This window comes from Bos javanicus, chromosome 12, assembly GCF_032452875.1.
Source record: "Bos javanicus breed banteng chromosome 12, ARS-OSU_banteng_1.0, whole genome shotgun sequence".
Lineage (NCBI taxonomy): Eukaryota > Metazoa > Chordata > Mammalia > Artiodactyla > Bovidae > Bos > Bos javanicus.
Genome location: NC_083879.1, coordinates 53,122,943 through 53,195,031, shown reverse-complemented (window position 1 = coordinate 53,195,031; position 72,089 = coordinate 53,122,943).

The following is a 72,089-nucleotide window of genomic DNA, read 5'->3' as shown; positions in this document are numbered from 1 at the left end:
ATGAGATATCCTAGTAGTTATTCCATAAATATTCATAGTCTTTTAAATATCCATTCAATATTTTGCCTGTAATGAATGTCAAATTCATATTTTTGAAATAAATATCCTTACAATAAGTTTAAATTGGGTTAAATTTTTTTCTAAATATTTATTTTCACATATTTTTCTTTACCCAAAAATAACCTTATCCATAATTACAGAAGGCAGGAAAGGAAAGTGAAAGTGAAGTCGCTCAATCCTGTCCAACTCTTTGGGGCCCCGTGGACTGTAGCCTACCAAGCTCCTCTCTCCATGGGATTCTCCAGGCAAGAATACTGGAGTGGGTTGCCATTTCCTTCTCCAGGGGATCTTCCCGACCCAGGGATCAAACCCGGGTCTCTCAAGTTGTGGGCAGATGCTTTAACCTCTGAGCCACCAGGGAAGCCCACAGGAAAGGAAGATTACATGCAAAAATTCTCTGGGCTTCTCAGTTGGCGCTAGTGGTAAAAACCTGCCTGCTAATCCAGGAGACATTAAGAGATGCAAGTTCAATCCCTGGGTCAAGAAGATCCCACTCTAGTATTCTTGCCTGGAGAATCCTATGGACAGAGGAGCTTGGTGGGCTATAGCCCACAGGGTAACACAAAGCCTAATCACACATTATTCAATTTGCACAAAATTTTTTTTTCAACCAAATTTCTTCTTCTAGAAACCAGAGTAAGTGCCCAACATATATGAATATTCCAACTAGCAGAATTAATTTATGTTTTCAGAGCAATGAATTCATCCCTAAAGAACAAATTCCAAGACTAAAGGATATTTAATGTTATACACTCAGGTAAACATAGAAATATTCATACTAGTCATCACCAGTATTCATGAAAAAGTCTGAGCAAATGTTATTTTCATGAACAGGGGAAGGCATTGCATCAGAAGATCTGAGTTTAGTCACTAACTTTCAATTAACTTTAATGTTATTTCATCATGAAGCTTTGTATTTTTCCTGTATAAAATGAAATGTTTGCATAAGATGGAATTAAAACAAATATTAATATTCATGACAAAATTAATAATTATTATGTAATTACTAAAACTCTTCAAGTTCTAGAATTTTGTCTTTGATTTTGTGGTTTTCATGAACAAAATGACTCAGAATTCATTAAATGCAAGTTAGCAGATAATGTTCATCTTGTCTAACGCAGATGTATCAGTGTTAATGTAGCTTTCCCTGACCACTTAGCAAACATATCAATGTATAAAGATAGATGATTGCAGTAACTGTTGGACAGCAGAGGAAAAGTGAAAAAAATTGATTTCTTAATTGCAAAATGTCCCTTCATTAATCTCTATTGCTCTTCTCTAATGATTCTTTATATTTCAAGAAGTAGAATTCAGTACTATCCCCTCCTCCCCAACCTTGTCTACCTTCCCTCCCATTCCTTACAGCTACTATTTCCTCTGCTAGGTGCAGAAAAATCAGTATTTGTGGAAAGTAGTACAGTATGATTCAATGAAGATCAGGATCAAAGTGAAAATGGATGGATAGTCATGACTATGATTTATTCAACCAAAAAGAAAAGGGGAGGAGGGGGCGTGTTGTTGCAGAATCTTTAATTCTGGTTATTACTGACCAAATTCTCTAAGGAAGATAATGACCTCTCATTCTAGAGAAAATCTCATCCATTCATCTGATCTACAACAAACTCCATCTGAGGTATCTATGAAAACTTGCAAGGTAGCAAAAAGCCATGAACGTTACAGTAACTCAGAGGGTTCTTTGTTTTTCAGGACCTTTATACACGTCTGGACTGAAAGTTGAATGAGAACACAAGCTTCCCCTTGTGTGTGATTTAATGACATCAACACTTTAAAGCTAGGCTGGCACAAGTCAATTGTACAAAAATGTAAAGAAACAAGTACAAAAATACAAAAACAATCCATTGATATAAAAAATAATTGGGTAAATCACAAAATGGTTGGTGCAGCTATACCAAATTTTCATTTGATTCCCTCTGTTCACTTAATTAAGCTCAACTAGACTTTATTTTTTGCAGCTCCAAAATCGCTGCAGATGGTGACTGCAGCCATGAAATTAAAAGACGCTTACTCCTTGGAAGGAAAGTTATGACCAACCTAGATAGCATATTCAAAAGCAGAGACATTACTTTGCCAACAAAGGTCCATCTAGTCAAGGCTATGGTTTTTCCAGTGGTCATGTATAGATGTGAGAGTGGGACTGTGAAGAAAGCTGAGCGCCGAAGAATTGGTGCTTTTGAACTGTGGTGTTGGAGAAGACTCTTGAGAGTCCCTTGGACTGCAAGGAGATCCAACCAGTCCATTCTAAAGGAGATCAGTCTTGGGTGTTCTTTGGAAGGAATGATGCTAAAGCTGAAACTCCAGTACTTTGGCCACCTCATGTGAAGAGTTGACTCATTGGAAAAGACTCTGATGCTGGGAGGGATTGGGGGCAGGAGGAGAAAGGGACGACAGAGGATGAGATGGCTGGATGACATCACCGACTCAATGGATGTGAGTCTGAGTGAACTCTGGGAGTTGGTGATGGACAGGGAGGCCTGGCATGCTGCGATTCATGGGGTCACAAAGAGTCGGACATGACTGAGCGACTAAACTGAATTGAACTGAGGGGGAGTGCTTCCTCTGTATTACATACTGTGCTATCATCTGTGAATAATTCAAAGATAAGGGTCCTGTCCTTAAAAGCATACAGTCAAAGAGCTTAGTGTCTCCTACAGAATACCACTTGCAAAATTGACATTTACACATTACTACAAATTAGAAAAAGTCTATGACTTAGGCAAAGCTTTTTTGGTGACATGAAACAGAAATTCACACAATAAGTAGAAAGTACTATAAAAACTCAGTGGACTTCTGAGACAGACCAGAAGCAGGAACACAGCCAGGGTGGCCCAAGAACTAGAGTTTGAACTGGGAAGCTTTTAGGAACAAAGGCTGTTCTCCAGAATTGAAAATACAGCTATCTTTCTCCTGTTGTCTCTACTTATCCTGCTTGGTGCCAAAGACCAGGTCTCTGTGCTTCTCTTTCAGAGTGTGTTGTCCCAAAGTCATTACCCAAAGGCTGCCTCAGCCCCAGAACACTACATTTGCATGTCCTTCAATATCTAGCATGCACAGTTGGCCCACATTGCTGTGTTCCAACTCCAAAATCAGGAGGAAAGAATATAATTGGCCCAGCTGAACACTTGTTTCCCTATGATCCAGTCATCCATAGTGAGCGATCAAGTCACACAGTTTTTAAACGCAGCTTTAGAGACGCACCTGTGTGCATGACAGTTTTCCTGCAAGAAATAAGAACTGGACAGGCACCAGAAATTGTCTGACTATCATGTCCAATCTACAACTTCTAGCAGATATCTTCTTATATGCAACTCAAGGTAGGCTACAAAGAATAAATAGAAGGTATAAATCATTTGAAACAAAGTATATTTTATTTCCTCAGCACATACTTTCCAGGCTGCTCCCCAAGCTTGAAGTCATCTAAAGATGAAATCATGTATGTTATAAATTACTAATGGAAACAGACTTATCTTGAAACATTAGATTAGATTTAGGAATAAGATTAACAACTAATGAAGAAGACTAAAGTGTTTATGCCTGTTTCAAACTCAAAATCTGTTCATAGGTTCTGTGATAAAGAGATTTTTTTTTTCTATTCTTGAACACTTTAATGACATATGCTGGCATACTTTGTATCCCTGTGTTGACCTATTGAATACCTAAGTGAAACCCACTTGGGTGGGGGTTCAAAACTCCAATGCTACTGAGATAATTATATTACAATGTGGACAAGGTTACTAGTGGACAACTTGAGACCTTCCCTCTGCACATGTGTTGGGCTGGGAAATCTTGACCACAAAAACGAGGGGGTTGAGGTGGGTTGCTTTGCCTTTCACCCAGTCAGAGCCCATCCTCCCAACAGCAGTTGATCTCAAATGGTCAGCAGGAAACTGGTTGCAGCAGGTCAACCCAACACATATCAATCTCCTGGGCTTCCCTGGTGGCTCAGTGGTAAAGAATTCACCTGCAAAGCAGGAGATGCAGGAGACGTGGGTTTGATCCCTGGGGCAGGAAGATCCCCTGGAGGAGGAAATGGCAACCTACTCCAGTATTTTTGCTGGAAAATCCCATGGACAGAGGGCCCTGGTGGGCTACAGTCCATGAGGTTGCAAAGAATCAGATACTACTGAACAGAGCACAGGACATATCTATCTCCTAACTCAAAGCACATGCTCCTTGGTTAACATGGTCAGAGTTTCTTGCTCAGATTCTACAAAGTCTCTGTCTTAGATGCCAATCCTCCCTGCACATGGCCTCATTAGGTGCAAAACAAGGAGGTGGCTTTTCGTTCTACCTACTGCCTATGCAGCAGGAGGCTATCCTTGGGCCCAGCCATGTCTTTCCTGCCTCAGAGGTATTTCTTCCCTGTTTTACTTATTACACCTTAGTATTATGATTCAAATAATCAGCCTTTTCAGATATTTGAACTGTATTTAAACCCATTCTGGGTTACAGCCAGGCACTGAACAAGTTGAAAGTATAGGCAAGAACAACAAAAATGGGGAATGGAGACTCTATATTTGAAAATTGATTTAAAACATCAAAATTAGATTTTTAAGTTTTAATTAGATTTCAAGTTAAAATTATGGCTAACAAATAAAAATAGTTTACTTTTGGTATTACACTCCTCAATACATCATACCATGGCTTCCCAGGAAACTCAGTGGGTAAAGAATCCACCTGGGATGAAGAAGATGAGTGTTCGATCCCTGAGTTGGGAAGATCCCCTGGAGAAGGTGTGGCAACCCACTCCAGTATTCTTGCCTGGAGAATCCTATGGACAGTACAGTCCATAGGGTCATCAAGAGTAGGACACGACTGAAGCAAATTCACACACACACATGCATACCAACTATAAAATCTTAGCAATAAAAATAAATTATTTGAGAAATAGGTTTGTTGCATAGGTACCTGAGTGAAAGACTCAGCTGTAAATTAATAACCCACCAGTTAATGAATAAGAGGCTAGTTCCCACTTTCAACAACAATAACTTCTTCTCTAAGGAGACAGGCAGTTTTCTTTTTTGAACTAATCTGTTCTAAATTTAAAAAATGGAAATGGAAAATAGGAAGAGGAATATCAAGTTAATCACTGAATATTTTAATTTTCTTGTATAGTGAAAAAGGATTCTCTCATGGCTCAGACTGTAAAGTGTCTTGTCTACAATGTGGAAGACCCAGGTTCGATCCCTGGGTCAGGAAGATACCCTGGAGAAGGAACTGGCAACCCATTCCAGTACTCTTGCCTGGAAAATCCCATGGACAGAGGAGCCTGGTAGGCTACAGTCCATAGGGTTGCAAAGAGTCAGACACTGAGTGACTTGTCAAAATAGAGAAAGATAAATTTGTATTTTAAATACTATTTACAATTTAATTATGTAGAATTGGGGGGAAAGCAAAGAATATAAATAACTAGAATGGAATTTTATTTTGTTCCATTCTTTTACAAGAAGAACACAAATTAAATTAAGCTGACATCAGGATCATGTTAAGAAAAGAACACATAAGAGAAGTAATGTCATACTCTGTATTTCTTCTCTCTTCTGTCAGCAAAGGACTGTATAATGACAAGTATTATACAAAGGGCATAGAAAACCCCAAAGTGCCTTTTAAATAAAAGACATTAAATTAAAATCAGTAGAGTTTTTTTTTCCAATATGTGGCTCCATTATGAAAATATGGAAATAATACAAGAAACGTGGCTGAAAATGTATATACTTTAGTCTTACTGTGTGTGTGTGTGTGTGTGTGTGTGTTATTCACTCAGTTGTGTCCAACTCTTTGTGACCCCATGGACTGTAGCCCACCAGGTTCCTCTGTCCTTGAAATTCTCCAGGCAAGCATACTGGAGTGGGTTGCCATTCCCTTTTCCAGGTTAGTCTTACTACTTCTTGATAATTATAGTTAATTTTTTTCAATCTGCTTTTTCCAGCTATTTAAAAAAAAAAAAGAACTAATTTTAGGGATCTTACATAAAGTATTTTGTGTCCAGACTTCAGTGTGCTCCCCTTTTTTCACTTAAGATTATATCATGTTTTTCATTCTATTCAAAAACATTTTTAATTGCTACATGTTATTTGTTCAAGTGTAAAGACAACAAATTTCTTAATTCTGCCTCTATATTTTGACTTACAGTTTGTTTCCTGTAACAAAATAACTGTTTGTTATTATAAGGAATATGTGATAAATATCTTTAGACACAATTTTTTTTAATTTCCTAATCATACATTCTCAAAAGTGAAATGTTGGGGTCACAGAGATGTTTTAAGTGTTTATGTATTGAAAGTAACTTAGCATAGTAAGATGAATATACATCTTAATTGGAATACAGAGACATGAGCTCTAATCCCAACATTTTTTTCTAATTTAGTTGGTAACGTTGCTCAAATGAGATAACTTTTCTGGTCCTCAGTTTCCTTACTTGTACTATAAAGATGACTGAACTAAATTATTTTAGAGTTTTAGGGTTCCTACTGTGGTTATCTATGACTGCATAATAAATTATCTCAAAATCTAGTGCCCTAAAACAACAATCAGTACTGTTTCTCTTGATTCTGTGGGTTGACTGGGACTCAGCTGTATGGTTCTTCTTCTGGTCTTGCTTGTAGTTCCTTAAGCGACTTCAGTCAGACGGTAGCTCCACATTCCATGTCAAAGATGGAATGTCCAGAATGGCTTCAACTAATGTGCCCGGCAACGGAGAAGCCAATGGCAACCCACTCCAGTGTTCTTGCCTGGAGAATCCCAGGGACGGGGGAGCCTGGTGGGCTGCCGTCTACGGGGTCGCACAGAGTCGGACGCGACTGAAGCGACTTAGCAGCAATGTGCCTGGCAGAGACATCTGGGCTTAGCTGAGATGCTGGGGCAGCTGGATGTTTTTCTTTCCCTCTCTCTCTCTATAATTTTTATCTCTATCTCTATTTCTCTATTTCCACCCAGACTCAGTGTGTCTCTTCTTCATATATGCTTTCTATATAGTATCTTCATGTGGTCTCTCCTTCAGAGAAATATGACCTGTTACATGATCACTCAGACTTTCGGAAGTGCAAACACTTCTTCACTTCCACTGCCTTCTATTGAAAAAAGCAAGTCTATCAGCCTAGCCTCAATATGAAGGGGACGGTATGAGGTCATAAATATTGGGAAGCATAGTTCATTAGAGGCCATCTTTGGTGAGTGAATGCCACGCAGAATGTGATGGGAACAGTGTCCTCAGAGCTCTCAGATATTAATTGTATGAAGATTTGTAATCCATAGATAGCAAGTACTACGACAGTCTATGGATAGTGTTAAAGACAGTGTGGTGGTCTGTATCGCCAAGGATGCTCATTTCACCAGAACACTCGATTCTCAACCCTTCTGGGGGTGGGGGAGTGCACTCTGTAATTTTCTCCAAATAATTGCACTATGTTCTTTGTGCTGACAGCTCACATGTCAGCCCTCAGAGGCACAGCAGATATAAACAGACAGAAGCTCCCCGTACCCTCCCCCAAGGAGAGTACCTGGGAGGAGATTCAGCCTGTCTGAGAGTAACTGTTTCCTCATGTGGAGTTTACAGGAAGGTAAATCTGACTGGATTTTACTGATACTCCACATGATTGGGGAAATCAGAAAGAGATTAACCAAAAATGAGTCCCCAGAGTAATGGAAAATGAATCAGCTTTGCTTGGCCTCTCCTAATAAAAGATAATAATCCTTTCAATAGATTGATTTTGTTACGGGATAGCTAACTATGTACGCTCAGTTCAATAGAATTAAGACTGCCAGGCTGTGATAAAACCAAATAACCATTGTTATAAACAGAGAGCAGAGCCAGACTCAATAGTATTTTATTAATCTTTGATGCCAAATTACACATGCTTGAGGAGAATATGCTTTTTCTCCCATGCTATGGAAAATAGCGGCTATTTATTAAGTCTATCTCTTAAAACTTAAACATTTGCTCTTTCTCCCCACTGCCTAACAGTGAGAGCTAAAGCTTCTGGAGCATTTTATTTATTTACATGGCATTTGTCTTGATGTTTCCTCAGTAATAATACATAGTAACAGAGACAGATGAGAGTTCTGTATCATCCTTTCCCTCAGGGCAAACCAGGCACAAATAGACCTCTAAAGAAAAAAATCCACCGAGCAGGACAATAAATAATGGGGCATAAAATGGGGGAAATAGTTTCCAAGTACAATCTTTAAAAAATACAGAAGAGAACACTTTAACTTTCACGTTTTACAGTAGGTTTTAGCTTCATTACTAGATCCTTCCCCACTCACCAGGTTCTAAATCTTTTTTTTTTTTTTTTTTTAAGTTTCATGAAATTGCAAGGACTTCTACGGTGCTTGATTAACAAAATGGTACTTGTCCTAAGTAGTAGCTGAATTATACAGAAATTTTTAAACAAAATATAAATATGATTGTTCAAGCCATGCTTATTTCCTAATAAGAAATTAAGCCTTTATTCAACAAATATCTTAGGAATGTCAGCTCTACGCCAGACACCACGCTGCTGCTGCTAACTCGCTTCAGTCGTGTCCGACTCTGTGCGACTCCAGAGACGGCAGCCCCCCAGGCTCCCCCGTCCCTGGTATTCTCCATGCAAGAACACTGCAGTGGGTTGCCATTTCCATCTCCAATGCATGAAAGTGAAAAATGAAAGTGAAGTTGCTCAGTCGTGTCCAACTCTTAGCGACCTCACGGACTGTAGCCCACCAGGCTCCTCTGTCCATGGGATTTTCCAGGCAAGAGTACAGGAGTGGTGTGCCATTGACACCACACTAGGTCATAGGATTACATAAGGGAGCAAGATACTGTTTCTTCCTTGAGGAAACTTCACTGTAGTGGAGGCAATAGAGCATTAAGGTGGCTAGAGTCCAAATAAGTGGTATCTAGTCCCTCTAAGGGCTTCCCAGGTGGCTCTAGGGGTAAAGAACCAGCCTGCCAATGCAGTAGCTGCAGGAGACTTAGGTTCAATCCCTGGGTCGGGAAGATCCCCTGGAGGAGGTCATGGCAACCCACTCCAGCATTCTTGCCTGGAGAATCCCATGGACAGAGGAGCCTGGCAGCGTCCACAGGTTCATCAAGAGTAGAACATGACTGAGGCGACTTAGCATGCACACACGCAGTCTATCTAAAGATTCAGGGAAGGATATTCAGAGATAAAATTTAAGCTGAGATAAGAAAGATGCAGAGAAGTTGGTCAAGGAAAGAGCAGGGGTTGTACAATAGGATTCTACAGAAAAAGAACATTATATTGAGTAGGCCAAAAATTTCATTTGATTTTTCCCTAAGATGACAGTAGTAGCATTTAGTTGTCTTTTACTTCATCCAAAATAATTTTGTTAGATTGTATTATCATAGCTATCGTATCAGCATGCATTAAAAGACTTGTCAAAATTGGTTCATTTTTGTGTAGCCATTTTAATATTGAAGATGAAAGAAAAAAAGCAACATTTTTGGCATATTACACTTTATTATTTCAACAAAGATAAAACCACAGCTGAAATACACAAAAATGATTTGTGCAGTGTATGGAGAAGGAGCTGTGACTGATTAAAGTGTCAAAAGTGGCTTTTGAAGTTTTGTGCTGGAAGTTTCTTGCTGGACAATGCTTCCAGGTCAGATATACCAGTTGAAGTTGATAAAACTCAAATCAAGACATTAATTGAAAATAATCAATGTTATACCATGCAGGAGATAATTTTTTTTGCAGTCATAGATAACCACACAAACACACATCTTAGTGTATATAGAGAGATTCACTATAAGGAACTAACTCATATGATTTTAGAAGTAGACAAGTCCCAAAACCTGAAGTTGGTGGTTGGAGACCCAAGAACGAATAATGTAGTTCCAGTCCATGTCTGGGGGCCTGAGAACCAGGAGAGCCAATCTACATTCCAGTTAGGAAGCTATCAGGCTCTAGACCCAAAAGGAATGGATATTTCAGTTTGAGTCCAGAAGTAGGAAAGGACTAGTGTCTCATCTCAACAAATCAGGCAAGAGGAGTGGCCTCTTCCTTGAAACAGAGCCATTTTGTGGGTTCAGATTTCAACTGATTGGATGAGGCCTACCCACATTAGGGAAAACAATCTGCTTTACTTGCAACTCAAATGTTAATCTCATCTAAAAACACCCAGAATAGTACTTGGCCAAATATCTGGGCACCTCGTGACCCAGTCAAGTTGACACATAAAATGAACCATCAGCGAGGTATTATGGTAGAGCAAAACAAGGAGGCTGGGTCGGGGGGTGGGACTGGTCCTCAGGGAGGAGGTTTTTAAGAAAAGGAGCAGCACGTGTAAATGCCTTCATGGCCAAAGGTGGTACTAGAAGGCCTCTGGACTTTGGGCATTCAGAAGCTAACACTTAGCAGTTTATAAATACTTCAGAATATTCAATTCTATGCTAAGACTGAGAGAAGAAATCACACATGCTGCAAAAGCCCTAAACGTCTTACTCCTGTGTGCATGTCCTTCAGCTTTTGCATCCTGTATGTGTAACTTGTATTTCACCAGCTTGTCCCCTACCTGCTCCTGAAGGGCCTTTAGTTTTCCATGAAGTCCACCCAGTATAGTTATTTCTGAAAATCCTTAGAGGAGATTAAAACTGTCTGCATAGATTGGTGTTCCTAACCAGGGATGATTTTGTTCCCCAGGGGACATTAGGCTACCTAGCTAGTAAGACATTCAGTTTTCCCACTTGGAGGAGGTGCTACTAGCATCTCTCCAGTAGAAGCCAGGGATGCAGCTAAATTCTCTTCAATATATAGGATGCCCCAATCCCAGAGAACTGTCTAATCCTCAAGATTCAATAGACAAGTGCTATTGGTCATCACTAGTACTTCTGGGTGATCAGCCAAGTCTAGACATGGAGCCTCTTCTTATCTAATACCCCACCTATAAGATTGTTTGGAACTGCTCCACAAGTGCCCAGGACTACAAGTCCTCATGTGCTTTGGGGGTGACTTTAACAGAAGGGTTGCAGAAGCATTCATCACTAAGACTTTTATGCCATTGTCCTCTTCTTGCCTTGACTTCCTCCAACAGAGTCCATAGCCTTTGCCACAGCAGAGGTTCTTGCCCTGAGTACCTGCAACCCCACCAGCAGTGTCTCCAGTGTACACCAAGATGTATAATAATAATAATTAGCCCTTCAAGGACATCCTTAGAAGATTCTGTTCTAAATACTTTATAGACATTATTTCGTTTATTCCTAAAGCAAACAAGTAAGTTTTCAAATAAAGCTATTAACACTGAGGAAAGTCAAGAAACTTTCCCAACTTGTACTGCCAACTGAAAAAAAAAAAAATCTGGAATTTTAGTTAGAACCAGTTCTATCTGACTCCTAACCTGTGTTCTCATAAATGAACTAAACTGCATGAAGATCAGACCGGTGACCAACCTCCACCCTTGACTGTGGCTTTGCCCTGTGTCCATAATGAGACCCTTCTCACATTCTCTGTTTTCTCACCCTAAAAGAGATCCAGCTTAACAAAACATGAGAAAATAGTGTGACTTTTGGGGAAAACAGGGAAATTTTTTCAGTGTAAACTTTTTCAACTTTTATTTAATCTACATGTATTCTTTCCTCAAGGCCCCTTTCCAATCCAAGTTTCTCTCCATCTCCTCAATTCTACTTCCATCTGCCAAGACACATACACACAATATTATTTCTTGTTGTACTAAACAACTTGGCTTTCACTCTTGGTTTGGGAACCCCAACAAGTTATAAAAAAAGAAAAGGAAAGGAAATCAGAAGTTAGCTGTTCTTTTCCACCTTAAAAGTTATGTTATCTATTGTTTCTTAAGACTGTGTCTTGGGAGTTTCTAAGAACTTGTATCAAAACTATCATTCAAAAAAAAAGAGAAAAATCCCAGCCTAGATTTGAGGGAAGAGAGTTCTATTGCTAAGAAAATAAAAATTCTCTGTCATTAAAACATTCATAATTTAACCAGCCTTTGAATTAGCCTTTAAGATTCCCTCTACTTAGGTAAAAGAGCCTTAAGTAATAATGGTAGTCATGTGAACTAGTCCTTAGATGTGTCAGGCATTAAGGTAATTCATTCATTTAATAAAGGGGTCAACAAAGTACAGTCCAGCAGCCGAATCTGGTCCATCGCATGTATGGCCCACAAGCCATATATATAAGAATGAATTTTAAATGTTTAAATATTTTCATTTTAAATAGTTAAATACTTTCATTTAAATAGTTATGCCATTATCCACATACCATCCTCAATTCTGCCTCTTGGCCAGTACCTGATGTAAGTCAACCATTGTGTGAAGTAGAAACTGTCACTATTCCCATTTTGTAGATAAGAATACTAAGGTTTGGGGTGATTTATTAAGTGGAGGTTAAATGACTTATCAGTAGTCACATATATGGAAAATGGCAAATCCAGGATTCCAATGTACATCTTTTCATTCCAAAGCCACCACTTCTAACCACCATACTAATCCAATGTCCCGGAGCCAAGAGCCTGTCTATTTTAGTAAAGTGAAACATAATTTGAAGCAAGAGGTTGTCCTTGCTGAAGCCCTGATTGGGCAGCCCGCCGTCATCCCAGGGCAGCACCACCAATGTGATCATCCGCAGGTGCCCACAGTAGCACGTGCCAGACTCATCATCCTGTCACATGGGTTTCTGCACCCAGCAGAGAGAGAACCTCATCCCCAGAAATCAAGAAGAACCAAAGAAGCATTCCTCATGCTCTGGTCTCACAAACTTCCTACCGAAACAGCCCCACCTCCCTTGTTGAATGTGAGCTTGGCTGCATGAGCACCTGAGTCAGGAGATAAATGGATGAAGCCAGATTGCCTGCTAAATTTGGAATTGTCCCTCTCCACTGAAAGCCAAAGCTTTTTTTTTTTTTTTTAACTAAGTATCTTGTCCACCTGTGGGGAGTCCTTGCTCAGGAAGTTCTCCAGCCCCTCCACCAGGTTCGTACAAAAAACACAGCACAGGGCTCTGCTGAAAGAGCCAAGCTTGGATCCCACTATACATACATATTTTGTTTGTTTGTTTAATATATGTTTATGTAAGAACTAAGGAAACATCAGGGAAGTGTGACAAATCAGCACGTATATCGGAGACTATAATGACAGACTCCAGCCCATTTTTTTGTTTTTTGCCTTTCCCTGTGAGTCTGGGTGAACTCCGGGAGTTGGTGATGGACAGGGAGGCCTGGCGTGCTGTGATTCATGGGGTCACAAAGAGTCAGACACAACTGAGCGACTGAACTGAACTGAACTGATAGAGTTAAATAGAAAAACACATTTCTGTTCACTTCAGAGGAAGCTCTTTATGAAATAAGACTCATCCTCAAATAGTCCTTTCTCCATAGTCACAAGGTTGTCCCAAAGACATGACATGAAATACTCCTTCTGACCATGATTCTGTACTGCTTGAAAGTTCAAACCCTAGCTCTGTGGTTCTGAAACAATTCAACCCTTCTGTCTCCTTTTGTGTAAAGTGGGACAGTAACAGTGCCTGCCTTACTGGTCATTGTGATGATTATAAATGTAAAACACTCAGAATTGGAAATATAGGGCACTAACTATGCCAATAAATGCATCAAATATACCATGCAGCTTCCACATTTCAGGACAAAAATGAGACTTTCCCACAATTTTCACTTAGTGTTCAATTTCCATTATATTCAATTATGTTTTTCTGAGACAGAGAAGTATACTAGGTTCCATAAAATATATAATAATGCTCAGTATGAGCTCTGAAAGGACATTAAAGAAAAAGTGCTTAAAAAGAAGTCTTTAGAAAGCATATTTTGAAAAGAATCAGCTATTATAATGATATAAAGCTATGTGAGATGCACTGTAATTTTCCATCTTTAGAAATTTCAAAGCACATTATATTTTGACACAAGCTTGGTAAAGCTTCGTCTCCTCTCCCATGCTTTTTGCCAGGTAATTATGGACTCCGACTTCTTTTCTATTAGTATAATTTAAAATATCAAGCTATAAAAAAAATAATAGGATTGAGTTTCTTTGTATCCTCTGAACTTTTTCATTAAAGATGGATAATAAGACAAAAGAATTACAAAGATAGAAAATCACTGACTGAGAAAAGCCTGAATGTGCTGGAGTGATTCGGTGGTCGCTCAGTGGGTAAGAAACAGCCTGCAATGCAGGAGACCCGAGTTTGACCTTGGTCGGGAAGATCCCCTGGAGAAGGGAATGGCTACCCACTTCAATATTCTTGCCTGGAAAATTCCATGGACAGAGGAGCCTGTCGGGCTACAGTTCATGCAGTTGCAAAGAGTCAGACATAGCTGAGCAACTAAGCACTACTCAGACCAGGCTGAAAGGAGCACGAAAGGAAAGAAAGAAGGAAAGAGGTGCTTTTGTCCTTCTGAGACCCTTTCTGTCTGCATGTTCTCTCTGAAGCCCTTCTCAGTGGAACAGTACCTAGGCCTTTGGCTTTTAATTGAAGTATAGTTGATTTTCAATGTTGTATTAGTTTCTGATGTACAGCAGAATGATATATATGTGTGTGTATCTGAATCACTTTTCAGTTTTTTTCTGTTATAGTCCATTACAAGTTATTGAATATAGTTTCCTGTGCTCTACAGCAGGACAATGTTGTTGTGGTTTTCAATAGATAGTAGTCTGTATCTGCTAATTCCCAACTCTTCCTTTCTCCCTCTCCCTGCTTTCCCCTTTGGTAACCATGAATCTGTTTTCTATGTCTGTTTTGTGCATAGATTCATTTGTATCATCTGGGTCTTCTTTTCTTTTGTGTTTCAGCTCTATTGCTTAGCCAACTTAAAGTGCCTCTGTCTTACATCTTAGGATCTCAAGGTACTAGAGATAAAAAAAAAAAAAAAATTAATACAATTATTTTAGCTTATTCTTGGAAATCGAGAGTTTTACATATGCCCCTCTCAATTAATCTCCAGTGGTAGGACTGTGGTGCGTGGCAGGCACTGGGAAGGCTGTTTTAGGGAAGGGACACGCCTCAGATCATTGTGATGACAGACCATTGTGTTCCGGTGAACACAACACCGGGCTGGTTACAGCACCTGGGTCCTGAGACAACGAGGCAGTAGGAGAGAAAAGAAAATAAGAGAGGAAGAAAACTTTACTTTTTGCTTCCTACACATAAAATGTTTCTCTCTCCTCTAATGGGAGGTTTGAGAAGAGGGTATGCTTCATCCATGCAATGACTAGGGATGAGCCAGAGTGGGGAGGGGGAGTTGATTACCATCTAGTATGATTTTAGGTTCATTTTATTGTGAAGAACTTTGCCTCTACTACATCAAAAAGTGAAAGAGAAATGTATGTATTTTCTCTCTTTCCAGTTGTTGTAGCTAGATAATAATCACATAATTTTTACCTTAAATTTTCATTTTTGATTTGTTCTTCTATTCTATTTAACATGGCCAGACTTTTCAAAACAAAACTATAACCCATCAAGTGCCCTTTCAAGAATTCTACTTAAGGAAGAATACAAACCTTAATGTATTTTTAAAACTTTAATATACATTAAAATATACATATATATATATATATATGTATATATATAAAACTGACAGTGTGTCTATGGCTAAGAATGTTTTAGGGGAAACAAACCTATTTCAAAGTCACTGAACATTAGATTAGGAAGATAAGGGGATGACAAGATGAGATGGTTGGATGGCATCACCGACTCAATGGACGTGAGTTTGAGCAAGCTTTGGGAATTAGTGATGGACAGCGAAGACTGGTGTGCTGCAATCCTTGGGGTTACAAAGAGCTGGACATGACTGAGCGACTAAACTGACTAAACTGAACATTAGATACTTTATTCTTACAAATTCTTGAGGCACTCAACTTTCCCTCTTAACAAGAGATGGATAAAATAAAGTGACATACTTTAAATACTGTGACATTATGCATCGAGACATTCAAAGCCATAGTTAGATAGCTCATGACTTTGAATCTGTTGAGCAAGGTAAAGCTTTCAAAACATTTTTATCTAGCATTACGTTAATTGCATTTCCCTAAAATACAAAAGTATGTGCGGTGTTGGAGAACAAGTTGGCGGAGGAGTAGGTGGATGTGGAGTACATCTCTCTCCATGAATACATCAGGAATACACCTTCAGACACAGAAGTACATGCAGAACACCAGCTGAGTGGACAGGAATACCTGACCAGCAAAAAAGAATATATGGACCCACACAAAACTCAGTAGGATGAATGAACTAGGGGGGAAACAGGAATGTTAGTAGGACTGGACCTCCCTCAGTGGGTGGGGGAACTGAAGCAGGGGTCTGATCCCCACATCGTGGCAATTGTCTACTCAAATCTGTGAGTAGACAGATCTGTGCCACTGATCTAAACAGTTGATCTGTGGCAGCCTAAATGGAATGAGAATCAGACAGTCCTTGCTGCAGCCATACATACCCCAAACAGCGCAGTGGCTAGGAGCTGGAGTTTAGGAATTGTGGAGCAATCCCCTGGTGAGGGCTGCTGTTGAGTGTGGAGAGACTGATAGAGGGGGTGTGAGGGAAGAGATTGTGGTGAGAATTACCTGTGGAGGAAAGCCGGGTAGCCACGAAAGCAAGCCAGTAGTGCTGAGTCACCCTTAGAGGGTGGAGCATAGCCTCTCTCTCCATCCACACGCCAGTATCAACAGCTGAACAATAGTGAAGCTGGCCCATCAAAAGCCTGAGGCACCGAACAACAGAGCAGGACCCCACCCAGGGTGCCCCTTTAAGTGCCTGACACGTGGATCTACAGAGTAAGACCCCAGCTGGGGGGCGAAAGGAGGAGGTGGTGAGGGGGCACTTATGTGCCTGACGTGCTGAACAACAGAGAAGGACCCCAGGCAAGGGAGCCCTCTAAGTGCCTGAACGGGCAGAGCTACGGAGAAAGACTCTCCAAAGAGGCCTTCTGATGGCCAGCTACAAGAGGCTCAAAAAAGACTCTGATAGAGGAGAGGCAGAGGCAGTTCGTGTCCCTGCACACTTGGTGCTGCCAGGGTCCCTGCAAGCCAAGCAGCTGTGCCACCTTCACACTCAACTCTCACTGGGGCAGAGCTGCCACAGGCAAAAGAGTCTTGTGCCTATGCATGTAGGGTCATTTCGGTAGCATCTGACTCTTTGCGACCCTGTAGTCTGTGGCCTGCCAGGCTTCTCTGTCAGGGAGGGGGAGTTCTCCAGGCAAGGATACTGGAACATATTGGCCAATACTGGTTGCCATACCCTTCTATGGCCTACTATATTCCTACTGCCCTAGCCGCCAATTCCCCTGACTACCTGATGCTCCTTCTGGTGCTGCCAGAACCCCTGCGACCCAAGCAGCTGCACCACCTCCACACCTGGCCCTCACAGGGGCAAACCCAAGTTCTCCAAGGCAGCCTCAGGAGCAAACCCCAGTGGATGACCCACATGCAGAGGTGGAAATAAAACCACAATTGAAACACAGGAGCAGGGTGGCTAAGGAAGAAGACCCAAAACCACCAGCTGTACAAACTGCAAATTAAATCCACAGGATCAACTAGGCAGACTCTGTGTCTATGGAATATATAAAAGGTCACTGAGAGCTCACACACACACACACACACAAAACACACACTAGTTCTGATAGCTGTGGACATTGGAGGCACGAATACAGAGGAGTAGGACCAGATTAGAATCTGAGCTGCCCCCACAGCAGGTCCAGAGATCTGCACAGTGTTAGAGGGCATCCTAGGGAGGTGAGGTGAACTGTGACTCCCAGCAAGGGAAAGGACTCTGACAGCAGTGACTCAAGAAAAACATTTATTATTCTTAAATTTTGATTGTTCTGTAGATTCTTTTGGATTTTTTTCTTTTTTTCCCCCCTTTTTCCCCCCTTTGTTGTAGTTGTCAATTTTATTGGCACTATGAAATTTAATTAAGCTTTTGATCTATTTTTTTTTTCTTTTTTTTTTCTCACTCACATTTTTTATTGTTGTTATAAACTCTGCCTCTGTGTTGGACTTTTGCAGTTCTGGGGAGTTTTTTTGTTTGCTTGCTTTTTTTTTTCTTTTCCCTTTTTTAATTTTAATTTTTAATTTTTTAAACCAATTATTGTTTTTTCTACACTTATTCCTTTGTTTGATGCTCCTACTTGCAGTTAATCTTTGATGTATGTAAATCTTCTTTATCTACTTCTCTTTAACTTTGTATATCTATTCTTTTTTTCTTTTCTTTTTTTCCTTTCCTATCAACATATTTCTTAGTTTTATTTGCATTACTTTATTTCCCAACAGTCACCTTGCTTTACTTTTGTTTTCCAGTTGGTACTTTAGTTAGTTTTGTTCTGGTAGACATAATCTTTGGTTCACTTTGTTCACCGGGTCAATCTAGTGTACTTTATTTTTGTTGGACTGTTTTGATTTTGCTTATGGGTGTATATGTATATGTGTATATTCAGTCACACTTTTTATTGTTGTTATAAACTTCTGCCTCTATGTTGGGTCTTTGCAGTTCTCTGTAGTTTTCCTTTTTTTTTTTCTCATTTTGTCTATCTTCTTCCATTTTTTCTTCTTTTTTCTTTTTTATAGTTCTAACTTTTAAATTTTTTAACCTATTATATTTTTTGTACATTTATTCTTTGTTTGCTTTCTACTGCTTTTTTTCCACTTGCAGTTAATCTTTAATGTATGTAAATCTTCATCTACCTCTATTTAACTTTGCATATCTATTCTTTATTTCTTTTCTTTCTTTCCTTTCCTCTCAACATATTTGTTAGTTTTACTTTCATTGCTTTATTCCCCACTTGGCAGCTTGCTTTAGTTTTCTTTTCCAGTTTGTGCTTTAGTTAATTTCGTTCTTAACTGGTAAATATAATTTTTTATTTCCTTTGTTTGCTGGGTCAATCTATTGTACCTTATTTTTGTTGGACTGTTTTGACTTTGCTCATGGGTGTATATGTGTATGTGTATATTCCATTATTTTAATTATTATTTGCCTGATTTTGTAATTTCCATTTGTCTGGGGTTCTCTTTAGTTTCTCATTTTTGGATATTTGCTTTAATCTTACTTAATGCCATAACAAGCCACTTGTGGAATCTTCCTTCCTGACCAGAGATCAAGCCCTGAGCCTTTGGAGTGGGAGTACTGACTCCAAGAACCTAGACTACCAGAGAACTAATCCTATGTGGTACCAAATAGTGAGAACTCACACAAAAGAAACCACTGGAATACAAGACCCAGTGTCACCCAACCACCAATTGTACCCTGTGCAGGATACCTTATCTAAACAACAAACAAAACAAAAATACAAACCCAATCACCAGCAGGCAGGATTACCACCTCATTCAGCCTTGCCCATCAAAGGAAAAACAAGCAAACAAACAAACAAAAACTCAGCACAAATCTCACCCTTTAAGAAGTTTACACAAAACCACTGAACCAGCCTTAGGAGGGCAGAAACCAAAAGGAAGAAAAAATTCAACCTTGAAGCCTGGGAAATGGAGACCTCAAACACAATAAGTTAAAAACAATAGCAATAATGAAAAGGCAGAGAAATACTACACAAATGAAGGAACAAACTAGAAACATAGAAGTCCAAATAAATGAAGAGGAAATAGGTAAACTACTTGAAAAAGAATTCAGAAAAATGATAGTAAACATGATCAAAAATCTTGAAAGCAAAATGGAGAAAATGCAAGAATCAATTAACAAAGACCTAGAATAATTAAAGAATAAACATACAGAGACAAGCAACACAATTACTGAAATTAAAACTACTCCAGAAGGAATCAACAAAAGAATATCTGAAGCAGAAGAATCATCGGTGAGCTGGAAGATAAAATGGTAGAAATAACTTCTGAAGAGCAGAATAAAGTAAAAGAATGAAAAGAACTGAGGATAGTCTCAGGACCTCTGGGACAATGTCAAATGCAAGAACATTTGCATTATAGGGGTCCCAGAGGAAAAAGAGAAAAAGAAAGGATATGAGAAAATTTTTGAAGAGATTATAGTTGATAATCTCCCTAACATGGAAAAATAAATAGTCAATCAAGTCCAAGAGGCATAAAGAGTCCCATATAGGATAAACCCAAGGAGAAACATGCCAAGACACATACTGATCAAACTAACAAAGACTATACACAAAGAAAGAATATTAAAAGCAGCAGGGGAGAAACAGCAAGTAACATACAAGGGAAACCCCATATGCTTAACAGCTGATCTTTCAGCAGAAACTCTGCAGGCCAGAAGGGAATGGCAGGATATATTTAAAGTACTGAAAGGGAAAAATCTACAACCATGATTACTGTACCTGTCAAGGATTTCATTCCAAATTGGTGGAGAAATAAAAAGCTTTTCAGATAAGCATAAGTTAAGAGAATTCAGTACCACCAAACCAGCTTTATTTACAACAAATGTTAAAGAGACTTACATAGTCAAGAAATACAAGATGAGAAATAAGATCTACAAAATCAACCCCAAACAATTAAGAAAATAGCAACAGGAACATATATATCAATAATTATTTTAAATGTAAATGGATTAAATGCTCCAACTAAAAGACACAGAATGGCTGAATAGATGCAAAAGAAACCCACTTGAAATCTAAAGTCACATATAGACTGAAAGTGAGAGGATGGAAAAATATATTCCATGCTAATGGGAAGCAAAAGAAAGCTGGAGTAGCAACCCTCAGACAAAATAGACCTTAAAATAAAGATTACAAGCGATAAGGAAGGACACTACATAATGATCAAGGAATCCATTCAAGAGGAAGACATAATGATTATAAATATCTATGCACAACATTGAAAACTTGAGGGCGGGAGGAGATGGGGACGACAGAGAATGAGGTAGTTGGATGGCATCACTGACTCAATGGACATGAGTTTGGGTAAACTCTGGGAGTTGGTGATGGATGGGGAGGCCTGGCGTGCTGCAGTCCATGGGGTCGCAAAGAGTCGGATGTGACTGAGCAACTGAAATAAACTGATGCACAACATAGGTGCACCTCAATATATAAGAAAAACACTGACAGACATAAAAGGAGAAATAACAGTAACACAATAATAGTAGAAGACTTTAACACCCCACTCACACCAATGGACAGATCATCAAAACAGAAAATTAATAAGGAAGCACAAATCTTAAATTATACATTAGATGAGATGGACCTCATTGATATCTTCAGGACATTCCATCCAAATGCAGAAGAATATCCCTGCTTCTCAAGTACACATGGAACATTCTCCAGGATAGACCACATCTTGGGTGAAAAATCAAACCTCAGTAAATTTAAGAAAATTGAAATCACATCAAGCATCTTCTCCAACCAGAATGCTATGAGACTAGATATCAATTATAGGGGGAAAAAAAAAAAACTGTAAGAAACACAAACAAATGGAGATTAAACAACATGTTTCTAAATAACTAACAGGTTACTAAAGAAATGAAAAGGGAAATCAAAAAATTTCTAGAAACAAATGACAATGAAAACATGACAACTCAAAAACCTATGGGATGCAGAAAAAGCAATTCTAAGTGGGAAGTTTTAGCAATACAATCCTGCCTCAAGAAACAAGAAAAACATTGAATAGACAACTTAACTTTACACCTAAAACAACTGGAAAAAGAACGAAAAGAACCCCAAAATTAGTAGAAGAAAATAAACCATAAAGGTCCAAGAAGAAATCAATGAAAAAGAAATGAAAGACACAATAGTAAAGATTAATAAAATTAAACACTGGTTCTTTGAGAAGATAAACAAAATTGACAAACCTCGGGCCAGACTCATCAAGGGAAAAACAGAGAAGAATCAAATCAGCAAAATTAGAAATGAAAAAGGAGAGGTTACAACAGACAATGCAGAAATACAAAGGATCATAAGAAACTATTATGAACAGTTATGTGGCAATAAAATGGATAAACTGGAAGAAATAGACAGATTATTAGAAAAGTTCAAACTTCCAAGACTGAACCAGGAAGAAATAGAAATTATGAGCAACCCAATTACAAGCACTCAAATTGAAGCTGTGATCAAAAATCTCCCAAAAAACAAAAGCCCAGGACCAGATGGCCTCACAGGAGAATTCTATCAAACATTTATAGAAGAGCTAATGCCTATACTTCTGAAACTCTTTCAAAAAATTGCAGAGGAAGGAACACTTCCAAACTCATTCTACGAGGCCACCATCTCCCTGATACCAAAACCAGACAAAGACAACACAAAAAAAGAAAACTGCAGGCCAATATCAATAATGAACATTATTGATACGTTCAAAAATATATAGGTGCAAAATACTCAACAAAATTTTAGCAAACAGAATTCAGCAATACATCAAAAAGCTCATACACTGTGATCAAGTTGGATTTATTCCAGGGGTACAAGGATTCTTCAATATGTGAAAATTAATCAATGTGATGCATCATATTAACAAATTGAAAGATAAAAACCATATGATAATCTCAACAGATGCAGAAAAAGACTTTGACAAAATTCAGCACCCATTTATGATGAAAACTTTAAAAAATGGGCATAGAAGGAACCTACCTCAACATAGTAAAGGCCATATATGATAAACCTACAGCAAACATTATTCTCAATGGTGAAAAACTGAAAGCATTCCCCCTAAGATCAGGAATAAAACAAGGGTGTCCACTTTCACCTCTATGGTTCAACATAGTTCTGGAAGTCCTAGCTACAGCAATCAGAGAAGAAAAAGAAATAAAAGGAATCCAGATACAAAAAGAAGAAGTAAAACTCTCAGTGTTTGCAGATGACATGATACTGTACATAGAAAACCCTAAAGATAGTATCAGAAAACTACTAGAGCTAATCAGTGAATTTAGTAAGGTTGTGGATACAAAATTAATACACAGAAATCACTTGCATTTCTATACACTAACAATGAAAAATCAGAAAGAGATATTAAAGAGTCAATCCCATTCACCATTGCAACAAAAAGAATTAAATATCTAGGAATAAACTTACCTAAGCCAATAAAAGAACTGTACCCAGAAAATTATAAGACACTGATGAAAGAAATCAAATATGACAGGAACAGATGGAGAAATATTCCATCTTCCTGGGTAGAAAGAATCAATATTGTGAAAATGACTATTCTACCAAATGCAATCTATGGATTCAATGCAAATCCCTATCAAATTACCAATGGCACTTTTCACAGAACTAGAACAAAAAATTTCATAATTCATATGGAAACACAAAAGACCCTGAATAGCCAAAGTAGTTTTGAGAAAGAATAATGGAGCTGGAGATTATACTACAAAGCTACAGTCATCAAGACAGTATGGTACTGGCACAAAGATGGAAATATAGATCAATGGAACAAAACAGAAAGCCCAGGGATAAATCCATGCACCTATGGACACCTTATATTTGATAAAGGAGGCAAAAATAATCAATAGAGAAAAGACAATCTCTTTAACAAGTGGTGCTGGGAAAAGTGGTCAACCACCTGTAAAAGAATGAAACTAGAACACTATCTAACACCATCAGATCAGATCAGATCGTCCGACTCTTTGTGACCCCGTGAATCGCAGCACACCAGGCCTCCCTGTCCATCACCAACTCCCGGAGTTCACTGAGACTCACGTCCATCAAGTCAGTGATGCCATCCAGCCATTTCATCCTCTGTCGTCCCCTTCTCCTCCTGCCCCCAATCCCTCCCAGCATCAGAGTCTTTTCCAATGAGTCAACTCTTTGCATGAGTGGCCAAAGTACTGGAGTTTCAGCTTCAGCAGCATTCCTTCCAAAGAAATCCCAGGGCTGATCTCCTTCAGAATGGACTGGTTGGATTTCCTTGCAGTCCAAGGGACTCTCAAGAGTCTTCTCCAACACCACAGTTCAAAAGCATCAATTCTTCAGCGCTCAGCCTTCTTCACAGTCCGACTCTCACATCCATACATGATACAGGAAAAACCATAGCCTTAACTAGACAAACCTTTGTTGGCAAAGTAATGTCTCTGCTTTTGAGTATGCTATCTAGGTTGGTCATAACTCTCCTTCCAAGGAGTACGCGTCTTTTAATTTCATGGCTGCAATCACCATCTGTAGTGATTTTGGAGCCCAGAAAAATAAAGTCTGACACTGTTTCCCCATCTATTTCCCATGAAGTGATGGGACCAGATGCCATGATCTTAGTTTTCTGAATGTTGAGCTTTAAGCCAACTTTTTCACTCTCCACTTTCACCTTCATCAAGAGGCTTTTGAGTTCCTCTTCACTTTCTGTCATAAGGGTGGTGTCATCTGCATATCTGAGGTTATTGGTATTTCTCCCAGCAATCTTGATTCTAGCTTGTGTTTCTTCCAGTCCAGCGTTTCTCATGATGTACTCTGCATATAAGTTAAATAAACAGGGTGACAATATACAGCCTTGATGTACTCCTTTTCCTATTTGGAACCAGTCTGTTGTTCCATGTCCAGTTCTAACTGTTGCTTCCTGACCTGCATACAGATTTCTCAAGAGGCAGATCAGGTGGTCTGGTATTCCCATGTCTTTCAGAATTTTCCACAGTTTATTGTGATCCACACAGTCAAAGGCTTTGGCACAGTCAATAAAGCAGAAATAGATGTTTTTCTGGAACTCTCTTGCTTTTTCCATGATCCAGCGGATGTTGGCAATTTGATCTCTGGTTCCTCTGCCTTTTCTAAAACCAGCTTGAACATCTGGAAGTTCACGGTTCACATATTGCTGAAGCCTGGCTTGGAGAATTTTGAGCATTACTTTACTACCGTGTGAGATGAGTGCAATTGTGTGGTAGTTTGAGCATTCTTTGGCATCTAACACCATACACAAAGATAAACTCAAGATGGGTTAAAGACCTAAATATAAGATCAGAAACTACAAAACTCTTAGAAGAAAGTATAGGCAGAACACTTGATGACATAAATCAAAGTACGATCCTCTATGACCTACCTCCTAGAGTAATGGAAATAAAAACAAAAGTAAACAAGTGGAACCTGATTAAGCTTAAAAGCTTTTGCACAGCAAAGGAAGCTATAAGCAAGGTGAAAAGATAACCCTCAGAATGGGAGAAAATAACAACAAAGGAAACAACTGACAAAGGAATAATTTCCAAAATATACAAGCAACTCATACAACTCAGTTCTAGAAACACAAACAACCCAATCAAAAAGTGGAAAAAAGACCTGAACAGACATTTCTCCAAAGTAGACATACAGATGGCTAACAAACACATGAAAAGATGCTTAACGTTGGTCATTATTAGAGAAATACAAATCAAAACTACAATGAGGTTATCGCCTCACCCCAGACAGATTTACTGCTAAGTCGCTTCAGTCATGTCCGACTCTGTGTGACCCCATCGATGGCAGCCCACCAGGCTCCCCAGTCCCTGAGATTCTTCAGGCAAGAACACTGGAGTGGGTTGCCATTTCCTTCTCCAATGCATGAAAGTGGAAAGTGAAAGTGAAATCGCTGTCGTGTCCAACTCTTAGCGACCCCATGGACTGCAGCCTATGGGCTCCTCCGTCCATGGTATTTTCCAGGCAAGAGTACTGGAGTGGGGTGCCATGGCCATCATCAAAAAGTCTACAAACAATAAATGCTGGAGAGGGTGTGGAGAAAAGGGAATGCTCTTGTACTGTTGGTGGGGATGTAAATTGATACAGCCACTATGGAAGACGGTATGGAGATTACTTAAAAAATAAAACCACCATATGACCCAGCAATCCCACTCCTAGGCATATACCCTGAGGAAACCAAAATTGAAAAAGACACATGTATCCCATTTTCATTGCAGCACTATTTACAATAGGTAGAACATGGAAGCAACCTAGATGTCCATCGACAGATAAATGGATAAAGAAGCTGTTGTACATATACACAATGGAATACTACTCAGCCATAAAAAGGAACACATTTGAGTCAGTTCTGATGAGGTGGATGAACCTAGAACCTATTATACAGAGTGAAGTGAGTCAGAAAGAGAAAAATAAATATCATATTCTATTGCACATATATGGAATATAGACAAATGGTACTGAAGAATTTATTTACAGGGCAGCAATGGAGAAACCGACATAGAGAATAGACTTATGGACATGGGGAGAGGGGAGGAGAGGGTGAGATGTATGGAGAGAGTAACATGGAAACTTACATTACCATATGTGAAATGAATAGCCAATGGGAATTTGCTGTATGGCTCAGGAACTCAAACAGGGGCTCTGTATCAACCTAGAGGGGTGAAATGGGGAGGGACATGAGAGGGAGGTTCAAAAGGGAGGGGAGATATGTATACCTATGACTGATTCATGTTGAGGTTTGACAAAAAACAAGAAAATTCTGTAAAGAAATTATCCTTCAAAAAAAATAAATTAAGAAAGTAGTGGTGTATAAAATACATTATAATGCTCCATATGAGCTCCAGAAAGATATTCCTTTAAATCAATCAGACAATACAGAGTGTACCTGCAGGACTAGCATCACCTGGCCTGTACTCAAGGTTCCCATTCTCCCAAAGCCAATGCCTAGGGAGCTAGGAAGGCAGTTATCAGCCAGATGGAGGTCTCTCAGAAGAAGGGACTCAGCCTGTATGGTGTGATTTGCAGATGAGCCTTCAGGACCCTTTTAGGTAGGAGTGAGTTTGGCAACAGCAAGGAGTGACCCTGCAGGTAAACAGAGGTATTAGGACTCTGAATATCAGTAACAAGTTCAGTTCAGTTCAGTTGCTCAGTCATGTCCGACTCTTTGCAACCCCATGAACCACAGCAAGCCAGGCCTCCCTGTCCATCACCAACTCCTGGAGCCCACCCAACCCATGTCAATTGAGTCAGTGATGCCATCCAGCCATCTCATCCTCTGTCATCCCCTTCTCTTCCTGCCCTCAATCTTTCCCAGCATCAGGGTCTTTTCCAATGAGTCAGCTTTTCATATCAGGTGGCCAAAGTACTGGAGCCTCAGCTGCAACATCAGTCCTTCCAATGAACACCCAGGACTGATCTCCTTTAGGATGGACTGGTTGGATCTCCTTGCAGTCCAAGGGACTCTCAAGAGTCTTCTCCAACACCACAGTTCAAAAGTGTCAATTCTTTGGTTCTCAGCTTTCTTTATAGTCCGACTCACACCCATACACGACCACTGGAATAACCATAGCTTTGACTAGATGGACCTTTGTTGACAAAGTAATCTCTCTGCTTTTTAATATGCTGTCTAGGTTGGTCATAACTTTCCTTCCAAGGAGTAAGCATCTTTTAATTTCATGGCTGCATTTTGGAGCCCAGAAAAATAAAGTCAGCCACTGTTTGTTTCCTCATCTGTTTGCCATGAAGTGATGGGACCAGATGCCATGATCTTAGTTTTCTGGATGTTGAGCTTTAAGCCAACTTTTTCACTCTCCTCTTTCACTTTCATCAAGAGGCTCTTTAGTTCTTCTTCACTTTCTGCCACAAGGGTGGTGTCATCTGCATATCTGAGGTTATTGATATTTCTTTCAGCAATCTTGATTCCAGCTTGTGCTTCCTCCAGCCCAGCGTTTCTCATGATGTACTCTGCATATAAGTTTAATAAGATTGGAACCTAATTTACATTAGTGGAAATTATGGTTCCCAGAAGGAGACCACACCTCACTTCCAAAACTGAGTCACAAAGTAATTTTGGATGACAATAAGGATGACCTTGGAGCCCAGACCTTCCACAAGTTTAAGGTTTTAGAAATGTAAATGGAGTTGGACTACAAGTAACAATTAGTGGCCTCAGTTACAGGAAGAGGCTGGGTCATGTTGAACACTCATTCAAGTCTGATAGTAAAAACTTAGGTGAAAGTGAAATTCTAATTCTCACTTGGGAATGGGAAAGGTGGTGTTGACTGGGGAGTTTTTCATGAAAGGATTCAAAGTAAAAAATGAAGAGAGGGAAAAGACGTTCCAGGTGGAACAGTGAATAAGTTCAGTTGCTGTTGAGGAAGAACAAGTTGTACGATTTGATTTATAATAAAGGGTGAAAAGAGAAATAAATAGAAGGAACATGGGCCCAAATATTGGTAGGCATAGAGTCCCACTTTGAGGAACTTGAAAAAGTTGTATTTGAGGAATGATGAGTAAGTAAAGAGCTGAGGAGAGATTTGTGGATTCAGAATAGGCCCAAATATGACATGTTTTGGATACCATTTTGAGAAACTTAAACTGAAGAAAGTAGGGAAAACCACTAGACCATTCAGGTATGACCTAAATCAAATCCCTTATGATTATACAGTGGAAGTGAGAAATAGATTTAAGGGACCAGATCTGATAGAGTGCCTGATGAACTATGGACGGAGGTTCATGACATTGTACAGGAGACAGGGATCAAGATCATCCCCATGGAAAAGAAATGCAAAAAAGAAAAATGGCTGTCTGGGGAGGCCTTACAAACAGCTATGAAAAGAAGAGAAGCGAAAAGCAAAGGAGAAAAGGAAAGATATAAGCATCTGAATGCAGAGTTCCAAAGAATAGCAAGAAGAGATAAGAAAGCCTTCTTCAGTGATCAGTGCAAAGAAATAGAGGAAAACAACAGAATGGGAAAGACTAGAGATCTCTTCAAGAAAATCAGAGATACCAAAGGAACATTTCATGCAAAGATGGGCTCGATAAAGGACAGAAATGGTATGGACCTAAAGAAGCAGAAGATATTAAGAAGAGATGGCAAGAATACACAGAAGAACTGTACAAAAAAGATCTTCATGACCAAGATAATCACGATGGTGTGATCACTGACCTAGAGCCAGACATCCTGGAATGTGAAGTCAAGTGGGCCTTAGAAAGCATCAGTACGAACAAAGCTAGTGGAGGTGATAGAATTCCAGTTGAGGTATTTCAAATCCTGAAAGATGATGCTGTGAAAGTGCTGCACTCAATATGCTAGCAAATTTGGAAAACTCAGCAGTGGCCACAGGACTGGAAAAGGTCAGTTTTCATTCCAATACCAAGAAAGGCAACACCAAAGAATGCTCGAACTACCTCACAATTGTGCTCATCTCTCACGCAGTAAAGTAATGCTCAAAATTCTCCAAGCCAGGCTTCAGCAATACGTGAACCATGAACTTCCAGATATTCAAGCTGGTTTTAGAAAAGGCAGAGGAAGCAGAGATCAAATTGTCAACATCCACTGGATCATGGAAAAAGCAAGAGAGTTCCAGAAAAACATCTATTTCTACTTTATTGACTATGCCAAAGCCTTTGACTGTGTGGATCACAATAAACTGTGGAAAATTCTGAAAGAGATGGGAATACTAGACCACCTGACCTGCCTCTTGAGAAATCTGTATGCAGGTCAGGAAGCAACAGTTAGAACTGGACATGGAACAACAGACTGGTTCCAAATAGGAAAAGGAGTTCGTCAAGGCTGTATACTGTCACCCTGCTTATTTAACTTATATGCAGCGTACATCATGAGAAGCGCTGGACTGGAAGAAACACAAGCTAGAATCAAGATTGCCAGGGGAAACATCAATAACCTCAGATATGCAGATGACACCACCCTTATGGCAGAAAGTGAAGAGGAACTAAAAAGCCTCTTCATGAAAGTGAAAGAAGAGAGTGAAAAAGTTGGCTTAAAGCTCAACATTCAGAAAACTAAGATCATGGCATCTGGTCCCATCAATTCATGGGAAATAGTTGGGGAAACAGTGGAAACAGTATCAGACTTTATTTTTCTGGGCTCCAAAATCACTGCAGATGGTGATTGCAGCCATGAAATTAAAAGACACTTATTCCTTGGAAGGAAAGTTATGGCCAACGTAGATAGCATATTGAAAAGCAGCGACATTAGTTTGCCAACAAAGGTCCATCTAGTCAAGGCTATGGTTTTTCCTGTGGTCATGTATGGATGTGAGTGTTGGACTGTGAAGAAAGCTGAGTGCCTAAGAATTGACACTTTTGAACTGTGGTGTTGGAGAAAACTCTTGAGAGTCCCTTGGACTGCAAGGAGATCTGACAAGTCCATTCTAAAGGATATCAGTCCTGGGTGTTCTTTAGAAGGAATGATGCTAAAGCTGAAACTCCAATACTTTGGCCACCTCATGCAAAGAGTTGACTCTTTGGAGAAGACTCTGATGCTGGGAGGGATTGGGGGCAGGAGGAGAAGGGGACAACACAGCATGAGATGGCTGGATGGCATCACCGACTCGATGGATGTGAGTTTAAGTGAAGTCTGGGAGTTGGTGATGGACAGGGAGGCCCGGGGTGCTGCAATTCATGGGGTCACAAATAGTTGGACACGACTGAGTGACTGAACTGAATTGGCATTAAATAGTCAAGAAGGGATTAACTGGACTCAACTTTTCTTTTTTTTTGGGGGGGGGTAGGTAATTTTGGAGATGGTGTGAGGAGTTTGCATTCTAGTATAGGCAAGAAGTAATAAGCTCTCAATCTAAGGGTGTGGTAGCATAAATTATTTGAAGAAACACAGCTTTCAGAAAATATGCATCATTTGGTGCGGGTTTGAATATGGAGATAAATCAGAACAGTTAAAATTCAGGAAGAAAAACATCTGTTCCTGAATTGTGCCCCAGAACTTCCCAGATTTCAGATGAACTACCAATTGAGATTAGTAGCTCCTGGAAGGGGCTTGAGCATTTCCATGTTGAACAATGGTTTAGGAACAGTAAATCCATACATCTTCCAGGGTCTGACAAATCACGTAGATATAAAAAGCACAGGGAGCCATTTCTTGACCTAGATAGAGGTTACATTGCTGTGTTCTACTTGTGTTAATTATTGAAACTTTTACTTACTATTTATACACTTTTCTATATGTATTTTGTTTCAATTAACTTAAAAAATATAAAATGGGTAGAGTTTTAAATAGCAGAATGAGTTTAAATTAACATTTAATTTAATATAAAAATGTTAACTTATTTGATTCTATTAATAAAAGGAAAACTATTGATATGGATTATATCTTACAAATATTTAGAATTAATTTCCTTTTCTAGTATTGTTTGAGCATTTTCAAGCATTAATTTTATTTAAAGCCACAATGAAACTATCGATAATCCTTCCAAACAAGAAAATATGAAAAACATATCCTTTCACTGTAATACAAAATGAAATAAGAAATTAATAACAAAAGTAAACATATAATTTTGAATGGTTTTGTTTTTTAAAATGACATGTTAACGACTTAAGTATTCAATGCAATAAGTTTCAAAAGAAAAAAAAATAAAGAGTAAGCAAAGGGTTGAGAGGAAAATTGTGGAATGAGAACGGGGCTAAAGAATGACATGTTTGGATGCCATTTTGAGAAACTTAAAGAGAAGATAGTTATCAGTAAATTTGGAAACAGAAAAAAAAAGGAAGAAAGATCTAAGTAAATGAAATAGTGCTTTTGTAGTTATCTATTTCTGCATTAACAAAAATGTCTTGACAGAGTTTCATTAAAGCATGTAGACACCTAAGAATGTACAACACCGAGTTGAACCCTATGGTAAGGTGTAGACTCTGGGTGGTCATGAGACATAAATGTAGGTTCACACTTGTGAAAAATATATAAGAGTTTGAAAGTATGTAATTTACATGGCACTCACAGAATTAAATATCTGGGTGCCATATTAAGCACTTCACTGAGTCAGGCATTCACTCTCCAGAGCACTTGAGATGAATGTGTGTGCAAGAAGCCCATGTGCCTACAGGTTGGAAAAGAAATGCTTTACTATTTCATGGAAAGACATAGCAAATGGTGGTGGAGAGGGGCACAAGGGTGCTTTGGGGTGGTGATAAAAAATGTTCTGTATCCTGATTGTGCTGGCAGTTACAGAACTGCATCAGATCAAATCAGATCAGTCGCTCAGTCATGTCCGACTCTTTGTGACCCCATGAATCGCAGCACGCCAGGCCTCCCTGTCCATCACCAACTCCTGGAGTTCACTCAGACTCATGTCCATCGAGTCAGTGATGCCATCCAGCCATCTCATCCTCTCTCGTCCCCTTCTCCTCTTGCCCCCAATCCCTCCCAGCATCAGAGTCTTTTCCAATGAGTCAACTCTTCACATGAGGTGGCCAAAGTACTGGAGTTTCAGCCTTAGCATCATTCCTTCCAAAGAAATCCCAGGGCTGATCTCCTTTAGAATGGACTGGTTGGATCTGCTTGCAGTCCAAGGGACTCTCAAGAGTCTTCTCAACACCACAGTTCAAAAGCATCAATTCTTTGGCGCTCAGCTTTCTTCACAGTCCGACTCTCACATCCATACATGACCACAGGAAAAACCATAACCTTGACTAGACGGACCTTTGTTGGCAAACTAATGTCTCTGCTTTTCACTATGCTATCTAAGTTGGTCATAACTTTCCTTCCAAGGAGTACGCGTCTTTTAATTTCATGGCTGCAGTCACCATCTGCAGTGATTTTGGAGCCCAGAAAAATAAAGTCTGATACTGTTTCCACTGTTTCCCCATCTATTTCCCATGAAGTGATGGGACCGGATGCCATGATCTTCATTTCTGAATGTTGAGCTTTAAGCCAACTTTTTCACTCTCCACTTTCACCTTCATCAAGAGGCCTTTTAGTTCCTCTTCACTTTCTGTCATAAGGGTGGTGTCATCTGCATATCTGAGGTGATTGATATTTCTCCCGGCAATCTTGATTCCAGCTTGTGTTTCTTCCAGCCCAGCATTTCTCATGATGTACGCTGCATATAAGTTAAATAAGCAGGGTGATAATATACAGCCTTGACGTACTCCTTTTCCTATTTGGAACCAGTCTGTTGTTCCATGTCCAGTTCTAACTGTTGCTTCCTGACCTGCATACAGATTTCTCAAGAGGCAGGTCAGGTGGTCTGGTATTCCCATGTCTTTCAGAATTTTCCACAGTCTATTGTGATCCACACAGTCAAAGGCTTTGGCATAGTCAATAAAGCAGAAATAGATGTTTTTCTGGAACTCTCTTGCTTTTTCCATGATCCAGTGGATGTTGGCAATTTGATCTCTGGTTCCTCTGCCTTTTCTAAAACCAGCTTGAACACCAGGAAGTTCACAGTTCACATATTGCTGAAGCCTGGCTTGGAGAATTTTGAGCATTACTTTACTGCGTGAGAGATGAGCACAATTGTGAGGTAGTTTGAGCAGTCTTTGGCATTGCCTTTCTTTGGGATTGGGATGAAAAGTGACCTTTTCCAGTCCTGTGGCCACTGCTGAGTTTTCCAAATTTGCTGGCATATTGAGTGCAGCACTTTCACAGCATCATCTTTCAGGATTTGAAATACCTCAACTGGAATTCTATCACCTCCACTAGCTTTGTTCGTACTGATGCTTTCTAAGGCCCACTTGACTTCACATTCCAGGATGTCTGGCTCTAGGTCAGTGATCACACCATCGTGATTATCTTGGTCATGAAGATCTTTTTTGTACAGTTCTTCTGTGTATTCTTGCCATCTCTTCTTAATATCTTCTGCTTCTGTTAGCTCCATACCATTCTGTCCTTTATCGAGCCCATCTTTGCATGAAATGTTCCTTTGGTATCTCTGATTTTCTTGAAGAGATCTCTAGTCTTTCCCATTCTGTTGTTTTCCTCTATTTCTTTGCACTGATCACTGAAGAAGGCTTTCTTATCTCTTCTTGCTATTCTTTGGAACTCTGCATTCAGATGCTTATATCTTTCCTTTTCTCCTTTGCTTTTCGCTTCTTTTCACAGCTATTTGTAAGGCCTCCCCAGACAGCCATTTTCCTTTTTTGCATTTCTTTTCCATGGGAATGGTCTTGATCCCTGTCTCCTGTACAATGTCACGAACCTCATTCCATAGCTCATCAGGCACTCTATCTATCAGATCTGGTCCCTTAAATCTATTTCTTACTTCCACTGTATAAGGGATTTGATTTAGGTCATACTTGAATGGCCTAATGGTTTTCCCTACTTTCTTCAATTTAAGTCTGAATTTGGCAATAAGGAGTTCATGGTCTGAGCCACAGTCAGCTCCTGGTCTTGTTTTTGCTGACTGTATAGAGCTTCTCCATCTTTGGCTGCAAAGAATATAATCAATCTGATTTCGGTGTTGACCATCTGGTGATGTCCATGTACAGAGTCTTCTCTTGTGTTGTTGGAAGAGGGTGTTTGTTGTGACCAGTACATTTTCTTGGCAAAACTCTATTAGTATATGCCCTGCTTCATTCCCTATTCCAAGGCCAAATTTGCCTGTTACTTCAGGTGTTTTTTGACTTCCTACTTTTGCATTCCAGTCCCCTATAATGAAAAGGACATCTTTTTTGTGTGTTAGTTCTAAAAGGTCTTGTAGGTCTTCATAGAACCATTCAACTTCAGCTTCTTCAGCGTTACTGGTTGGGGCATAGACTTGGATTACTGTGATATTGAATGGTTTGCCTTGGAAACGAACAGAGATCATTCTGTTGTTTTTGAGATTGCATCCAGTACTGCATTTCGGATTCTTTTGTTGACCATGATGGCTACTCCATTTCTTCTGAGGGATTCCTACCCACAGTAGTAGATATAATGGTCATCTGAGTTAAATTTACCCATTCCAGTCCATTTCAGTTCGCTGATTCCTAGAATGTCAACATTCACTCTTGCCATCTCTTGTTTGACCACTTCCAATTTGCCTTGATTCATGGACCTGACATTCCAGATTCCTATGTAATATTGCTCTTTACAGCATTTGACCTTGCTTCTTTCACCAGTCACATCCACAGCTGGGTATTCTTTTTGCTTTGGCTCCATCCCTTCATTCTTTCTGGAGTTATTTCTCCACTGATCTCCAGTAGCGTATTGGGCACCTACTGACCTGGGGAGTTTCTTTTTCAGTATCCTATCATTTTGCCTTTTCATACTGTTCATGGGGTTCTCATACATACTGCATACATTTGTCAAAACTCCTCAAATGTGCACTTAAAATGGGTAAATCTCATTCAATATGAATTGTTCCTCAATAAAACTAATTTTTATATATCTACTTAAAATGATATTTTCTATAACAATGGATTTCTCCTATATGCCAAATAGCTAAATAAATTATATCCTTTTGTCACTGAAACTTAATCAGCCCAAACTGAGAGTTTTTTTTTTTTTGAGAATTTTAGTTGGAAAGTTTAAAAAACAAAATAGTGCCTATATAACATGATCCCACTTTTTAAGGAAAAAAATCAAGCACATATATATGCGTTTATGTGTCCATGTGTATGTATGTGTACACACATACACACATGTATATTTGAAGGAAGGAAGAACAAAAGCAGCATGAACAGTTCTTGCCCAGTGTGACAGCATAAATATTATTATAATTTTTCATTTGTTTTTCTGTCTTTCCAACTTTATATAATGCACTTGTAGTATTATTTTAAGCAGAAATAAAGGAACATAATTATTAAAATGTAGAGAACAAATGTACAGACACCAAGGGGGAAATTGGGATCGACATATATACACTACAATGTATAAAAGACATGATAGCTAATGAGAACCTACTATATAGCACATGGAATTCTACTCTGTGGTGACAAAAAGTGAATATATGACATACAACTGATTTACTTTGCTCTATAGAAGCAACTAACACAACAAAGTAAAGCAACCATACTGCAATAAGATTTTTTTTTTTTAATTTAAAAAGGCTTTTAAAGAACCTCTAGCTTATAAAATGAAAGCAAAATTCTTTAGAATGCCATTCAAGTCCCTCCACCCACCAATCCTAGCCTTTGGTCTCCATCTCACTCCCTCAGAAGTTGTGACCCTTCCCTATAGACTGTACTCTCTCAGACTCCCAAGCCTTCGTGTGTGCACTCTGTTCTGTGGAGGAAATGCTTATTTTCACACCTTACCCATCTCAGGCTTTCTGTTCCCCTTTAAGAACCACCTCAAATGTTCCCTCTGTGTTTCTTAGAGTTTTCTACTTCCAACTATTAGCTACACTGTTGCACTACACCATCAGTTCAGTTCAGTTCAGTGGCTCAGTGGTGTCCGACTCTTTGCGACCCCATGAATCGCAGCACGCCAGGCCTCCCTGTCCATCACCAACTCCCGGAGTTCACTCAGACTCATGTCCATCGAGTCAGTGATGCCATCCAGCCATCTCATCCTCTGTCGTCCCCTTCTCCTCCTGCCCCCAATCCCTCCCAGCATCAGAGTCTTTTCCAATGAGTCAACTCTTCGCATGAGGTGCCCAAAGTACTGGAGTTTCAGCTTCAACATCAGTCCTTCCAAAGAACACTCAGGGCTGATCTCCTTTAGAAAGGACTGGTTGGATCTCCTTGCAATCCTTGCAGTCCAGACTCCTTGCAGGAGTCTCAAGAGTCTTCTCCAACACCACAGTTCAAAAGCATCAATTCTTCAGTGCTCAGCCTTCTTCACAGTCCAACTCTCACATCCATACATGACCACAGGAAAAACCATAGCCTTGACTAGACAAACCTTTGTTGGCAAAGTAATGTATCTGCTTTTGAATATACTATCTAGGTTGGTCATAACTTTTCTTCCAAGGAGTACGCGTCTTTTAATTTCATGGCTGCAGTCACCATCTGCAGTGATTTTGGAGCCCCCCAAAATGAAGTCTGACACTGTTTCCACTGTTTCCCCATCTATTTCCCATGAAGTGATGGGACCAGATGCCATGATCTTCGTTTTCTGAATGTTGAGCTTTAAGCCAACTTTTTCACTCTCACTTTCATCAAGAGGCTTTTTAGTTCCTCTTCACTTTCTGCCATAAGGGTGGTGTCATCTGCATATCTGAAGTTATTGACATTTCTCCCGGCAATCTTGATTCCAGCTTGTGTTTCTTCCAGCCCAGCATTTCTCATGATGTACTCTGCATATAAGTTAAGTAAGCAGGGTGGTAATATACAGCCTTGATGTACTCCTTTTCCTATTTGGAACCATAGAGGACTACATAAACCTTTTTCTGTATTAGTTAGAGTCAAACAGGCTGTATCTGATAATTACAAAAAAAGTCTCAAATCTCAACAGTTCAACACAGCAAAAAATCTTGCTTCTCCTACATTTCATGTTCCATACACATTTTCAGGAAGCTCGGTTACATAGTCTCTCAGGAACTCAGGCTGGAAGTCCATAGTTTTGTAGTTGTACCTAATGGCACAGGTAAAAGTTACCCACAAGTTACCACAGTCCAGAAGTGGCACATTTCACGACTGCCTACATTTCCTAACCTATACGGTGACTGGAAACCTTGAGAAAGTAACACAGTGAACTTTACTGTCTCTACAACAATCCCCCATCCTCTACGAATTCTCAAAAAATAGGGACTACTCTATGTTCAACTTTGTATTTCCTACACAGAATGCAAGGCCTGGCTTTTGGTAGATTAGTAGATGCTTGCTAACCCTTGAGGAATGAATTTATGAAGGAGTGTAGAATTTGGACCAAAGGTAAAAGGAAAATTTGGGGGAGGGAGTAATTGAATAGGTAAAGAGAAAAAGGTAACAATGATCATAGTGAACCTGTGTTGCATCAGGAAATGACTATGGCATGCCAAATACTGACACGCCCCTCCTCAGACAAAGACGTCCACTTCCTAATTCCCAGAACCCGCAAATGTGTGTTCTAGAGACCCTCTATTAAAATGTAGAGCAGCTGTTCAGCTAATAGAGGTTTAACCAATATAAGCCAACACCTCAGAAAAGCATTACTTCCCACTAGAATCAGCCACTTAACAGTGTTAGGATAGAGAAAGAAGCTTCTGAGAGATTGGGGTATGAATTGTGAAGGAAACCCGAAAAGGAAATGGGAAGGTGAAGAAAACAAGCCAAAGTAATTTCTTAATTCTGCCTAGGATAAGTCATGCTCTTAAGTATAATAATACCAAGTAATCTTTTCAGAATTTCTATGCTAACTACTACTCTGGTTTGTTTTATTCAATATTTAGTTCTGCTCAGACTGTGGACTATATCGTTCAAAAGGAATGACTTCTTGAGCTCTTTAAGATGTGCAGAGAGGGACTTCCCAGGTGGTCTAATGGCTAAGACCCTACCTTCTCATTGCAGGGGGCCTGGGTTCCATCCCTGGTCAGGGAACTAGATCCTACATGCCACAGCTGAGAGTTTGCATGCTGCAACTAAAGATCCTGCATGCAGCAACTAAGAGCTGGTGAAGCCAAATACACGAATAAGTCAGATATATTAAAATAAATTAAAAAAAAAAGAGGTACAGAGAATTTGAGTTCCTTCCATCTTGGAAGTGGATTTGGGGTTCAGCCGTGCTTGCTGCTTGAAAACAAGAGAAGCCACTGTGTGTGTCTCAGCCCCTTCGTGTACCTTGTATACATCACTGCAACACCTGTTACACTCTGCCATACATGCATACAGAACCAGGCTAACTTACGGAAGCTAAGATTCTGACTTCACAACTGGTAGGTTTGAAGTCTGGACACAGTTGTTGAATTTCAGAGCCCCAGAAATACTTTCCCTCAGAGTGTGAGATTTTATTTTTTAAATTAGATGAGATCCAGCTATAGAGAAAAAAATGAGAAATAAAAGACTAGACTACATTTCTAAGCCCACCAGCTTCTGCTGTCTGGTCTAGCACATTATAGGTGCCTATTTCTTTGTTGATCTGAACAGGTAAACTTCTGCCAACTTGAAGCCCTTCCTTCCTAATTCTGCTATAATAAGAACATGTCAATAAAAATAGTTTGGTTAATGAAATCTTGAGCACAAATTCTCCTTCTGACAAAATCCACAGATTTATTCCTTCATAGTCTCTTATGACAGAGAAGGCAATGGCACCCCACTCCAGTACTCTTGCCTGGAAAATCCCATGGATGGAGCAGCCTGGAAGGCTGCAGTCCAAGGGGTCGCTGAGGGTTGGACATGACTGAGCGTCTTCACTTTCACTTTTCACTTTCACGCATTGGAGAAGGAAATGGCAACCCACTCCATTGTTCTTGCCTGGAGAATCCCAGGGACAGGGGAGCCTGGTGGGCTGCCATCTATGGGGTTGCACAGAGTCGAACACAACTGAAGCAACTTAGCAGCAGCAGCAGCAGTCTCTTTTGAATCATGTATAAGAACACCTTGCTCTACAGATTATGTCACAAGAAGAAGGCCCATACAGCCTCAGTTGACTTTGAGGATATGATTATTATTTTTATTATCTGCAGAGTTCAGAAAATATGTATGTATTTAGTGGGAACAAAATATTTGCTCTTAGCTATAAGCAAGAGGAGAAGGGGACGACAGAGGATGAGATGGCTGGATGGCATCACTGACTTCAATGGACGTGAGTCTGAGTGAACTCCGGGAGTTGGTGATGGACAGGGAGGCCTGGTGTGCTGCGATTCATGGGGTCACAAAGAGTCGGACACAACTAAGTGACTGAACTGAACTGAACTGATAAGCAGTTTACAGCCTAAACTAGGAAAACAAAATATATCAAGCCCAAGATACAATACCACAGGAGTGGCTAAATGTCAGAGGTACAGGTCTAATTATTATTTATTTATTTTTCTGGCTCTGCTGTGGGAAACTTGGGTCTTGAGTCCTCTGAGTCTCAGAATCACAATCTTCAGGAAGGGATTCCAGCCACACCTCTCGTCCTAATCCCTAACTTAGCTCAGGAAACTAATAAGCTACAAAGGAACAGGCCAGGATGTTTTTCTAACCCTCAGTAGGGACTCAGAGGCAAGTGTGTCCCTCTTGACATCCTCCTTGGGATTAACACATCTGACAAAGTGTCAGTATATCCCCAGGAGAGGTCCATTCTTGTGGGGAATCAAATATGTTCTTTTTAATATGAAAATGATAATACTCTATGTCTGAATCAAAACAGAGACGTTTGATACTCACAGATGCTGGGGAAGAATTGGGAAGGATATTGTCAACAAAAGAGATGTTACATGCTTTAAGGAGTCATAACAATTGAAAAGTGATTTTCTCTTAGGTAACATTTCTCAGTCAGAAAAAAAAAAAAAAATGTTTAATTCCTGTGAAGAATTCAAGAAAGAACCCTAAAAGAACACCTAAAAATCTTCCTAGCAATGATCTTGAAGCCATAAAATAGACTTTGTTTCCCCAAGACTCTAGGAAAAGATTAGAATTTTTACTTCCTTATTAGTCATTTGAATAAGATTCTCTTTTTACAGTAATGAACCACTGACATTTGAATGTTGGCACAATGTGATAAAAATGTACCCTGAATATTTGAGAAAAAAAGACGGTTGACAAAGTTACACCTTTCCCTTAATGTAAAACATATGTGCTTTTAAAATAAACACGTATTTTAATTTTTTTATTTATTTCTACTTTGTATAGATTTTGTTTTATGAATCATTTCACTTTTGCAGTATTTTGAAACTCTTCTTTTTAAAAACTGGGTGGTCAACTGTTTTAGAATGAAAAATATGCAACTGAAAATTTCTAAATTTAAACCTCAGATCTATAGATTTTAGTAGACTTTTTTGGCAACTCAGTGGGTGTAGCATTATATGATATTCACCCTTCAAATTCCTAATTTTACAAAAGTGTCTTAGTTGCACCAGATAATTGGATGGGGAAAACTGGAAATGGGTATAGATAAATAATAATGGGTCATGGGTTCAATCAGTTCAGTTCAGTTCAGTCTTTCAGTCATTTCTGACTCTTTGCGACCCCATGGACTGCAGCACACCAGGCCTCCCTGTCCATCACCAACTCCCAGTGGCTACTCAAACTCATGTCCATTGAGTCGGTGATGCCATCCAACCATTTCATCCTCTGTCATCCCCTTCTCCTCCTTCCTTCAATCTATCCCAGCATCAGGGTCTTTTCCAATGAGTCAGTTATTCACATCAGGTGGCCAAAGTATTGGAGTTTCAGCTTCAGCATCAGTCCTCCCAATGAATATTCAGGACTGATTTCCTTTAGGATGGACTGGTTGGATCTCCTTGCAGTCCAAGGGACTCTCAAGAGTCTTCTCCAACACCACAGTTCGAAAGCATCAGTTCTTCGGTACTCAACTTTCTTTATAGTCCAAATCTCACATCCATACATGACTACTAGAAAAACCATAGCTTTGACTAGATGGACCTTTGTTGGTAAAGTAAATGTCTCTGCTTTTTAATATGCTGTCTAGGTTGGTCATAGCTTTTCTTCCAAAGAGCAAGCACCTTTTAATTTCATGGCTTTGGATCCCAAGAAAATAAAGTCTGTCACTGTTTACATTGTTTCCCCATCTATTTGCCATGAAGTGATGGGACCGGATGTCACAATCTGAGTTTTCTGAATGTTGAGTTTTAAGAAAACTTTTTCACTCTCCTCTTTCACTTTCATCAGGAGGCTCTTTAGTTTTTCTTTGCTTTTCTGCCATAAGGGTGGTGTCACCTGCATATCTGAGGTTATTGATATTCCTCCTGGCAATCTTGATCCTAGCTTGTGCTTCTTCCAGCCCAGAGTTTCTCATGATGTACTCTGCATATAAGTTAAGTAAGCAGGGTGACAATATACAGCCTTGATGTACTCCTTTCCCAATCTGGAACCAGTCTGTTGTTCCATGTCCAGTTCTAACTGTTGCTTCTTGACCTGCATACAGATTTCTCAGGAAATAGGGTCATGGATTAATAAGTAGTAGTAAATAACTAAGGAGAATACGATGATTTATTTTACCACTTTTTCTATTTTGTATGTGTTTACAATTTTCCATGGGCTTCCCTGGTAGTTCAGCTGGTAGAGAATCCTGCAATGCAGGAGAAAATGAAAGTGGAAGTGGCTCAGTTGTGTCAGACTTTTTGTGACCCCATGGACTATACAGTCCATGGAATTCTCCAGGCCAGAATACTGGAGTGGGTAGCCTTTCCCTTCTCCAGGGGATCTGCCCAAACCAGGGATTGAACCCAGGTTTCCCATATTACAGGCAGATTCTTTACCAGCTAAGCCACCAGGGAAGCCCAAGAATACTGGAGTGGGTAGCCTATCCCTTCTCCAGTGGATCTTCCCAACCCACGAACTGAACCAGGGTCTCCTGCACTGCAGGCAGATTCTTTACCAACTGAGCTATCAAGGAAGCCCAGGAGATCCCAGTTCAATTCCTGGGTCAGGAGGATCCCCTGGAGAAGGGATGGGATACCCACTCCAGTATTCTTGAGCTTCCTTGGTGGTTCAGACAGTAAAGAATCTGCCTGCAATGAGGGAGACCTAGGGTTTGATCCCTGGTTTGGAAAGATCCCCTGGAGGAGGGCAAGGCATGGCAACCCACTCCAGTATTCTTGCCTGGAGAATCCCCACAGACAGAGGAGCTTGGTGGGCTACGGTCCATGGGGTTGCAAAAGACTCAGACTCGGCTGAGCGATTCAACACAGCAGCACATACCATAATATAACATTTTTAAATGAATCAAAATACTGAGTATCATGGTAATGTGATACCTCCAGTTATCCATTAGCAAAACAAACAAAATAAAAATTGACTTGCAAAAGAAAAAAAGAAAGACTGGTGTTTTATTATATGATCCTATATGGTATCTCATACACACACACACACACACACACACAAGCATACATAAGCATGCACCTCTCCAACATTTATTCTATTCTATGCAATTCAATCCTATTCTCTATATATATTTTCAACTACTCTTACCTATAATCTAGATTTTCTTTCTGACAAATAACTTTAATAGAATCTTAGAAACTATGTAAAATGAGAGGGATATCGAGCTGTGATAAAAGTTGTTTTAATCAAAGGGAGATTATCCAGAATTGTTTCTTTCCATCTGTATTATTAACCTGTGAATTTGCTAAATGTCTGTACATGAGCAAGAAATCTAGTTTTGGTCAAATGATTAACTATTATTAAGTCAAAATTGTGTATTTGAGAAGGGGGAGAGATATTAAAAATAATATTCAAGAACAATGGTTATTATTACAATCTTTCTAATTTATGGCAAATCAGATTATATTTTGGCCAAAGTTTTGCTTAATAGATTTTATAAAATATTTCTTTCTTTACTTGTTTTTGTGTTCTATTTAAGAGAGAGCATATTGTTTTTATCCAAGATCTCACTGTATAAAGAAGTCAACAACTAACCATTAGTCAAGAAATCAAGGCAGCAAAGTAAACACAAACTTCTATTTTTAGTCACTAGGAGCTCATCCAAAATGTAGACAGAAATAAACATGTAATTTAAACATACTGATGTTACAGTCACAAAACAAATTAAATATTCTGGAAGGGATTGTCCATCTCTCAGTGTGTGTGATCATTTTTAGTAGAGATAAAAATATTGTTCTGTATTGGCTGCAGAAAGAGAAACATGTGTTAGTAAAATAATAACAGCTTTTCATTTCTCCTTGGGAGAGAAGACTCTTAAGTGACTTCTCCCTGTTACTTTGGGTAATAAATGAACCCTGGAATGCTAGGAGGGAGAATGTAGCACAACATGTTAAGGAAATGTGGATGGGCACTGATGTTCCATCAGATGCACTAAAAATAGCTCCATGCTGGGAATTCCTTTTTTATCAGACAACACGGGGGCCAGTTTCTCATCCTATGAACACCGGTGGACTCTGTGGGAAACAGCCTGCCCTTTTTCATTTTTAAAGCCAATATTGTGTCTTATCTGGAAATCTGAACAAAAAGTTCTGCTAAGTTAAGTGATAGGCAGCCGCTTCTCTACTTGAAATAGAGAATATGGCTGTGATAATTATGATCTAACATACTTTGAAGAAAACCAAACAGTCACACAGGAAAAGTTTATTTATACTCTCCTGGAGGAAAGAGGAAATAATTTCAAAACTTAAATATTTTGCGTGAGAAACTAGTCACACATCTTATCACAGGTGATCTAGTGAGAATCTTCGCTATTTCATGCACAGAGAAGATTACCATCATGATGTAGGTTAAAAGAAAACCAGGAGTGTTTTGTGATAAACTAAGATGAAATCTGATAAAACCTGATTTTATCTGACAAAATGTCTAGGGCAGGAAACTGGCTGCCTTATCAATCCTAAATGATAAAATAATGGTTCTCAAGTTGTAGACCATAGAAGTAAGCAAAAATATTTTGCATGTAAGATTCCTAGACTTAGTCCCAATGCAGGCCTATTGTGACTGATGGATTTATCAGTGATGAAATTAGATACACTAGAATTTCTTCCCATTAGTAACATTTGCAGTCATCCAGAATGGACTTTCTGAGTGCAACATTTCCACCTCCTGGGAGAAGGCAATGGCACCCCACTCCAGTACTCTTGCCTCGAAAATCCCATGGACGGAGGAGCCTGGTAGGCTGCTGTCCGTGGGGTCGCTAGGAGTCGGACACGACTGAGCGACTTCACTTTCACTTTTCACTTTCATACCTTGGAGAAGGAAATGGCAACCCACTCCTGTGTTCTTGCCTGGAGAATCCCAGGGACGGGGGAGCCTGGTGGGCTGCCATCTATGGGGTTGCACAGAGTTGGACACGACTGAAGCGACTTAGCAGCAGCAGCAGTGTGATAGCATCCACTTTCCAAATGATAGTACAAAACACAGAAACTTATATGCTCCCTTACGGGGAAGGGTTTTAATCCTGAAATATAGCTTATAATAATAGTCTAAGAGATTTACTAAATTTGGTTTCCAAATTGAAAAAGAAATTTACCATTCATTATTATTTAATGAAACTTTCAGAAACTAGTAATACAATTATTCTTCATTGTGGTCAATATTTATTTTAAAAATACTAGAAACTGAAGAAATGGACTTCCCTGGTAGCTCAGGAGGTAAAGTGTCTGTCTACAATGTAGGAGACGCAGGTTCGATCAGAAACTGAAGAATAGTAACAATGACATGTAAGCTCATCTTATACCACTATTCATTATGTATTATATTCTAGATTTTTCCTAGAATTCTAGGATTTTCCCTATTAGATTTTCCCTAGGATTTCCTATAATATTACATATTATATTCTAGGATTTTTCCTCAATATTTCCTATTATTAACTCAGCAAGCCATGGCAAACTAGGTACAATGAGTATTGTCATTTGACAGGTAAGGAAACCATGGTGACCTGTCCAAGATTATGGGAAGGGTTCTGTAGCAAAGTTAAGCTTTAGAACCAGAAACTTTGACTCTAGCATCTGTGTGCCTGACAATTGTGCTGGTTTGACTATGACTTTTTAAGAAGGTAATGAACTCCTCATTTTTTAGCTTGCTGATGAGATCTTTTATTTGCTGTAAAGCAGTAGTTGTCAATAGGGCTTCCCTGGTAGCTCAGCTCATAAAGAATCTGCCTGCAATGTTCGGAGACCTGGGTTCAGTCCCTGGGTTGGAAAGATCCCCTGGAGAAGGGAACGGCTAGCCACTCCAGTATTCTGGCCTGGAGAATTCCACAAACTATACAGTCCATGGGGTTGCAAAGAGTTGGACAGGACTGAGCGACTTTCACTTTCAACAGCTGTCAACTGTCTTTTTGAAAATATTTCAGTTGCGTGCATATGCTATGTTCCTATTCTTTTATTTTATGACTATTTGTGTTTTTTAATTGGATGTGATTTTTTAAATTGTATTTTCTTTTTTTTTTTTTTAGCCATATCGCCTGGCTTGAGGGATCTTAGATCCCTGACCCAGGATCAAACCTGGGGCACTGGCACAGAGCGTGCCAAGTCCTAACCACTGGATTGCCAAAGAATTCCCTAAAAACTTGTATTTTTTAATCCAAAGAAAAAAAGGTTATGGAATTAACCATTGGGATCACAAATTAATATTTGCATTATTTTTGATTTTTTGTAACATGGTTATCTTACTTTCATAATAGAATTTTAAAAGTTGTAAACCCAGAATTTTGTGCTAAAGGATGAGAAGAAAACTCAATTCCTTTCCAGTTTCAGTTTCCACAAGTCTACTTTTTATACGACTTATGCCTGTGCTAATCAGAATTTTTAAAGGAGTTTTGATTGATTACTTAAAATTTGCAAAGGGGACTCTTGAATTTTTCCTGTTCCCTTAAAGGATTTCTTGGTGGGGACAAACAGGAAAAAATATAGTCTGTGGAAACTTGCCTAGGCTTGATGATGAGGAGAGAGAGTTCTTAACTAGAACTATAACTGTGGTTTCTCCAAAAATGTAAGAACCTTCTGTCAACAATCACAGTGGGCAAGTATCTAGTTAGACCACCATGGAAGATAGATGTGGAGGGAAAATTTTAAGATTTGACTTTAGCAGTATTTTGGGTACTTTGTAATCATTAAATTGTGTACAATTCAGTCATCTAAATTAGAGAATAATCCAGTAAAAATTATACATGTTATTGTTGCTTTTTCTGTTTCATATTTGTGTGACAGAGAGGAGAAAAGAGAGAGGAATATTTTTGTGTTACATTATGAATGTAAAAGTGCTGCAAACAGATAAAATAGTTACAATAGTTTACCTGTTGAAAAGTTCCCTATTATTTTTTGGTGTTTGTTATTTAAATTCAGCAGACAAGAGCTTTAGTAAGTATATGAATAGACAATGTCCCTTAGAGCATAACATATGTGCTCAGTAGAGGATCTTTCTCTCTGAAGCTAATCTTCCACAACTGCAAAAAACAAATTTTCATGCATTCAATCCATTTGATAAATTTTAAATATCCCATTCCCTTATTCACCCATGACTGTTCCAAACTGTTGATATCAATTTTATTATCATGTCATGTGAAACAACCTTTTAGGGAGAATAAATAACAAGATCTTTAAATGTACCTGTTTTGTCAGAGTCTTGTGCACCCATTACTGGGAGGTTCTGCATATTTGCTTCTGAGTCTACTACTAGAAGTTTGGATCATGTAGCAAATGATGGAAGAGCGCACTGTCCACTGTGGCCTTGAAGAGACCCATTCTATTCCTTGTAGTCGAGTATTCTCTAGGCTTCACAGGTGGCACTAGTGGTAAAGAATCCACCTGCCAAAAGATGTGAGTTTGATCCCTGGCTCGGGAAGATCCCCTGAAGGAGGAAATAGCAACCTACTCCAGAATTCTTGCCTGGAAAATTCCTTGGGCAGAGGAACCTGGCAGGCCAAAGTCCCTGGGGTTGCAGAGTCGGACATTCCTGAGCACACACTGTTATTAGAGCATTCTCCAGCCCGAAGGGATGGACTGGCATCCAGTCGACATCCATCTCTTCCTGTTCTGCCTTGTCAGGGTTTGCAATACACTAGTGGCTGCAGCCGAGGGTTGCTAATTTCATTCACGTAGACACCTGTCTCAGGCATTCCATGGGAGTCTGATGGCTTTTGGAAATTCCAAAATGTACCACAGTTGCTACTAAGGGACGAGAGGACTCTTCATCAACTTAGCAAAAGTTTGATGAAAGGGTGAAAATAGGCATGTACAGTTATGGTAGCTTCTTTGGGGCATCCAGAGGCAAACCATAAAAATGAGAAAAGATAAGCCCTGTGGGGGAAGTACATGGGAAACTTACTTTGGGATATTTCACATCGATTTTAAGGGTTCTGACTTTTAAGTTTACTTTTCCAAGGCTATCATTATTCCCAAGCTCCAAACTGACACTGAGAAGCAGGATTTGGGGATATTTCTTCGGGAAATGTGTATTAAGCTCTTCTATGTGATAGGCATTGGAGTAAGGAAGATAGAAAGACACTCCTGTCTAGGAAAGTACAGTTTAGTGACTTGCCAGAAAATTAAACTGACTTAAGGAAAGCAAATCAAGGTTCTTGCTTAACAGTTGTGACAGTAATGTATGACCGAATGTAATAATCAATAAGAGATATAATTTTAGGTAATATTTCAAACCCAGCTAGAAGTACACTGGTTAGTACACTAACCCAGGATTGAAATGAAGCCAAATGCTAAGTAAAAAATCACTTACTTTTATTTTCTAATAAGCTAATATTTCAGGGTTATAACTTTCTGATATTACTCAACATTAATCCTTAAAAGCACATTTTGTCTGGGAGTTAGTACTAGGCATGAATGAAAGAATGTTTATAAAGGGAAAGATGAGAAATCAAAATGCACAGTATGATATATAATCATGTTCAGTTCAGTTCAGTCACTCAGTCGTGTCCGACTATTTGCAACCCATGGACTGCAACATGCCAGGTCTCCTTGTCCATCACCAACTCCCAGAGTTTACTCAGACTCAATGCCCATTGAGTCAGCGATGTCATCCAACCATTTCATCTTCTGTCTTCCCCTTCTCCTGCCTTCAATCTTTCCCAGCATCAGGGTCTTTTCCAATGAGTCAGCTTTTCGCATCAGGTGGCCAAAGAATTGAAGTTCCAGCTTCAACATCAGTCCTTCCAGTGACTATTCAGGACTGATTTCCTTTAGGATGGACTGGTTGGATCTCCTTGCAGTCCAAGGGACTCTCAAGAGTCTTCTCCAACACCACTGTTTGAAAGCATCAATTATTCAGCACTCAGTTTTCTTTATAGTCCAACTCTCACATCCATACATGACTACTGGAAAAAGCATAGCCTTGACTAGATGAACCTTTGTTGGCAAAGTAATGTCTCTGCTTTTTAAGATACTGTCTAGGTTGGTCATAACTTTTCTTCCAAGAAGTAAATGTTTTTTTATTTCATGGTTGCAGTCACCATCTGCACTGATTTGGGAACCCCCAAAAATAAAGTCTGACACTGTTTCCACTGTTTCTCCATCTATTTGCCATGAAGTGATGGGACCATGTACATAAACACAATTTACAAATGTGTATATGAATGTATGTGAGCAATCATGAAGATGTTAGTGTGTCTAAAAAGATAATATTAGATTCTTAGTTAATATGATTACATTGATTCCTGCAACAGCTCATGGCAATACTATCTTGTATTTTAAAAAGTATTATTTATGAATACATAGTTTCTGATGTTCAGTTTAAAATTACTTTAAAAAATAATTTAAAAAATTTTTTAATTAAAAAAAATTACTTAAAAAAATACAACAAGACAGACTTATCTACACAGAGTTGACATTCCACACACATTCATAAAGTACCACAAGCCTGATTTCTGAAGTGAGTCAGTGTTTGGGAAGACGTCTCCTCACTGTCACACTGCCTGCGTGTGAGCACGGGGTGTGTGGGGAGGAGAGCGAGGCTACCCAAAGTACAGGTCACGCACACTCATTTCTGGGCCCAGCCACAAGTGACCCATTTGGGACACTCAGATCCAGTCAGCCTGCTGCCTCTATCTCTGCTGCCCTGCCTCCCCACCTAAATAGGAAGTGCCGGCAAAGTGCTGTTAAAGCACTTCTGGAAGTGGGTTGAGCCAGTGTCTGCCAAGCAACAGCTGTCAGCAGGTTGGCAGTATACCGGATTGGGATTTACGTAGATCATGTTGAAACTTCCCGTGAGCATCCGCAGCCAAGGGTCGGTTGTGCCCTGCAGCATGCAGAAGTCCCCTGGGAATGACCCCCCATGTGTGCTGGTGTGCCGGCTGTCACCATTTGGTCTCTAAGTGGCTTGTGGTCTGGTTTGCACACAGCACAAGGAGACTGAAGATTTGGGGGCTAGAAACAGCTTAGGATCACAAGGCAGGACCAGGGCAAAGGTAAGATCTCTGCATTCATCCCTTGGTTAATATTCACCACGATGAGCGACATCAGTCCCTCTTCTCAAACCACAGTTTCCATTGGCACCTGATTTGGTAACATTTGTCCCACACTTAGTATTTTACATTAAAATTGCTCAGCCCCATATAAAGGACTACTGAACAGAAAAAAAATTTCAAAATGATATAACTGATAAAGGGTTATATCCAATGCATGTGTAAACAGTTCATGCAACTCAACAGCAAAACATAAATAATCTGATTGAAAAATGGGCAGAACGCCTGAATAGACGTTTTTTCAAAGAAGACATTCAGCAGGCCAAAAGGCATGTGAAAAGATCCCCAACATTGTTAATCATCAGAGAAATCAAAACCACAATGAGATGTCACCTCACACCTGTCATAATGGCTGCCATCAAAAAGACCCAAATAGAGGCTTCCCTGGTGGCTCAGTGGTAAAGAATCCACCTGACAATGCAGTAGACATGGGTTCAGTCCCTGATCTGGGAAGATCCCACATGCCGTGGAGCAATTAAGCCAGTATGCCACAGTTACTGAGCCTGTGCTCTAGAATCCAAGAGCCACAACTACCGAAGCCCCTGCAAGCCCTAGAGTCCATCATCTGCAACAAGAAAAGCCCGCATTGCAACCAGAGAGTAGCCCCTGCTCACCACACCTAGAAAAATAGCCCGTGCAGCAACAAAGACCCAGCATAGCCAAAATAAATAAATTAAAAAAAAATTTTTTTAAAGACTACAAATCACAAATATTAGTGAGGTTGTGGAGAAAAAAGAACCCTTGTACACTGTTGGGAATGTAAATTGGTACAGCCACTGTGAAAAAAAAAACCAGTATGGAGTTTTTTCAAAAAACTAAAAATAGAAGTACCATATGACCCAGCAATTCCACTCTTGGGTATATAGCCAAAAAATAAAAACACTAATTTGAAAAGATACATGCACCCCAGTGTTCGCGGAAGCATTATTTACAATAGCCAAGATATGGAAGCAACCCAAGTGTTCGTCAACAGATGAATGGATAAAGAAGATGTGGTATACATATATGATGGAATACTCCTCGGCCACAGAGAAGAATGAAATTCTGCTTTTTGTAAGAACGTGGATAGACTTTGAGGGTCAGACAAAGAAAACAAACATTGTATGATGTCACTTGTAGGTAGCATCTAAAAATATAAAACAAAATGAATATATAGTGAAACAGAAATAGACTGGTAGGTACGGAAAACAAACTAGTGATTAGCAGTCAGGAGAGGGTGAGGAGGGGCAGCCTAGGGGTATGGGATTAAAAGATGCAAACTCTGTACAAAATAGATGAGCAGCAAGGTTATGTTGTACAATACAGGGCATTATAGACATTACTTTGTAATAACTTTTAATGGAGTATAATTTTTAAAAATATTGAATCACTGTGCTGTACACTTGAAATTAATATAAGGTTGTAAGTCAACTATACTTCAATAAAAAATAAATTTATAAAAAGAATCCTTGATCGACAGGAAGATTCAGATATCATACTATGAGCTGAAGGAGAAAGCAGTCAGCCAGTCTCCTGAGGCTATGCTGCAAGATCTCAGTCCTAGGACTCTTTTATGTGGCCCCAAATGAAATTGAAGGGCCTCTGAGAACACAAATTACTTCTGCAGATCCACTACAATAACATCTCTCATTTGATTAGGCTTTATTTTAGTGCTAATTAAGAACAGCAACAACAATAATAGTAAACACTTATCTAGTGTTTTTTATGTGCCTGGCCCTTTCTAAGAGTTCTCATTTAATCCTCACAGAAACATAATAAGGTATGGTTTCTGATTTACCCATTCTACAGACAAGAAAACTGAGACATTGAGAGGCCAACTAATTTGGCCATACGTGGTAAATGTTGTGCCGGGATAGGTTCTCTTAACCATATAATTTGCTGATTCTTATTTATATTATAATTCTTAATGTGTTGGCTTATCTGCTTTATTTTCTCAATGCAGATTAGCTGAGGAACTAGAACAATAGTGTTGGGAGACAGATGGAGGTAGGTTTTCAAAGACAAGACGGAGAAGTCATACTGAAACAAAAGAGGCAGAAAAAAGGAAAAGCCAGAACTATATCACCACACTGGGTTCCCCTGGTGGCTCAGAGGGTAAAGCATCTGCTTGCATTGCGGGAGACCAGGGTTCGACCCCTGGGTGAGGAAGATCCCCTGGAGAAGGAAATGTCAACCCACTCCAGTACTCTTGCCTGGAAAATCCCATGGACAGAGAAGCCTGGTAGGCCACAGTCCATGGGGTCACTAGGAGTCAGACACGACTGAGTGACTGCACTTTGACTCACTTTGATATCACCACACAGTACCGTATACATGCTTGTTTTCTAAAATGATGCCATATTTGCTTGTTTTATACTAAGTGAAGTCAGCCTGTCAGAGAAAGATAAATATCATAAGATGTTGCTTATATGCATAATCTAAAAAAAAAGATAATACAAATGAACTTGTATATAAAACAGACCCACAGACACAGAAAACAAATTTATTATTAGATCAGATCAGTTCAGTCGCTCAGTCATGTCTGACTCTTTGCGACCCCATGAATCGCAGCACGCCAGGCCTCCCTGTCCATCACCAACTCCCGGAGTTCACTCAGACTCACGTCCATCGAGTCAGTGATGCCATCCAGCCATTTCATCCTCTGTCGTCCCCTTCTCCTCCTGCCCTCAATCCCTCCCAGCATCAGAGTCTTTTCCAGTGAGTCAACTCTTCACATAAGGTGGCCAAAGTACTGGAGTTTCAGCTTTAGCATCATTCCTTCCAAAGAAATCCCAGGGCTGATGTCCTTCAGAATGGACTGGTTGGATCTGCTTGCAGTCCAAGGAACTCTCAAGAGTCTTCTCCAACACCACAGTTCAAAAGCATCAATTCTTCGGTGCTCAGCCTTCTTCACAGTCCAACTCTCACATCCATACATGACCACAGGAAAAACCCTAGCCTTCACTAGACAGACCTTTGTTGGCAAAGTAATGTCTCTGCTTTTCAATATGCTATCTAGGTTGGTCATAACTTTCCTTCCAAGGAGTAAGTGTCTTTTAATTTCATGGCTGCAGTCACCATCTGTAGTGATTTTGGAGCCCCCCAAATAAAGCCTGACCCTGTTTCCACTGTTTCCCCATCTATTTCCCATGAAGTGATGGGACCAGATACCATGATCTTAGTTTTCTGAATGTTGAGCTTTAGGCCAACTTTTTCACTCTCCACTTTCACTTTCATCAAGAGACTTTTTAGTTCCTCTTCACTTTCTGCCATAAGGGTGGTGTCATCTGCATATCTGAGGTTATTGATTATTACCAGTGAGCAAATGGAGGGGGATAAATTAGGCATTTGGAATTAACATATGCATACTACTATATACAAAATAGTTAACCAACAAGAACCTACTATATACCATAGGGAACTGTACTCGAAATTTTGTAATAACCTATAAGAGAAAAGATGAGATGGTTGGATGGCATCATGACTCAATGGACATGAGTTTGAGCTAATTCCAGGAGATAGTGAAAGACAGGGAATCCTGGCATGCTGCAGTCTGTGGGGTCACAAAGAGTCAGACACGACTTAGTGACTGAACAATAGCAACAGAAGAGAAAAGAATCTGAAAAAAAAATAGATTTTTATGTATGTATAATTGGATCACTTTGCTGTACACCTGAAACTAACACTACAAGTCAACTATACTTCAATTAAAAACAAAGAAAAGAAGGAAACGAAAGCAAGAAAGAAGCTTGCTTTAATGATATCATCTAGAAGGTAGAAGGCAGGGATTTGATTAAAATAGCTTAGATAAATTTTTATCCTAAGGGATAAAGATGAAGAAAAAAGGTAACTGTTTGAACAGGTAAGAAATGTACTTCCTTATGAAAACAGAATAAATACTTCATAATCAATATTATCTTTTTATATGTAAATTTCCCTAATAGGGCAGCTTTGGGGAGAAAAGCAGCTTTCTTATTAATCCTGAAGACTTTTTACCACACCATCACGAAACTAGAAATAAAATAAACTCAGAAGCAAAGCTTTTTCTTGTTGGTACTTGGTCCTGAGTGTTTCCGCTGCCTCTCCATACTTCCCCCCACTTATCAGTTCAGAATCTTGCATACCTGGGTGAACAGAATGAATGACAAACCTTGTTTTCACAATGTTATACTGGGAGATCAGCATTCTTTGAATGTACATGCCAACATTGGAAAGTGTCTCTTGAACTGTCTAAGCAGTGTAGGTTCCTTAAAACTTTTCAGTAGAGCTTTATTCACTGGGCAAGATACGTCATGTCCTGTTGTGTAACACCCCAAAAAGACCGTTTCCCAAAAGTCCCCTTTTCCATGTTATAGCCCTCATCATTGTCTCTAGGGCATGTATCATAGTAGCATCAGCAAGAAGGTTATGATCTGGCTTTTCCCAAAGTCCCACAGGAAAAATACATCTTTTTGTTCTGACAAAGTACAAAAATGCACCTCTCTGAAGTGTCCCTAGACTCCCTTTTCCTCCACTCCCTCACAATTAAATTCTTTGTCATCTCAGCTTCTATGGCATTTTATTTAAATTCTTCTATAGTGTAATATTGCCACTGTGTGCTAAAAGTTGCTTCAGTCTGTGTCCAACTATTTGGACACAGACTGGTCCAAACTATGCGACCAACTATCTGGTCCAACTATGCGACCCTATGGACCATAGCCCACCAGGCTCCTCTGTCCATGGGATTCTCCAGGCAAGTAAACTGGAGTGGGTTGCCATGTCCTCCTCCAGGGGATCTTCTCAACCCAGGGATCGAACCCACGTCTCTTGTGTCTCCTGCTTTGGCAGGCAAGTTCTTTACAACGAGTGCCACCTGGAAAGCCCATAAATCATGGTGATTTTACTTTATAAATATTTATTAAGGATCTATTCTGAGCTAGACAATTGATATACAATGAATGTGGATATGATAGATAAACAACAACTACTTATAAAGTACTTTGATCTAGTGAGAGAATCAAACAAATAATGGACAATACAACACAGTGAGAAATGTACCATAAAAGAATAAGAACAGGGAGCGATAGCCCCAGTCTTTCAAATTGAGGATCCAGAAAAGGAACAAGGACAGATGTGACTGAAAATGTTTGAGACCTGACTCTGAACTCTTGCTTATCTACCTTCTACACCCAATGGGGTTGCTCCTCCCGGCCTCCAAATCCTGAAAGATGATGCTGTGAAAGTGCTGCACTCAATATGCCAGCAAATTTGGAAAACTCAGCAGTGGCCACAGGACTGGAAAAGGGCAGTTTTCATTCCATCCCAAAGAAAGGCAATGCCAAAGAATGCTCAAACTACCGCACAATTGCACTCATCTCACACGCTAGTAAAGTAATGCTCAAAATTCTCCAAGCCAGGCTTCAGCAATATATGAACTGTGAACTTCCTGATGTTCAAGCTGGTTTTAGAAGAGGCAGAGGAACCAGAGATCAAATTGCCAACATCCGCTGGATCATGGAAAAAGCAAGAGAGTTCCAGAAAAACATCTATTTCTGCTTTATTGACTATGCAAAAGCCTTTGACTGTGTGGATCACAAGAAACTGTGGAAAATTCTGAAAGAGATGGGAATGCCAGACCACCTGATCTGCCTCTTGAGAAATTTGTATGCAGGTCAGGAAGCAACAGTTAGAACTGGACATGGAACAACAGACTGGTTCCAAATAGGAAAAGGAGTTTGTCAAGGCTGCATATTGTCACCCTGCTTATTTAACTTATATGCAGAGTACATCATGAGAAACACTGGACTGGAAGAAACACAAGCTGGAATCAAGATTGCCGGGAGAAATGTCAATAACCTCAGATATGCAGATGACACCACCCTTATGGCAGAAAGTGAAGAAGAACTAAAAAGCCTCTTGATGAAATTGAAAGTGGAGAGTGAAAAAGTTGGCTTAAAGCTCAACATTCAGAAAACTAAGATCATGGCATCTGGTCCCATCACTTCATGGGAAATAGATGGGGAAACAGTGGAAACAGGGTCAGACTTTATTTTTTTGGGCTCCAAAATCACTGCAGATGGTGACCGCAGCCATGAAACTAAAAGATGCTTACTCCTTGGAAGGAAAGTTATGACCAACCTAGACAGCATATTCAAAAGCAGAGACATTACTTTGCCAACAAAGGTCCGTCTAGTCAAGGCTATGGTTTTTCCTGTGGTCATGTATGGATGTGAGAGTTGGGCTGTGAAGAAGGCTGAGTGCCAAAGAATTGATGCTTTTGAACTGTGGTGTTGGAGAAGACTCTTGAGAGTCCCTTGGACTACAAGGAGATCCAACCAGTCCATTCTGAGGGAGATCAGCCCTGGTTGTTCCTTGGAAGGAGTGATGCTAAAGCTGAAACTCCAGTACTTTGGCCACCTCATGCGAAGAGTTGACTCATTGGAAAAGACTCTGATGCTGGGAGGGATTGGGGGCAGGAGGAGAAGGGGACGAGGGAGGATGAGATGGCTGGATGGCATGACCGACTCAATGGATGTGAGTCTCAGTGAAGTCTGGGAGCTGGTGATGGACAGGGAGGCCTGGTGTGCTGCAGTTCATGGGGTCGCAAAGAGTTGGACACAGCTGAGTGACTGAACTGAACTGAACTTTCATCATATTGACTTTTACATGGAAAAGAAAACTATTGGCCCCTTAGCACAAATCAAGGCAGTGGAACAAAACTACTGTGATCATCGAATAGTTGACCTCCATCATTCATAGAGGGGCAAATGAAGTCAGTTAACTTAAGAATATTCTCAGTGAAGCAGTAAAATAATTATTTAAATTAAATCTCAGCATTTGAATTCATGTCTTTAAGATGTCCATGTATTAAAAAGAAAGCAATTCTGCAGCCTACATAAGTGTGAGGGTCTCAGAGAAGGGCACTAGTGTGATTGTGAATTGCAAGGTGAACTAGCTACTTTTTTCATGGAACACCATTTTCACCTGAAAAACATTTTAACAGACAAACTATGGTTATTCAGATTTGGGTATTTGGCAGGCATTTTCTCAGCATGAACCAAGTAAGTCTGTTACTTCAAAAAATAAATGACAGTATTTGTTGACTGTAACTGAATTCACCCCAGTTTCCCAGGTGGCTCAGTGGTAAAGAATCCAAGTGCCAATGCAGGGACTGCAGGAGACAGACATTCCAGCCCTAGGTCAGGAAGATTCCCTAGAGAAGGAGATGGCAACCTACTCCAGTATTCCTTCCAGGATAATCCATGGACAGAGGAGCCTGGTGGGCTACAGTCCATGGGGTGTCACAAAGAATCAGACATAATTGAGCATGCATGCTGCTACTGCTGCTGCTAAGTCACTTCAGTTGTGTCCGACTCTGTGCGACCCCATAGACGGCAGCCCACCAGGCTCCACCGCCCCTGGGATTCTCCAGGCAAGAACACTGAGCATGCATACATGCAACTAAATTCAAGCTTTCAAGTGGAAAATAGAATTTCAGAAGATTTGTATCTATAACCTTGAGTTAGATGGCATTATAATACTTAAAATTTTTCTGATGAAGTGGTAAGGATATTAACAAATATGATTTTTTAAATGTTTTATATGAAATTTTCTAACATTTGGCAAATCTTTAAAGCAGGCTTATAAATGATGTTACAAAAGCATACATGGGAAAAATTCAAAGAGCAAGATGATCTAATGAATTTAATAGAAAGAACAAGAAAAGTTTGTTGATATGGGTTCAGATTTCATACTGTACCCAACCTTTAAGAGAGAAAGTTTTGAGTCAAAGAATATCCACAATTATCAAAAAAAATCTATTAAAATATCCTTCCCTTTTCTAATACAAATCTGCAGAAGGCCTGATTTTCTTTATATATATTCAACCAAAACAACATATTTCAGCAGATTGAATGTGGAAACAGATATGAGAATTCAGTCATCTTCATTAAACCAGTGGTGAAAAAGATATACACAAATATAAAATAATGTCAATTATTAAAAAATGAATACTTTTAAAAATCATTCTCAGTTTTAATTCCTAATGTAACATACACCATGGGTACAACCCACACAAATAAAAGTTCTTTGGGGTCCCCAATATTTTGAGAGTGCAAAGGGGTCTTGAGATATAAACGTTTGAGAATTGATGCTAAAATGATAGTCAATATGATGTCATCATATGAGTTTAACAATACCAGGAAAGTGATCTTAAACCACTGTCTCATATTTATATAATACCTTATCATTGACAAGAGCTCTCACATCACATCATTTGAGTTAGATAGGTCAGGAAGCTGAGAGTCAGAGGTTAATTAGCTTAAAAAGATAACATTGCTAGTAAAGTATGAGAACTGAGACTAGCTGTGACTCCTCGTTCAATGCTCCTTCCACCATATCCATTTATCTCTGGTTTAGGTTACACATACTTTTCAGAACTCTCATGAGCTCAAAATCCTCACTGCTCAACGCTTTACACTTTTATTTTATTCCTTTCCTTGTTCTTACATTTGCTTAAATGTCTTGGCTTTGCCAACTTCAATGGGCAACCTAATTACCCTTAGATAATGTGTAATATGGACACATACTCTAAATCAAACTACACTTTATTCCTATCGGTCTACTTAAAAAAAAAAAAAGAAAAGAAAGAAAGAAATCCAGTGCTATCTTTTATACAAACAACCAGAGCAGAAATTGTTTATAGTCCTTCTGGAAACAAAAGGATCCATACTTCCTACATAGACCTCATAAATAAATAACAGAGCTGGGATGGTCTCAGTTCCCACCCTACAGCTTCCAGATAAATTCCTCCTGGTAACCTAAACAGGCTCTTTCTGGACCCCATCTGGAGGAGGTCATTGGTTGTTAGGTTTATGGCTTCTATTCCTTGTAAACCTCTTAAATCTAGGTTATACTGATCACACAGAATGCCCAGGCTCCTACCTTCAGAGTGGAGTTTGACACCAACTTGATGCGACATGATTCCATGAGAACTTTTCATAGTTTTTATTTTATTTGCTGCAATTGAAAGTTCAACATATTAACAAATTATTCTCTTTCACACCATCCTTCATTTTTCTCAAGTGTCCTAGTTTGCTTTTATTGTATCCCTATGAAGTGATTTAGCTATTTCTGATATTACTCCTCAGTATGGTTTCTGTGATTATTCTGATAATCCTTCAATATTCTTGTTTTCAAAGTAGTTTCCTTTCTTCAGTACTTCTATAATACTTTGTAACTCCCTATACACTCCAACTATAGAGGAAGCATGCAAGAAACACTTACCCAATAAACAAATTCATGAAGGCATGAATGAAGACACTGCTTGATTATTTAATTTGCCTTGATCATCTTTGGATCAATATTATTCAAAATTCCCCAAATACCCATAATGTGGAGATATGAATGGAAATATCTTAAGTTAATACACTTGATTAATTTACAGTAACATCTTAAAAATCGTAAAGCATCTAGGAATAAATCTAATTAAAAATGTATAATACCCCCACATTGAAAACTATAGAAATCAAAGGTTTAAGTAAATAACGGGATGTACTTCCTGATGTTCAAGCTGGTTTTAGAAAAGGCAGAGGAACCAGAGATCAAATTGCCAATATCCACTGGATCATGGAAAAAGCAAGAGAGTTCCAGAAAAACATCTATTTCTGCTTTATTGACTATGCAAAAGCCTTTGACTGTGTGGATCACGAGTAAGTGGAAAATTCTGAAAGAGATGGGAATACCGAAACCTGATCTGCCTCTTGAGAAATTTGTATACAGGTCAGGAAGCAACAGTTAGAACTGGACATGGAACAACAGACTGGTTCCAAATAGGAAAAGGAGTTCGTCAAGCTGAATATCGTCACCCTGCTTATTTAACTTATATGCAGAGTATATCATGAGAAACGCTGGACTGGAAGAAACACAAGCTGGAATCAAGATTGCCGGGAGAAATGTCAATAACCTCAGATATGCAGATGACACCACCCTTATGGCAGAAAGTGAAGAGGAACTAAAAAGTCTCTTGATGAAAGTGAAAGTGGAGAGTGAAAAAGTTGGCTTAAAGCTCAACATTCAGAAAACTAAGATCATGGCATCTGGTCCCATCACTTCATGGGAAATAGATGGGGAAACAGTGGAAACAGGGTCAGACTTTATTTTTTTGGGCTCCAAAATCACTGCAGATGGTGACCACAGCCATGAAATTAAAAGATGCTTACTTCTTGGAAGGAAAGTTATGACCAACCAAGATAGCATATTCAAGAGCAGAGACATTACTTTGCCAACAAAGGTTCGTCTAGTCAAGGCTATGGTTTTTCCTGTGGTCATGTATGGATGTGAGAGTTGGACTGTGAAGAAGGCTGAGCGCCGAAGAATTGATGCTTTTGAACTGTGGTGTTGGAGAAGACTCTTGAGAGTCCCTTGGACTGCAAGGAGATCCAACAGTCCATTCTGAAGGAGATCAGCCCTGGGATTTCTTTGGAAGGAATGATGCTAAAGCTGAAACTCCAGTACTTTGGCCACCTCATGTGAAGAGTTGACTCATTGGAAAAGACTCTGATGCTGGGAGCGATTGGGGGCGGGAGGAGAAGGGGACGACAGAGGATGAGATGGCTGGATGGCATCACTGACTCGATGGATGCAAGTCTGGGTGAACTCCGGGAGTTGGTGATGGACAGGGAGGCCTGGCATGCTGTGATTCATGGGGTCGCAAAGAGCCGCGGACATGACTGAGAGGCTGAACTGAACCATGCTCATCCTTGCTCCTTGGAAGGAAAGTTATGACAAACCTAGAGAGCATATTAAAGAGAAGAGACATCACTTTGCTGACAAAGTCATGTATGGATGTGAGAGTTGGACCATAAAAAAGGCTGAGCGCTAAAGAATTGATGCTTTTGAATTGTGGTGCTGGAGAAGACTTTTGAGAGTCCCTTGGACTGAAAGGAAATTTAGCCAGTCAATCCTGAAGTAAATCAGCCCTGACTATTCATCTGAAGGACTGATACTGAAGCTGAAACTCCAATACTTTGGCCACCTGATGCGAAGAGCCGATTCACTGGAGAAGACTCTGATACTGGCAAAGATTAAAAGCAAAAGGAGAAGGGCGTGGCAGAGGATGAGATAGTTAAAATCATTGACTCAATGGACATGAATTTGAGCAAACTCAGAGATATAGTGGAGGACAGAGGAGCCTGGAGTGCCACAGTTTATGGGGTTGCAAAGAGTCAGACACAGCTTAGTGACAACAACAGCAACAACCATGATCATGAGTTGAAAGTCTCCATATGTTTAAAATATTTGTTCTTTCTATATTGATCTTTATATTTATTGTACTTCAAACCAAAATCCTAGCAGATATTTTATGGAAATTGATAATACAATTCTAAAACGTGTTTGAAAATGTGAAGAACTATGACTGCTGCTGCTGCTGCTGCTAAGTCGCTTCAGTCGTGTCCGACTCTATGCGACCCCATAGACGGCAGCCCACCAGGCTCCCCCTTACTGGGATTCTCCAGGCAAGAACACTGGAGTGGGTTGCCATTTCCTTCTCCAATGCATGAAAGTGAAAAGTGAAAGTGAAGTCGCTCAGTCGTGTCCGACTCTTCGAGACCCCATGGACTGCAGCCCACCAGGCCCTTCTGTCCATGGGATTTTCCAGGCAAGAGTACTGGAGTGTGGTGCCATTGCCTTCTCCGATAGGGCCTTTAAGTAAGCAATTAATGTTAAATGCTATCATAAGAGTGGGACCATGATCCAATAGAACTGATGTTGTTATATGAGGTGGCCGTGTGAGGACATAACAAGGAAGCAGTTGTCCACAAGTCAAGGAGAGAGGCCTCTGGAGAAACCACACTTACTGACACCTTGATCTCAGACTTCCAATCTCCAGAACTGTGATAAAATAAACTTCTGTTGTTTAAGCCACCCTTCCTATGCTATTTTGTTACAGGAAGTCTAGCAGACTAATACAAATACATTCAGATGTTCACAAAATACAAAAACATGTACAAAAATATTCCCAGCAATACTGTGAAGAATAATCAAAACCTATAAACAGCCCAGATGTCCATCAAGTGTAGATTTTTAAAACTGTGGTTATGTATATGGAAGTATAGAGAAGGCAATGGCACCCGACTCCAGCACTCTTGCCTGGAAAATCCCATGGACAGAGGAGCCTGGTAGGCTGCAGTCCATGGGATCGCTAAGAGTCAGACATGACTGAACGATTTCATTTTCACTTTTCACTTTCCACTTTCATGCATTGGAGAAGGAAACGGCAACCCACTCCAGTGTTCTTGCCTGGAGAATCCCCACAGACAGAGGAGCCTGGCGGGCTACAGTCCATAGGCTCGCAAAGAGTCGGACAGGAGTGAAGCGACTTAGCATGCATGCATACTGACAACTTATATCATCAAAGATCTAGAATTCTTCCTCTGACTAAATAGCTCCCTGTAATAAGGATCTCTTCCCTGAAGCCCATCTTTATGTTTTTCTTTCAGAACATTTTTGTTCTCAGTAATTCAGAGAGCAAGTAGATTCCATTTTCATTGTTTTTTTCCCATGAAGCTCAGAAGCAGAAAGGGTTTTGTCCCTCACGAAATGCTCTGCGTGCTTACACTGCCTTGAAGTTTCCCATGCTGGGTCATCCTGGGAATGACACAAAGCACATGCCTCAAAAGTTCTCAGAAACTCTTTAACCATCAGTTCATCATACATGCTGAGATTCTAATGTACGGCAAGAGGTCCTGAATGGATTTCCCCCCATTCCTTTTAGCTCATAACTTTCCATTTAAATCCCCCAAGTATTTATCCTTTCACTTAACAATTTTCCTTTTGATCTGATTTTTTTTCCCATGATGAAGCCATCCAAGATAAGTTTCTCAAATGTGGCACCAACTATAGGAAAGTCCCCTATCCACAGATTTCCTATTTATTAACTTAAAGTCAATTAATCCCCCAAAATGTTCAATTCCACACCTGTAGCATATTTTCATTGATTATAAACTGTTCCACTTTCTATATGTACATTAACTGATAATTAAAAATAATTTTCTTTTGCCTTAGAGGAAATATAACCTCAAAATATAACCAAAAAAGGAAGAAACATAACAAAAATTCTTGGTAAGGAAAATCACATATTGGTATCTTTTCCCCCTTATTGTTATCCCACTTTATCAGTTCTCTGTCTGAAAGAAAATTTTCAAACCTCAGAATCTGCTGAGGCAGTTTTTCTGCCTCTTTGCCACCCTCCTACTGCTTTATTGCCAATAGTTACACTTGCCCTTCTGCTACATTCTCAGAAAAACACATTCATTTTCCCATATCCTTTCTCAATTTCTGCACATCCAACATCCTGCTCCTCTCTCCACAACTGCTGCCAGAAGTTCACTGGCCCTGCCGATCAAAAAAGGAAAGTGAAACCTCCCTCTCTCTCCCTTTCTCTCCAACCCCCCCCCATTTACATTTATATATATATATATAATTTATTTATTAATTAAAGGATAATTGCTTTACAGAATTTTGCTATTTTCTGTCAAACGTCAACATGAATCAGCCATAGGTATACATATATCCCCACCCTTTTGAACTTCTTTCCCATCTCCCTCCCCATCCCACCCCTCTAGGTTGAAACAGAGCCCCTGTTTGAGTTTCCTGAGCCATACAGCAAATTCCCATTGGCTATCTATTTCACATATGGTAATATAAGCTTCCAGAGAAGGCCCTGGCACCCCACTCCAGTACTCTTGCCTGGAAACTCCCATGGATGGAGGAGCCTGGTAGGCTGCAGTCCATGGGGTCGCTGAGAATTGGACATGACTGAGCGACTTCACTTTCACTTTTCACTTTCATGCATTGGAGAAGGAAATGGCAACCCACTCCAGTGTTCTTGCCTGGAGAATCCCAGGGACGGAGGAGCCTGGTGGGCTGCCGTCTATGGGGTCGCACAGAGTCGGACATGGCTGAAGTGACTTAGCATAGCAATGTAAGCTTCCACATTACTCTCTCCATGTATCCCACCCTCTCCTCCCTTTCCCCACGTGCATAAGTCTATTCTGTATGTTTGTTTCTCCAGTGCTGCCCTGTAAATAAATTCTTCAGGACCATTTTTCTGTATTCTGTATATATGCATTTGAATGCGATATTTATCTTTCTCTTTCTCACTTACTTCACTCTGTATAATAGGTTCTAGGTTCATCCACCTCATTAGAATTGACTCAAATGTGTTGCTTTTTATGACTGAGTAATATTCCACCTGATCTGCCTCTTGAGAAATTTGTATGCAGGTCAGGAGGCAACAGTTAGAACTGGACATGGAACAACAGACTGGTTCCAAATAGGAAAAGGAGTACTCAAGGCTGTATTTTGTCACCCTGCTTATTTAACTTATATGCAGAGTACATCATGAGAAACGCTGGGCTGGAAGAAACACAAGCTGGAATCAAGATTGCCGGGAGAAATATCAATCACCTCAGATATGCAGATGACACCACCCTTATGGCAGAAAGTGAAGAGGAACTAAAAAGTCTCTTGATGAAAGTGAAAGAGGAGAGTGAAAAAGTTGGCTTAAAGCTCAACATTCAGAAAACGAAGATCATGGCATCCGGTCCCATCACTTCATGGGAAATAGATGGGGAAACAGTGGAAACAGGGTCAGACTTTATTTTTGGGGGCTCCAAAATCACTGCAGATGGTGACTGCAGCCATGAAATTAAAAGACGCGTACTCTTTGGAAGGAAAGTTATAACCAACCTAGATAGCATATTCAAAAGCAGAGACATTACTTTGCCAACAAAGGTCCGTCTAGTCAAGGCTATGGTTTTTCCTGTGGTCATGTATGGATGTGAGAGTTGGGCTGTGAAGAAGGCTGAGCACCGAAGAATTGATGCTTTTGAACTGTGGTGTTGGAGAATACTCTTGAGAGTCCCTTGGACTGCAAGGAGATCCAACCAGTCCATTCTGAAGGAGATCAGCCCTGGGATTTCTTTGGAAAGAATGATGCTAAAGCTGAAACTCCAGTACTTTGGCCACCTCATGTGAAGAGTTGACTCATTGGAAAAGACTCTGATGCTGGGAGCGATTGGGAGCAGGAGGAGAAGGGGATGACACAGGATGAGATGGCTGGATGGCATCACTGACTCGATGGACGTGAGTCTGAGCGAACTCTGGGAGTTGGTGATGGACAGGGAGGCCTGGTGTGCTGCAATTCATGGGGTCGCAAAGAGTCAGACACGACTGAGCGACTGAACTGAACTGAAATGAATATTCCACTGTGTATATGTACCACAACTTCCTTATCCATTCATCTGTCAGTGGACATCTAGGTTGCTTCCATGTTCTAGCTATTGTAAATAGTGCTGCAATGAACAATGAGATACATGTGTTTCTTTCAATTTTGGTTTCCTCAGGGTATATGCCTAGGAGTGGGATTGCTGGGTCATATGGTGGTTTTATTCCTAGCTTTTTCAGGAACCTCCATACTGTCTTCCATAGAGGCTGTATCAATTTACATTCCACCAACAGTGCAAGAGTGTTCTCTTTTCTCCACACCCTGTCCAGCATTTATTGTTTGTAGACTTTTTGGTAATGGCCATTCTGACTGGTGTGAGGTGATATCTCATTGTAGTTTTGATTTGCATTTCTCTAATAATGAGCGATGTTGAGCACCTTTTCAGGTGTTTGTTAGCCATCTGTATGTCTTCTCTGGAGAAATGTCTGTTTAGATCTTTTTCCCACTTTTTGATTGGGTTGTTTGTTTGTTTTTCTGGTATTGAGTTGTATGAGCTGCTTGCATATTTTGGAAATTAATCCTTTGTCAGTCGTTTCATTTGCTATTATTTTCTCCCATTCTGAGGGCTGTCTTTTCACCTCACTTATAGCTTCCTTTGCTGTGCAAAACCTTTTAAGTTTAATCAGGTCCCACTTGTTTACTTTTGCTTTAATTTCCATTACTCTAGGTGGTGGGTCATAGAGGACCTTGCTTTGATTTATGTCATTGAGTGTACTGCCTGTGTTTTCTTCTAAGAGTTTTATAGTTTCTGGTCTTACATTTAGATCTTTAATCCATTTTGACTTTATCTTTGTGTGTGCTGTTAGGAAGTGTATAAAACCAATTGCATAGGAATTTAAAAAGACCCTAACATAAGATGCTTTCTGAATTTAAGCAAAATTATTATAGAAACACCTTTTTATTTTTGACTTGAGATGCATAGAAGAAAGGGATTTTCGTGCAGGAAAAGTAAATTCATTGCACTATTTTCAGAAAAGAAAAATAAGATGTAGCTGCACCAGGTATTGCACAAGTCTTAGACAGAATGGCTTACTGTTGGTCATCAGTGGGTCTCTTACGTCTAGTTTCTTCTACAAGACATTCTAACTCACTGTTCCAAAATTTAGCTTCTAAACCACTCTTTCTGTTCTGCACCTCATTCCTTACCCCATTTCTCAGGACTCTCTTTGCTAAAAATGTTATGGCCCAAATTACTATTTTGTTTCCTCTTAGCGTTTATATCTGGAGAAGGCAATGGCACCCCACTCCAGTACTCTTGCCTCAAAAATCTCATGGATGGAGGAGCCTGGTAGGCTGCAGTCCATGGGGTCGCTAGAGTCGGACACGACTGAGCGACTTCACTTTCACTTTTCACTTTCATGCACTGGAGAAGGAAATGGCAACCTACTCCAGTGTTCTTGCCTGGAGAATCCCAGGGATGGGGGAGCCTGGTGGGCTGCCGTCTATGGGGTCGCACAGAGTCGGACATGACTGAAGTGACTTAGCAGCAGCAGCAGCAGTGTTTATATCATCTCATACCCATTACCTCAGTGAATCATCAAATATTTATCAAAAATCTACCATGTACCAGGAACTGTTCTAGGTTTAGAGCTACAGATTTGGACAAAACAATTAAGAAAGAGTTGTACTAATAAATATATAGCATAATATCAGAAAATGATAAAGCTGAAAACAAATAATCAGCATAAGGGAATAGAAAGTTAAGGGGTAGAGAAACTGTCTTAGAAAATGTTATAGGGAAGTGCTGTCAAAGGAAAAGACATGCGAAGGGAGACTTTAGTGATGCTGGGGATCAAGAGAGTAAAAAATCTTGGGGTAGCAAATTTCAATATGGAGGATTAGAGGGTGGTTAGCAAGAGGAAGGCCCCAAAAGATAACTTATAAAATAGATAACTAATGAGAACTTACTATACAACACAGGGGAAGAAAAAGAAGGTACAGTCTATTTACAGGACATATATTAAATTTACTTTAAAAATGCATTCCAATATACAGTAAGTACAGACAAATACTGTTTGATTCCACTGACATAGGGTATCTAGAATAGTGAAATTCATAATCAGAAAGTACATCTGTAGATCCCAGGGGACAGGGTTTCGGTGAGGGGGGAATGGGGACTTACTGTTTAATGGAGACAGAGTTTCAGTTTAGGAAAGTGAAAAATTCAGGAGATGGACGATGGTGAGAGTTGAACAATATGAATGTACTTAGTGCCACTGAACTGTACAGTTAAATAGGGTTAAATTGGATGTGTTCTATTTTGTGATTTTTATTACAATAAAATGTGTTTTTTTTTTTATTAAAAAAAAAAAAAAGAGTAAGGCCCAAAAGAAGGATTAAGTTTGGCTTGTTCAAGGATGGCAAGGAGGTCAGTGCGGTCAGTGGAGCTGGGCGGGAGGGTAAAAAAGAGGGTTGGAAGCTTACCAGCACAGATCATTTAGGTCCCTTTAAGCAGTAGCAAGGAGTTAGGAATTTATTTGGCTTTATCTCCCAAATTATATTTGGAAATATATTTGGACTTCATTTAGTTACTGGAAGACACTGGAAAGTCTTCAGGAGGGGAACAACAATTTGAACTGACTTGGGTCTATATTTTGGTCTCCCTGGCTGGGTGTGGGAAATTGGCTGCAGGAGCAGAGAGAGAACAGGAAGACTCTGCAGATCAGCCCTGTCTCTCCTGGTCACACAGCCACGGATGTTTCCCAGATGTGGCTCCAACACTTACTCTCTGCCCACCGGAAATCACAGCCTCCTGGTCACCTCTCCTGCCAGACTCAACCCAAGACCGCCAGTGTCCTTTGCTTCATCAGGACACTCCTCAGCCAGTCCCTGCTACTGGGGGGCAATTCACAGCCAATTTATACTTTCAGGAATACAGTACAGTCTAGAGCTGCCCCTTTTACCCCAAAAAATACCACCCAGGCTCTGGAATATACTAAAATTTTTGCTTATTTCTTACATTTGACAGTCCTTGTTTTTCAGTGAGCTGAGAATTTCAAGCTGGCCAAAGTTTAAACCACCCAAGCTCAGTGAACATGCATATAAAAAAAATTTTGTTCTAGTATCACTTTTAGAAAAAAAGTTTAAATAAAGCAAATGCTCTGTCCTAAACTTCTACATCAAACAACCACAGTAGTTGTGCAAGCCCCATGGAAAATGGAGCTATCAGTTCCTGAAAAGTCTTGGAATGGTGCCTTATCCATAGTTTGAAATGATAGAAACATTCCAATCGATTTTGCACAGGTCAAAGAGAACCATGTTTCTGCAAACATGTTCCAACATCATGTCCCTTATTTATTTACAACGCCAGATATGAGCAGGCTTCTGGTGCTGGTGGAATGCAGCCGACCTGGAAACATTTCTGGCTGTTCAGTTACACTTTGAAGTTGTTAAAATTTTCCAGAGTAAATATCCCAAATTTCTGATAACACGAGGTACATCATGTACAGCAAACGCACTAGGTTAAAACAGAGTCAAGCTCCTGGAAACAAGGTGGCAGTGTTCAGTCCTAAAAACTACTCCCTTGATCCCTACTGGATAGGGGGTGGGGGAGGGGGAAGCTTTGAAATCAGGATAAGGTTCCTCATGACTTTCCTTGTGAACAGGGGCCTTAGATCAGCTTGCAGTGGACCTTAGAGAGATTCACGTTGGCCCAGTGGGATAAATAATGAAACACAATGCATAATTGTCAGTAAGTCCTTAGAAGCTTCTCAGACCCAGGCCAGCATGCAGAATGCATTCCCCCCAGGCTCCACAGGGTCACAGGGAGGTAACCAAGAGCTGGGATGAGTAAATAGACACGATTGTCCGGAACTCCTGTCATTATAACAACCCTCTGGAAAAACGGGAATTCCACTTTGCACAGCTGCCTTATTCTCTGTTGGAAAAGAATAAATGGTCTGTGCAAACAGCAATCCTGAGCAGGCCAATTTAGCTCCTCATCCTACAGTTCAACCACAGAACTGGCTGCAGAATTAACTTTGGAAATCAATACTCGTTGATTCTCATTTACCTGAACATGTATATTCCAGTCATAAGAAAAATGCTTCATGAAATGCAAGATTTACAAAAGAGAAGTAATGTCACTGAAGGTCCAATTATGTTATAGCTATAGAACTAGCAGGACCCTGGCACCAGGGGGTGGAAACGGAGCTCTGGTTCTCATGAGACAGGAGTCAAACTCTACAACTTTAGGGACCAGTGAGGTGTGCTTCACAATACAGAAGGTTGAGGTAACTCTTAAGGATGTCCCAGATGGTGGAGGGGTGAGTGCAGACTGCTTTCTGTTATACCTGCTCAACTACAAGGGCAATCAGGGGCTGACAAAAAAAAAAAATACTGTCATTTCCCAAGGTGCCTAACTTTTTTCAGGATCAGTTCATGATTTTGTTCCTATTATGTCAGTTGACACAGCACAAGCCCTGGAGGCAGAAGACATGAGTATGGCCCTGACTTTCCAATGACTAGCTAAGTATGTGAGCAAAGGCCTCAGCTAATTGCCTTATTTAAGGTCTTTCTCCCGGCCACTCCCATCCCTTAGCATGAGCTCTTTTTATACCCCTCATAACACTTAGTAAAACTTTTCCTTATTTTTCCTTTTAACTTTTGATCTATTTTTGGCTGTGCTGAGTCTCATTGCTTTGCAGGCTTTTCTCTCATTGAGGCGAGCAGGGGCTGCTCTCCAGCTGCGGTGCCCAGGCTTCTCATTGCGGTGGCTTCTCTTGTGCAGCATAGGCTCCAGGGCACTCGGGGCTTCAGGAATTGGGGCTCCTAGGCTCTGGGGCACAGGCCCAACAGTTGTGGTGCACGGGCGTAGTTGCTCCTCAACATGTGGGATCTTCCCAGTTCAGGGATCGAACCCATGTCTCCTGCATTGGCAGACAGATTCTTTACCACTACGCCACCTATTTTTATGTTCTTATTTATTTACTGACTCTACCACGACTACATAAATTACATAAGGGCAGAAAACAAGTCTGTCACATTCAACTTTTTACCTCCCAGGACTTTGGCCCTGTCTGATACAAAATAAACATTTCATAAATGTTGAAGAAATCAGTCTTTGAATTGATTTTTCTCAACTGTGAATTGGGGGGAATACTATCACCTTCCCTTTTAATGTCAAATGAGATTATACATTAAAGCTTTTTATGAGTAAATGCATAATTAAAATGAGCTGTTGTTGCTGTTTACTCCACCTAAAGCCTTTTAGTTCCAGAGAGAAGAGTATTCTTGCCTGGGAAATCCCATGGACAGAGAAGCCTGGCAGGCCACAGTCCATGGGGTCCCAAAGAGTCATCCACGACTTAGTGACTAAACAACAGCAACAATAATACCATTTAGAAGACAATCTTTCATCTGAGTTCAAATACAATTCTTCATTACCTGAGGGGATGAACTTGAACTGTTTATGGTACATTATGTTTTTGTCTCACATTTATAAGAAAATACATTTGAACTCCATTTTTGTTGGGAGTAAGGTGTTAAACTTTAATTCAGAATCTCTTTAGAAAGAAAAGACATTTAAAATATAAACCAGGATTTTTAAGCCACAGTCGCTAGTGGAGGGACTATTTAGAGAATTTCCTAAGAGTCTTGAATAATAAGGCATGTCATCCAAAAAAATCTTTGCTGTCCCTTTGGGAATTCCAACTATTTAGGGTTACATAATATTACTCCAATGCATATGTAGCTTACTGCTAGTCAACTGCACAAATGTCATCATTTCAACCAGACATTCTCAGAAACAAGCATAAATATCAGAGATAGAAAAATAATTTTATTGCTGTAAAAAACCCCAGCCAGATGCCTGCTTATCTATGTTGAAAGACCAGCTGCGTAGAAGAAGTTCCAGTTTATATTTTTAGGAGACTATGAGAAAAGCACCCAAAAGGACATTGATGGGACATTTCTCCCATGTTTTCATTTAAAACTGGCATTTCATTGCTTCAGAATTTAGCCATTTTGTGCCTTCTAAATAATCTTTTGAGAAATGCATGATAAGATTAGGCATATTTTGTCATTAAAATCAAGTTTAGATCACTTCCATTCATTCAAAAGACACGTTGATTAAGTACTTTGTTTTGTTGTTGAGTTACTGAGCCATGCCCAACTCTTTTGTGACCCCCATGGACTGTAACCCACCAGGCTCCTCTGTCCATGAGATATCCCAGGCAAGAATATTAGAGTGGGTTTCCATTTCCTTGTCCAGAGGATCTTCCTGATCCAGGGATTGAACCTCCATCTCCTGCATTGCAGGCTGGTTCTTTACCACTGAGTCATCGGGAAGCCTGATTGAGCACTTACTGCATGTTGATTTGAGCACTGCTGTGGACATAGCATAGCACAAAGAAGCTCTCAGTTACCAGGGAAAATGCTGGGTACATGATGTTGGACATGCAACATTAGAAGCAGGAAATGGCAACCCACTCCAGTATTCTTGCCTGGAAAATTCCATGGACAGAAGACCCCGACCAGCTACAACCCGTGGGGTCACAGACAGGCAGACACGACTGAGCGGGACAGAATGCTTTAAGGAGCCAGAGGAGGAGTGCTTCTTCAGTACCATTCAACTAAGCAGGTCAGTTCAGTTCAGTCGCTCAGTCGTGTCCCACTCTTTGCAACCCCATGAACCGCAGCAAGCCAGGCCTCTCTGTCCATCACCAACTCCCGGAGTCTACCCAAACCCATGTCCATCGAGTCGGTGATGCCATCCAACCATCTCATCCTCTGTTGTGCCCTTCTCCTCCTGCCCTCAATTTTTCCCAGCATCAGTCAGCTCTTCGCATCAGGTGGCCAAAGTATTGGAGTTTCAGCTTCAATATCAGTCCTTCCAATGAACACCCAGGATTGATCTCCTTTAGGATGGACTGGTTGGACCTCCTTGCAGTCCAAGGGACTCTCAAGAGTCTTCTCCAACACCATAGTTCAAAAGCATCAATTCTTCGGCGCTCAGCTTTCTTCACAGTCCAACTCTCACATCCATATATGACCACTGGAAAAACCATAGTTATGACTAGACAGACCTTTGTTGGCAAAGTAATGTCTCTGCTTTTTAATATGCTGTCCAGGTTGGTCATAACTTTCATTCCAAGGAGTAAGAGTCTTTTAATTTCATGGCTGCAATCACCATCTGCAGTGATTTTGGAGCCCCAAAAAATAAAGTCAGCCATTGTTTCCACTGTTTCCTCATCTGTTTGCCATGAAGTGATGGGGCCAGATGCCATGATCTTCGTTTTCTGAATGTTGAGCTTTAAGCCAACTTTTTCACTCTCCTCTTTCACTTTCATCAAGAGGCTTTTTAGTTCCTCTTCACTTTCTCCCATAAGGGTGGTGTCATCTGCATATCTGAGGTTATTGATA